At 39.0% G+C, this 72,089-nt stretch overlaps 2 protein-coding genes across 3 annotated transcripts; one reads left to right on the forward strand and one right to left on the reverse strand.

The window, feature by feature from the left end:
- Positions 1–14,446: 14,446 nt before the first annotated feature.
- Positions 14,447–18,231, forward strand: FITM2 (fat storage inducing transmembrane protein 2). The gene is made up of 2 exons (XM_074288534.1): positions 14,447–14,706; positions 16,708–18,231. The coding sequence occupies exons 1-2, from the start codon at positions 14,534–14,536 to the stop codon at positions 17,321–17,323; spliced, it is 789 nt and encodes a 262-aa protein (XP_074144635.1). The 5' UTR covers positions 14,447–14,533; the 3' UTR covers positions 17,324–18,231.
- An 11,094-nt stretch (positions 18,232–29,325) lies between these two features.
- GDAP1L1 (ganglioside induced differentiation associated protein 1 like 1) lies at positions 29,326–48,529 on the reverse strand. 2 transcript variants are annotated; one of them, XM_074288533.1, is made up of 7 exons: positions 48,275–48,492; position 48,023; positions 42,804–43,071; positions 41,750–41,923; positions 38,216–38,313; positions 36,300–36,414; positions 29,326–29,681 (listed from the first exon to the last, which is right to left on the reverse strand). In XM_074288533.1, exons 1-7 carry the CDS (start codon positions 48,385–48,387, stop codon positions 29,338–29,340), a joined length of 1,113 nt encoding a protein of 370 aa, XP_074144634.1. In that variant the 5' UTR covers positions 48,388–48,492; the 3' UTR covers positions 29,326–29,337. The 2 variants fall into 2 exon arrangements, with proteins under 2 accessions (XP_074144634.1, XP_074144633.1); XM_074288532.1 differs by lacking the exon at position 48,023 and having other exon boundaries at positions 42,804–42,996; positions 48,275–48,529.
- Positions 48,530–72,089: the final 23,560 nt, after the last annotated feature.

Below are 72,089 nucleotides of genomic sequence, written 5' to 3' on the forward strand. Positions count from 1 at the left end.
CTTATAAAAAATTACTCTGTACCCCAAACTTTTGCTAATTTCTATCAGGAACTGGCCCACTGAGTGAAAATAAAACTTTTTTTTTTTTTTTTTTTTTTTTTTTTTTTTTGGCAAAAACTTCACCTGGAGATCAGGATTGCAAATTCTTTTGTAAAAATCTATGAGACCAGCCTGGGGACCCCATCCCTGTTAGGGCATCTCTCAACCCTCATTTCTCACCCCTCAACATAGTGATGTTTTTTAAAAGGGGAGAGCATTGAAGCATTTTAACAATGTACTGAAGGGGAAAAGGAAGAAATGACAAGACAGTTTTGAAAATAACATGGAATATATGGTATACTTTAAAGCTTTCTTAATTTTTAATTTTTGACATTTTCTTTTAAAATTTGAGTTCCAAATTATCTCCTCCCTCATCTACTGAGAAGATAAGCAATATGATATCAATTATACATGTGAAATAATGTAAAACAAATTTCCATATTAGCTATATTGCCAAAAATGGCAAAAATAGAGTGGAAAAACTATATTTCAATTTGCATGCAGAGTTCATTAGTTTTCTTTCTGGAGATGGATAGCATTTTTTTTCATCATGAATTTTTTGAATTGTCTTAGATCATTGTATTGCTCAGAGTAGACAAGACTTTCCAGTTGATCATCATTACAATGTTGCTGTTAATATGCATAATTGATGAGAGTAAAACTCTGACCTGAGACAGTCCTGTGAATTTATGTAAAATCACCAACAAAAAGTTATACAAACTCAAACAGTCTTACATCCTCTGGAGACAGGAAGATGAGTCTTCAGAAAATGTCTCTTTGCAAATCACTTTTCTCTTGAGAATGATATTGCCCACCAAGGAAGTCTTTCTCTTGGTGTCTCTTTAACAATAAAAAGCTTTTTACCACAGTCTTTGAGTTTAGTGAATTTGCTTCACTACGAACTGGCCCCTAGGAGAACAAGGAAACCCTCACCCATTCCTTCCACTTCTCTCCTTTGGTACCCTGCCCTCATCATAATGACATCCCAATTGTTCTCATTTTACTTTATATAAGTTCATGCAGAATCTTGCTATGTTTTTCTGAAACCATCCCTACTGTCATTTCTTATGGGATTATAATACAATCATATGCCACAACTTGTTCAACCATTCTCCAATTGATGAACATTCAATTGATGAAATCAAAGGATTTTTAATTCTTTGCCACCACAAAAAGTGCCACTATAAATTTTTTTACATATTATATATATACATATACATACATGTATATACATACATACATATATGTGCAGACACATTTTCCTTTGTCTTTGGTTTCCTTGGGAAACTTGTGGTTTTGCTGGGTGAAAGGGAATACATAAATATCCTTTTGGGCATATTTCCAAAATGTTTTCCAGAGGGGGCAGCTATGTGGCCCAGTGGATAGAGTACCATCCTTGAATTCAGGAGGACCAGAGTTCAAATCTGATCTCAGACACTTAACACTTCCTAGCTGTGTGACCCTGGGCAAGTCACTTAACCCCAGCCTCAGGGGGGGAAAAAAAAATGTTTTCCAGAACGGAAATTCCACCAGTAATTCTTTAGTACACGTATTTTTCCTCATCCCCTCCAGCATTAATTATTTCTGATAGGTGTGAGGCAGTAACTCAGAGTTGTTATTTTAATTTGTCTTTTTGTAATGAATAGTGATTTAGAATATTTTTTCATATTATTATACATAACTTTGATTTTTTTCTTCTGAAAATTGCCTAGATATTTTTTGGCCACTTATCATTGAGGAATGACTTTTTTTTTTTTTTTAATAAATATGACTCAATTCTCTATTTGAGAAAAAGTCTTTTATCAGAGAAACTTGCAGTAAATGCTTTTGATATTATTTCATTGTCTATGGTAACTTAGGAAAATGATTAAATTTTTAAATTAGGCCCATTTTTTTGCTTTTATTTTATTTGAGATCATGATTTCTACCTCTGCTTTTTAAATTTCAGTTGAAGCATATTACTAGATTCTGATCCATCCCCTTTATTTTACATCTGTGTGTTTATTATAAACATATTGTTGGATTCTGGTTGCTAATCCCACATTCAGTTGTAACTACTGTGTATTTCCCTCCATCCTATTTGGTATTTCTTTTTCTTCAGTCTCTTTTTATCCTTTCCTCAATAGTCTATTTTATTTCTAACCAGTGCCTCATTTAATCTGCCCTCCCTTTTAGTATTCCTCTCTCTTCTCTTATCTCATTCTCATCCTAATTCCCCGTTGGGTGAGATAGATTTCCACATACAATTGAATATGTGTACCTGTGTGTGTGTGTGTGTGTGTGTGTGTGTGTGTGTGTGTGTGTGTGTGTATGTATGATGAGGTTCAAGCATGTCCCACCCTCCTTATTCCGCCCCCCTATTGTAAAAACTTTTCCTTATGTACTTCTTTTATATGAGAAAATGTTTCCCATTTTACTTCCCTCTTCCCCCTTCTTCCAGTGTATCTTTTTTTTCATCACTTATTTTTTTTGGAGGGGAGATCATACAATATAATTCACTCACTCCCTCAGCCTTTGTCTTCATAAACTTGAATGAGATGGATTGGGTGAAGTATTTCTCAGTATTGAGTCACATGATCCCTGTTCCCAGAGCTGGGACCCTAGAGAGGTCATTTGATCTCTGGAGGGATGAACTTTGAACCTGAGATACAGGAAGTTGCAGGAAGTGATGTGACCTGTGGGAGCCAACACTGGTGACTATTGATCAAGGATGGCTACTTCTTGTTAGTCTATCCAATAAGAAGGCTCATTTTTTTTTGCTTTTAAACCCTGGACAATCTGGAAGGAGGCCAGGTTCCAGGAGCACATGTCGGAGCTGGGATGGCTCCCTGATGTGTCTGGGTCTCTCCCTTCAGGAATTAAATAAATGCTTTCTCTCTGTACCTGATGATGTCTCTGATTAGTTAATTTGGAAAGGGGGTCTTGAAAACTTAAAGTCCTTAGGAGTTACATGTATTCTCTTCCCACATAGGAATGTGAATAGTTTAACCTTATTGAGTCACGACTTCTCTTTCGTCTTTACTTTTTAATGCTTCTTTTGAGTTATATGTTTGAATATCAAATTTTCTATTCAGCTCTGATCTTTTCATTAGGAATGCTTAAAACTTCTCTATTTAATTAAATAGTCATTTTCCCCCTGAATAATTATACTCAGTTTTGCTCCTTTGCCATGCAGAAGATCATATTCTCCTTTAACATATAGTCCTTTAACACCAAAGCTGCTAAATCTCGTGTGATAGTGTCTGTGATTCCATATTTTAATGATTTCTTTCTGGTTACTTATAATATTTTCTCCTTGACCTGGAATTTCTGGATTTGGCTATAATATTCTTAGAGTATTACTTTTTTGGATCTTTCAGGAACTGTGCATTCTCTTTCTATTTTATCTTCTGGATCTAAGATATCAAGGCAGTTTTTTTTTTATAATTTCTTGAAATATAATATATAGAATATTTTTTGACAATGATTTTCAGATAGTCTAATTATTCTTAAATTATCTTTTCTTTTCTTTTGCTTAAGCAATTGGGGTTAAATGACTTGCCCAAGGTCACACAGCTAGGAAGTGTTAAGTATCTGAGATCATTTTTGAACTCAGGTCCTCCTGACTTCAGGGCTGGTACTCTATCCACTGTGCCACCTAGCTGCCCCTAAATTATCTTTTTTTCATCTATTTCCCTGGTTAGTTGTTTTTCTAAATGTGTTTTTTCTTTTTTTACTTTTTAAAATTTGCTTTATTGTTTCTTGATGTCTCATAGAATCATTATTACCACTTGCACAATTCAGGTCTAATTTTTAAGGAATTATTTTCCTCAGTAAGATTTTGTACCTCTTTTTGGCCAATTATGTTATTGTGTTTATTTTAAAGAATCCGTTTCTTCAGGAAATTTTTGGGTTTCTTTAGTGTTGTTTTTCTTTTAAGGAGTTCTTTTCTTTTTAAATTTGTTTTTTATTGAAGTGTTTTATTTTCAGAACATATGCAAGGATAATTAATCAACATTGACCCTTGAAAAACCTTGTGTTCCAATTTTTTCCCCATCTCCCCATCTCCTCCTCTAGATGACAAGTAATCCAGTATATGTTAAACATAGTAAAGATATATGCTAAATCCAATATAGGAATATAATTTATATCATCTTGCTGTGCAAGAAAAATCAGATCAAAAAGTAAAAAAATTTGAGAAAGAAAATAAAATTCAAGCAAATCATAACAAAAAGAGTGAAAATGCTATGTTGTGATCCACCCTCAGTTCCCACTGTCTTCCCTCTGAGTATAGATGGCTCTCATCATCACAGGATCATTGGAACTGGCCTGAATCATCTCATTGTTGGAAAGAGCCATGTCTATCAGAATTGATCATCACATAATCTTCTTGTTGCCATGTACAATGATCCCTTGGTTCTGCTCATTTCACTTAGTGTCACTTCATGTAAGTCTCCCCAGGCCTCTCTGAAATGATCCTGCTGATTGTTTTCAATAGAATAATAGTCCATAACATTCAATTTATTCAGCCATTCTCCAACTGATGGGCATCCACTCAGTTTTCAGTTTCTTGACACTACAAAAAGGACTGCCACAAACATTTTTGTCCATATGGGTTCCTTTCCCTCTTTTAAGATCCCTTTGGGATAAAAACACAGCAGAAATACTGCTAGATCAAAGAGTATGTATGGTTTGATAACCCTTTGGGCATAGTAAGGAATTATTTTCTTCACTGAATTTTTGGATCGTTTTTACCATTATGCCACTTTCATTTTTAAAGTTATTATTGTCTTTAATTTTGTGTCTCTTTTACCAAGCAGTTAATTTACTTTTTTTTAAATTAAAGCTTTTTATTTACAAAACATATGCATGGATAATTTTTTTCAACAATTGTAAAACCTTCTGTACCCAATTTTCCCCTTCTCCCCACTCTCTCCCCTAGATGGCAGGTAGTCTGATACATGCTAAGTATGTTAAAATATCTGTTAAATCCAATATTATGTATACAGATTTACAGTTATCTTGCTGCACAAGAAAAATCAGATCTAGAAAGAAAAAAAACCTGAGAAGGAAAACAAAAATGCAAGCAAATAATAACAGAAAGAGTGAAAATGCTCTATTGTGGTCCACACTCAATTCCCATAGTCCTCTCTCTGGGTGAAGATGACTCTCTTCATTACTGAATGAACAATTGGAACTGGTTTGAATCATCCCATTATTGAAGAGGGCCACGTCCATCAGAATTGATCATCGTATAGTCTTGTTGTTGCCGTGTATAACAATCTCCTAGTTCTGCTTATTTCACTCAGCATCACTTCATATAAATCTCTTTATAAACTCATCTTTCTGAAATAATTCTTGGTCATTTCTTACAGAACACTAGTATTCCATAGCATTCATATACCATAATTTATTCAGCCATTCTCCAATTGATGGGCATCCACTCAGTTTCTAGTTTCAACTACAAAGAGGACTGCCACAAACAGTCTTGCACATACAGGTCCCTTTCCCTTCTTTAAGATCTCTTGGGATATAAGCCCAGTAGTAACACTGCTGGATCAAAGGGTATGCATAGTTTGATAACTTTTTGAGCATAGTCCAAATTGCTCTCCAGAATGGAGATCACAGTTCCACCAATAATGTATAAGTGTCCCAGTTTTCCCACATCTTCTCCAACATCCGTCATTATCTTTTCCTTTCATCTTAGCCAATCTGACAGGTGTGTAGTAGTATCTCAGAGTTGTCTTAATTTGCATTTCTTTGATCAATAGTGATTTGAAGGACCTTTTCATATGACTAGAAATAGTTTCAATGTCTTCATCTGAGAATTGTCTTTTTATATCCTTTGACCATGTATTAATTGGAGAATGGCTTGATTTCTTATAAATTTGAGTCAGTTTTTTTATATATTTTGGAAATGAGGTCTTTATCAGAACCTTTAACTGTAAAAATATTTTCCCAGTTTATTGCTTCCCTTCTAATCTTGTCTGCATTTGTTTTGTTTGTAAAAAAGTTTAACTTTATATAATCAAAATTTTCTATTTTGTGATCAAAAATGATCCCTAGTTCTTCTTTGGTCACAAATTCCTTCCTCCTCCATAGGTCTGAGAGGTAAATTATCCTATGTTCTTCTAATTTATTTTTAATCTCATTCTTTATACCTAGATCATGAACCCATTTTGATCTTATCTTGGTATATGGTATTAAGTATGGTTCAATGCCTAGTTTCTGCCACACTCATTTCCAATTTTCCCAGCAGTTTTTGTCAAATAGTGAATTCTTATCCCAAAAGCTGAGGTCTTTGGGTTTGTCGAACACTTGATTGCTATAGTTATTGACTAATTTGTCCTATAAACCTAATCTATTCCACTGATTAACTATTTCTTAGCCAATACCAAATGGTTTTGATGATCATTGCTTTATAATATAGTTTTCTTCTTTTTTTAATTTTTTTATTATGGCTTTTTATTTACCAGATATATGCACGGGTAATTTTACAGCATTGACAACTGCTAAACCTTTTTGTTCTAATGTTTCCCTCCTTTCCCCCCCACCCCCTCCCTCAGATGGCAGGTTGACCAATACATGTTAAATATGTTAAAGTATAAATTAAATACAATATATGTACACACGTCCAAACAGTTATTTTGCTGTACAAAAAAATTTGGACTTTGAAATAGTATACAATTAGTTTGTGAAGGAAATAAAAAATTCAGGCGGACAAAAATAGAGGGATTGGGAATTCTATGTAGTGGTTCATAGTTGTCTCAGAGTTCTTTTGCTGGATGTAGCTGGTTCAATTCATTACTGCTCTATTGGAACTCATATAATATAATATATTATAATATAGTTTTATAATATATCTCATATAATATAGTTTTAAATCAGATACACCTAGGCTATCTTCATTTGATTTTTTTTTTCATTAGTTCCCTTGAAATTCTTCACCTTTTGTTCTTCCAGATGAATTCTGTTATTTTTTCTAGGTCAGTAAAATAGTTTCTTGGGAGTTTGGTATAACACTAAATAAATAGATTAGTTTAGGTAATATTGTCATCTTTATTATATTCACTTGATCTAGCACTTAATATTTTTCCAATTGTTTAGATCTGACTTTGTGTGGAAAGTGTTTTGTAGTTTTACTCATATAATTCCTGACTTCCCCTTGGCAGATAGATTCACAAATATTTTATACTATTGACAGTTATTTTTAATGGAATTTCTCTTTGTATCTCTTGCTGTTGGATTTTGTTAGTGATGTATAAAAATGCTGATAATTTATGTAGATTTAATGTCCTTCAACTTTGCTAAAGTTGTGAATTATTTCTAATAGCTTTATAGTAGATTCTCTGGGGTTCTCTAAGTATACCATCATATCATCTGTAAAGAGTGATAATTGGTTTCCTTATTATCTACTCTAATTCCTTTAATCTCTTTTTCATCTCTTATTGCCAAAGCTAGCATTTCTAATACAATATTGAATAATAATGGTGATAATGGGCAACCTTGTTTCACTCCTGATTTCATTGGGAATGGTTCAACTTTATCACCATTATATATGATGCTTACTGATGGTTTTAAATAGATGCGACTGACTATTTTAGGGAAAAGTCCATTTATTCCTATACTCTCTAGGGTTTTTAATAGAAATGGGTGTTTGATTTTATCAAATGCTTTTTCTGCATCTATTGAGATGATCATGTTTTTTGTTAATTTGGTTATTGATATAATCAATTATGCTAATAGTTTTCCTAATCCTGAATCATCCCTGCATTCCTGGTATAAATCCTACTTTGCTAATATTTTATTTAAGATTTTTGCATCAATGTTCATTAGGGAAATTGGTCTATAATTTTCTTTCTCTGTTTTTGTCCTACCTGTATCAGTATTAGGTATCAGTACCATGTCTGTGTCATAAAAGGAATCTGGTTGGACTCCTTCATTCCCTATTTTTTCAAATAGTTTATACAGCATTGGAGTTAAATATTCTTTAAATGTTTAGTAGAATTCACATGTAAATCCATCTGGTCTGGGGATTTTTTTTAGGGAGTTGATTAATAGCTTGTCCTATTTCTTTTTCTAAAATGGGACTATTTAACCAATTTTCTTCTTCCTCTGTTAATCTGGGTAACCTATATTTTTGAAGGTATTTGTCCATTTTATTTAAGTTATCAAATTTATTGGCATAAAGTTGAGCAAAGTAACTCCTAATTATTGCTCTGATTTCCTCTTCATTAGTGGAAAGTTCTCCCTTTTCATTTTTAAGACTAACAATTTGATTTTTCTCTTTCCTTTTTCTAATCAAATTTTGCAAGGGTTTATCTATTTTGTTGGTTTTTTCACAGAACCAACTCTTATTTTATTTATTAATCCAATAGTTTTTTTTTACTTTCAATTTTATTAATCTCTCCTTTTATTTTTACAATTTCAAGTTTAGTGTTTGATTGGGGGGTTTTAATTTGCTCTTTTTCAAGCTTTTTTAGTTGCAAGATTAATTCATTGATTTTCTCTTTCTCTATTTTATGCAAGTAAGCCTCTAGAGATAAAAAAATTTCCCCTTATTACCACTTTGACTGCATCCCACACATTTTGTTATGTCATTTCATTATTATCATTCTCTTAGGTGAAATTATTGTGTCTATGATTTGCTGTTTTACCCATCCATTCTTTAGGATGAGATTATTAGTTTCCAATTACTTTTTGGTCTATTTCCCCCTGGCTTTTTATTAAATGTAATTTTTATTGCATTGTGATCTGAAAAGGATGCATTTACTATTTCTGCCTTTCTGCATTTGAATTTGAGGTCTTTATGTCCTAATATATGGACAATTTTTGTATAGGTTCCATGAACTGCCAAGAAGAAAGTATACTCCTTTCTGTCTCTATTTAGTTTTCTCCAAAGATCTATCATACCTAACTTTTCTAATATTCTATTTACCTCTTTAACTTCTTATTTATTTTATGGTTTGATTTATCTAGTTCTGAGAGTGCAAGGTTGAGATCTCTCACTATTATAATTTTGCTGTATATTCTTGCAGCTCTTTTAACTTCTCCTTTAGGAATTTAGATGTTATACCACTTGGTGTATATATGTTTAGTATTGATATTGCTTCATTATCTAGGTTACCCTTTAGGAAGATATAGTGACCTTCCTTATCTCTTTTAATTAGATCAATTTTTGCATTTGCTTGATCTGAGATCTGGATGGCTACCCTTGCTTTTTTGACTTTACCTGAAGCATAGCAGATTTTGCTCCAGCCTTTTATCTTTACTCTGTATATGTCATCCTGCTTCAAGAGTGTTTCCTGTAAACAACATATTATAGGATTCTGGCTTTTAATCCAGTCTGCTATCCACTTCTGCTTTATGGGGGAGTTTACCCCATTCACATTTATGGTTAAAACTACTAATTCTGCATTTCCTGACATCTTGTTATCCCCAGATTATGCTTTTCTCTTTCCTTTTTTCCCTTATCTCCTCCCCAGTATTAAGCTTATGAGCACTACTTACTTCACACAGCCCTCCCTCTTTAGAATTTCTCCCTCCTCCTTAGAGTCCCTCCCCTTTTCTTACCTTACTATTTCTGTATTCCCTTCTATTTATCCTACTCCTTCCCTTTTCACTTTTCCCCTCCCACTTTTCAATGAGATGGGAGTTTCTTTGTAAACCAAATATGTCTAATATTTTCTCTTTTAGCCAATTCTGCTGAGAGTAAGATTCACACTATGTTCATCCCTCTCCCTTTTTTCCCTCAGATATGATAGGTTTCCTTTGCTCCTTCATGAAATGTAGTGCCTTGAGTTTTCCCTTTTTCTGGTACAATTTCCTTTCCACTTCTAGTTTCTTTTTTATATTATAGCAGTAAAACCAAATTATACATGTACTCTTTATATATACCCATAACAGAAATACATTTCTCAAGTTCTTTTTACCTTTTTATGCGTAAGTCCTGTATTTGGAGGTCTATTATTTTCCGTATTTAACATTTTTTCTATTTTCTCTCTTTTTTTTTTTTTTTGTTTTTGTTTTTGTTTGACTGATTCTTAGTGTCTCCTTGAGTCATCCATTTCCATTTGTTCAATTCTGATTTTTAATGAATTTTTTCTTCATTTACTTTTTGTATTTGTCCAATTGAGTTTTTAAATGAGTTGTTTTTTATTTAACATGTATGAGAATGCCTGCCATCTAGGGGAGGGGGTGGAGGGAAGGAGGGGAAAATTAGGAACAGAAGGGAGTGCAAGGGATAATGTTGTAAAAAATTACCCGTGCATATGCACTGTCAAAAAAATGTTATAATTATAAAATTAATTTTAAAAATGAGTTGTTTTGTTCTATCGAATTTTTTTTCCCATTTTGCCAATTTTATTTTTTAAGGAGTTATTTTTTCTAATTCACAAATTCTGTTTTCAGGGAGTTGTTTTCTTTTTCCATTCTATCTTTTAATGAATTATATGCCTTATCTATACCCTCTTGCTAAGCATCCTTTTCCTTTCCCCATTTTTCTTCTAGCTCTCTTTTAAGATCCTTTTTAATTTCTTCTATGAGAGCCTTATGTGGTGGGGACAGATCATATCCACCTTTGGGTTTTCATCTAGAGACAAACTGTTTTTAGTGTCTTTGAGGTTTCAAATCTGCTCTCTTTCAGTATAGAAGCATATGTAAGCACATGTTAGAGCCCGCTTTGCCTTTTTACTCATTTAAAAAAAAATGTTGCAGTTTGCTTATGGGGCAATGAGGTATTTCCAAGCTGCCTCTACAGACAACAGGAAGTGGCAGCAAAGTGGCAGTGGAAGGCAGAGGCTACACTGGGATTAGCAGTTGTGCAGAGATTGTGCTGAGTCCCTCCTGGTGCTGGGTGGGTGTGGTCAGGTCCCAAGAGACTCTAGTGTTTCAGGGTCACAGTCTTTAGCTCCGTGTTTATAGCTTTTCTGCTGATCTACTGACTTGCTGCCAGGGCAGAGTAGCTGTTCTCCATGCTCTCACTGCTTATCTGCCTGAGTCTGTGCTTGGTCTAGCCCCATTCTTTTCCCATTTGAGCAAAAACAGACCTTTTCTGACGAATTTTGAGATTATCTTCTGTTGGTAATGTGTTACACTTCTAATATTTGTGGGTTCTGACAGTCAAGCACAAATTCAAAGGCTGAGTTTTGTGAAAAATAGTTTGAGGGTAGAGGAGAACTCAAAGATGCATGTGTCTTCTCTGCCATCTTGGCTCTGCCCCAGCAGGAATTAATTTCTTTTTCTATTTCATAAATTTTGTGTTACTGGGAGTTATTTACCTTTTCCATTTCACAAATTCTGTTTTCTTTTTCCATTTTGTCGGATCTCTTTTAATGAGTTATAAGTCTTTTTTAAACCCTCTTGCAAAGTTTTCCTTTACTTTCCCCATTTTTCTTCTAGCTCTCTTCTGAGATCATTTTTAATTTCTTCTAGGAGAGCCTTATGTGATAGAGACCAGATTATACCATTTTTTGGGGTTTCATCTGGAAACAATCTGCTTTTAGTCTCCTCAGGGTTTGAAATCTGTTTTTCTCTTTCATCATAGAAACTATCTATGGCTAGAGTATCCTTTGCCTTTTTACTCATTAAAAAAAAAAAAAAAAAAGTGGGGTCTGCTTTTAGGGCAAGGGAGGTTTCCAAGTTTCCTCTATAAGTGGCAGCAAAATGGCCCCAGCTGTGCTGGGATCATGCTGACTCACTCCAGCTGCTGGATGGGCGTGGCCAGGTCCTATGAGACTCTGATATTTGGGGGTTCATTATTTTCCTTTTATGTTTGTGTTGAATGTGTTGGTTTGCAACCAGGGCAGAATAGCCAACACTGGTATAGATTCCTCCCAGTAGATTCTCCTTTTCCCAGAATCTTCACCACCCTGTAGAGATTGGAACCCGGTCTGGGTCTGCAGCCTGAGCTGGTATCCTGTTCCTGGCTACCTCCCTTCATGTTTGAATGAAGCAGATCTTTTCTGGTTGAAATTATCTTTTGGTGGTAATTTACTGCATTCCCCATATTCATGAGGTGCCAGTCTAGAACTAATTCAGAGGCTGAATTTGCAAATTAGTTGAGGGCCCTGGGAGAAAATCAGAAAGAAGTGTGTGTCCTTTCCACCATCTTGGCTCCACCCCACATTTAATTTACTTTTTATAATTTCTTACATTACTCCCCTTTTCCTGGATTGCTTTTATCTTTTTTTTTTTTTTTTTTTAAACTCTTCCAGGAATTCTTATTTGGCTTATGTCAAAAGTAGCATTTTTCTTTGAGACTTTGATTGTAGATATATTATTTTACATTTTTCTCTTCTTCTGAGGTTATGTCTTAATCTTCCCTGCCACCATAATAACTTTTATTGTCAAGCTTTTTTTGTTGTTTACTCATTTTTCCAGCCTACTTCTTGGTTTTCTGTTTGTTTTTGAATTTTATGTTAAAGTTCTATTCACTTGGGTCTGAGTTCCAAACTTCATGCTTTTTTGAACTGTTTTCAAAACTAGTTACTGCTGCAAGTGTTTGGTGCTTCCAAAAGTGTGATCTGGGAAGAGGTGTGGTGCCTGCTTTCCAGGTCTGGGCTCTGATCTTTAAGAAAATTGCCTATTCTCCTGCAGCTACAAGCATTGGGACTCTTCTTGGCCTTGGAACTGAGGTCAGGGCCCCTGCTCCGTTGTGAATGACCGAGTGCTCCTCTCTGCCCTGTAACTACGTCCCAGAACTACATATGGCGTTATAGTTGTCACTGTCCAGTGTTAGCAAAGTATCCTATCATCTCTTTCTCACCACCTATCTTGCCATCTTTGGGCCAAGAGTTGCTGAAACTGCTTCTGCTGAGCCACACATGTGGGCTCCAAATAGGCTCCATCCGGGTGTCTCTGACTCTCCTATGGATCTCCCAAGTTTTCTTAGGTCAGAAAAACCGTGATCTTTGTTAGCTCTGCTGTTTCACAACTTGATTTGGGGAGTTATTTTAGAATTGTTTCAAGGGGAAAGTTGGACTGCTGCCTCTAATTTGCCATCATCTTTTTTTTTAAGCAAACAACATATGCTAGAGACTCAGTTTCCCAAAGAGTTTCTGTATTCTGTTGTGTGTATGAAATATTCCTTTTTGGCATTAAAGCACAGAATAAAATAGTTAAATTTAAAAATAAATAAATGAGAGCAGCAGTGTTAGGAAGGTCAGAGTCAAGTTGTCTCTAGCACGTGACTCTGAGCAAGTCATGATCTCAGTGTTCCAGGGGATTACACTCAGAGATGAGTGACTAACCTGCTTCAGTGGAGGGAGTTTCCACACTCAGAGTTCCCCACTCAGGAGTAAACCTTATTCCATGCACACACACTCCCACACAAAACAAAGCAAACAAGGGGCTGGCAGATCCCTCGACAGCCTTAAACTCCCTTCCCCTTTGATTAGTCACTGATTTGGACGTGTGAATTGCCTGGAATGTTTCTAGAATGCATGTTAATGGGAGAGGAGTAGTCTCTTTTCCGGCTTCCTCAGGAACCGGGAGGTGAGATTTATTCTCCTGAATTCCTATTCGCGGGGGAGCCTGCGGTAGTTCCTTTCAGAGACAGACCAAGAGACAAAGAGAGAAACAAAGACCCAGAGAAACAGAGAGACACAGGGAGAAAGAGACAAAGACAGAGACTAGACACAGAATGAGAGACAGAGACAGACAGAGACACAGAGAGAAACTGAGACAGAGAGAGGCAGAGAGACAAACAGAGACAGAGAGAGACAGAGACAGACAGACAGAGAGAGACATAGACAGACTGACGGACACATACGCAGACTGGGAGTGGCTGTGGCAGACTCCCTGGATCACCCTGGCTTGCCTCCGAAGCCCAGAGTAGGCCTGGCTCTGGCTGTGCTTGGAGCCTACCTGCCGGTTGGAGGTTCGGTTACTGGCGGGGGAGGGGCGGCGGGGGGAGGGATTGGGGATGGAGAGGTTGCATTCCACCGTGCCTCGGTGTCCCCTGGGTACAGGGGCCCTAGGACGGCGGCCTCCCTTCCACCTCAGTATTCCCGCCAACTCAGCCTATGGGGAAGCCGAGCAGACAGTGATGCTTGGGGCGGGCTAGCAGGAAGGAGACGGCTCAGAATTTTGCACTCTCCCAAAGCTTTCATCACTCGGGCTGTGTATACCCTTGCCAAGGCTTCAAGGCTCAAGTTGAGTGGGGCTGAGCGACTAGAACTCAGCGCTTAGGACCGACTCAGAATTCCAACTCCTTTAGCTCTTCTGGAGGGGCGGGAGTGGGGAAGATACAACGTTCTAGAGTTGGGCAGCCTTCGCGGCTGCGCAGTGGGCGCTCATGCAGGCCAGCGGGCGGGGCCAAGGCGCGGCTCAGAGTTGGGGGGCGGGAAGGGGCGGGCAGAAGGAGTGGAGGGAAACTGAGAGGGTGGGGCTGATACACGCTTGCGCTACGAGAGGGTACGACCCTGGTGCGAGCGGGGGGCGGGGCTTCCAGGACGGTGGCCCGGAGGTGCCGAGTGGCTAGCGAGCTCCGGTCGGGACTGGGGTGGCAGCGGGCATGGAGTATTTGGAGCGTTGCGCTTGGTTCCTCCGAACTACGCTAGTGCCGGCGGTCGTACGGCGCTGCCTTCCCTGGGCGTTCCTCGCCCTCATGCTGGGAGGCTCCCTGGTCAAGGAGTTCTTCCCGCTGCCCCCGAGCTACTTCAGCAACAAGCGCAATGTCTTCAACATGTGAGTGTGCTCTTCGCTTTTGGGTCGTGACCAAGGGGTCGTTCGCGACAGATGGAAGCGGGGAGGGCCCCGGAGTCAGGTGCAGTCCCGGAGCGCCCTTCTGAGGGGGTGGTCGGGAGTGTCTGTCGAGGTCGGAAGACACCGATTACGAGGTGGGAGTGTGCGGGTCAGCCTCGGTCGCGCCGTGGCGAGGAGGGGGCCGGGATTTGTAGGTGAGAACGGCCCGCTCTGGGTCATTGACCTAGAACTTGAGACTTGGAGACCGTCCCCTCCGGGTCCCGTTTTCAGATGAGAAAACACAGGCTCTGGGAGGAAGGGTCATCCAAGCAGAACACGATTAGAACTCAGGTCCCCAGGCCCGTAATCCCTTCCTCGGTACGGGAACGGAGGTTTCTGGTCACACACCCCTCCCCTCACCAGCTGTCATTATTTTTTCATTACCTTTGGGGCTTGTGGGACATCTTTCTGCTCCATCCAGGGAAGGATTTACTTAAATTAATCTGAGATCCGTGCACCTGACTTTCTGTGACTACTGGTGATAACCGCCTGACGAGTTGGATTGGAGGGGGGAGGGCTTCTGCCGTGAGGAGCTGGCGGGAGGAGCCCTCGGGGTCTGGCAGCACCACCTGGCCCGGCCGCACTCTTGAACTTTGCCCTAGATTCTCCTGAACCCTTAGTCACCCGCTGGAACGTTCGTTCGTTCTCCTCCGTGTGTGACCCTGGCCTTGGGGAAAGACCGGCAGAACAAACTCTTCAGGCAGCCCCTGACCTGCGGCGACCTCTTTGGTTTTCAGGGCTCTCTCGGCTCTCCCCCGCTGGCTGGCGGAGAGCCACATTCTTGCCCCCGCCGGTATCGCTCCCATTAATCGGCCCGATCTTTGGCCGTGGTTGGCTGGGGCTGTGTGGAACCTTGGAGGCTAATCGGGCTCTGGCCCTAGTAGCGCCCTGGAGTATTGCGCACCCCGGAGAAGCTGCTCTAAGAATAGCTTGGGAAAGGATTTGGGGAGGAATGGAGCCGCAGCAGCGCCTGGCCTCCCCCCCTCCCCCAGCTGCTGTCCTGCTGGGGAAAGGAGACCGCACGGGTGGTTTTCTGGGTTCGCGACGAGACAGTGCACGGCTTTGTTGCAGACCTTGGCTGGGACTGGTGAAATGAATGGGATTCCCGCGGGACGCCGCTCTCAGCGGGCCTTTTCTGCGCCTTAGCGTGCGCTGCCGATGGAATCGTGCAGAGAATTCAACCAATCCCCTTTCTGCTTTTTACTTAGAGAATAGAAAACCCTAGCAGGGCATGCTTCTGAAAGCACTCTGCAACTGACACAGAGTTTTTTGTATTTATAATGACAGCTCACTGTTATGTAAGGCGCGTTATCCCGTGAGGAGAGCGCCCCTGAGAGAGGGGAGGTGATTGGCTCACACACGGGACGAATTCCTGATTCAGCATTTGCAAGGCCTGGGTTCGAGTCCCGCTCCCAGCCCCTCCTAGCTGTGCGGTCCGGGCCGGTCACCGCATTCAGTGGGAGAGCTGGCCTGTGAGCTCCCTTACAATTCTGAATCCTGCTGTCATAGTCAGAACTGAAATTAATGTCTCCTGGCCCACTCCACGTCCAATGGGGGTTTAATTTTTTCCCCTACTACAGTATACCATAATGCTTCTTATTTCATTCCCACGTGAGAGGTAATGGGAATATTGTTATCCCTCATTTATCAAATGGAAACTCACATTCCTGACATGAATGGTCTGTGACCACTTGGCTGATGAGTGGCAGACTCAGAATTGTGTAATCTGTGTCACTCACTAGCTGCGTGAACTTGGACAAGTAATCACCTCCCTGAGACTCAGTTTCCCCATCTGTTAAAAAAAAACAAAACAAAAACAGAAGGAAGGTTTAGTTGGATTAAACAGTCATTAAAGTCCTTCCCCAACAATGTGACACTACTGTTCTGAGCTGAAAGACTCGAATTCATGGCTGTGTTTTGTTTCCCTTCTTATCCCTCTGTCAGGTATTTTGTCAAAGTGGCCTGGGGGTGGACCTTCGTTCTCCTCTTGCCTTTCGTTGCCCTCACCAACTATCGCCTGACAGGGAAGGCCACGGTGGTCCTCAGGCGGCTGTGCATCCTCCTTGTGGGGACGGCCATCTGGTATGTCAGCACTGCAGTCTTCCTGCATGTGGAGCACTACACAGGCAGCTGCTACAAGTCACCCTCCCTGGAGAGCATCCGAAGGGAGTATCACAGCAAGGAGGAGTGTGGGAAAGCTGGAGGCTTCTGGCACGGCTTTGACATCTCTGGCCACTCCTTCCTCCTCACCTATTGCGGGCTGGTCATCGTAGAAGAGATGGCTGTTCTGCAGGAGGTCAAGATGGACCGGAGCCACAACCTGTACTTTGCCCTGACGTCCCTGACTGTGGCCTTGGGCTGCTTGGTGTACATGTGGCTGTGGATGTTCCTTTGCACTGCTGTGTACTTCCACGACTTGTCCCAGAAAGTGTTCGGAACCTTGTTTGGCCTGGCGGGCTGGTATGGAACATACAGGGTTTGGTATTTGAAACCCATTTCTCCTGGACTTCCTCCCCATAGCTCCAGTCTGAATTTGAAGCAAGATAGTTACAAGAAATAAATGAAAGAAAAGGAGGGACAAGAAGGTTAAATTATTTTCATTTTGATTAGGTATCTTTGCTCAATTATCAATCCTATCTCACCTGACTTAGCAGGGACTGAGGCCGAAGGTACGTTCGTCCTCATCCTGTTCCTGGCACGTGTGAGACACTTTATGGTCTCACAGAAACGGAAAAGATGAAAAACATCTTGCAGCCTCCTGAAAGAAGCTGTCTGAAATCACTTAAGGAGGGCTAATAGCTCTGCACATGAATTATACTGTTTAACCAGAGTGACCTGGGACTTCTTTGATTTTTAGGTCTTTGGGGGACCAGGATTAATATACACTCTAAAGTTAAGTTATGATAAGATGCAAGGTTAAGGGCCCCAGAATTGTCTTTATCTCCCCCCTCACTCCTGACAATTGTCTTTTCATTTAAGTGATTCTTAATGTTATTTAAAAGTTTGCCTTGGATACTCATTGTATACGTCTTTCAGGCTAGGATCTTGCCTATGGGTGGGGAGAAAGCCTGGAAAAACAATCTCCTTGTAATATTTACATTTCTTCAGTTGACTGTAAATATTGCAGCCAGATTCTGATTGACTGCCTTTTAAACTAGAGTGCCTTAAAGACAAAAGTATTAGGTAATTTTTGTGCACTCACTGAAAGTGAGTAATTGTCTATTTGGGTTCTGTTGAAACTATGAAAATGCTTGTTTCTTTGAGTAAAGTTTGTATAGTTACTGACAGTAACTGGTTGGTTACTTAAGTTCTTAAGGTTTACAATCCCTAATTGTGTATTTTGTTTTAAATTTAAATGTTTTGTTTCTTGTCTTTTTTTTTCCTTTGTTGCCTTTGATCACTGTCTTTAAAAAAACACCAAAAATTGTGGTTTGTGATATTAAATAAGTTGCAGCTCAAAAAATAAAATAGAAGGCAACTTAATTTTAAGAGATATATTAGCTGATTCAAGATAATATTGCCAGAATTAGTCTTTTTACTAAAATTTCTTTTTTTTTTTTTGACTCTTAGTGATAGAATATCTTTTTCACATAAAAAACACACAAATTAGGCTACCATATCTTGAAGTTTTCTGTTTCTGGGGAAAAAAAATCATAATACATTCTTTTGTTGAAAGGCAATATTAGCTCTTATGAGTTGTGGTAAAAAGCTAGAAAAATATTGTAACTAGGAGATTTATGTTCTAATTCTGGCTCCTCCCCAAGCTAGTTTTGTGACTTTTGGCAAATCCTTTCCTTTTATGGGGTCTTGATTTCCTCATCTGTAAGACAAAAGAGTTGAAGTATATCTCTTTGAATCATCTTTCAGTTTTTAATTAAATTTTATTTTCAGATCTACTTTTTCTTCCTGTCACTTCTATATAGTCCCTGATAAAGCAAGAAAAACAAAAATATGTTACAAACATATAGTCAAGCAAAACAGTTTCTCACATTAGCCATGTCAAAAAAAATTCTGAAATCAGAATACCTCTTTTATCAGTGGACAGATGTACTTTACCTTTCAGAATTGTGGTTGGTCATTTTCTAAACCTTTTACACTGATTATCTTTACAATATTACTATTGCTATATAAATTATTCTGGTACTGCTCACTTCACTCTGCATCAGTTCATACAAGCCTTCCTGGATTTCTCTGAAACTGTCCCCTTCATCATTTCTCATAGCACAATAGTATTACATCTCATACATATGTCATAACTTATTCAGCCATTCCCCAATTAAGGGACATCCCCCCTCCAAGTTTCTAATTCATTACTATCAAAAAAAAAAAAAAAGAAGAAGAAAGAGCTGCTATAAATATTTTTGCATATATGGAGACATTTTTTTGGCGACATTAACAGTATTGCTGGGTTCAAAGAATATTCACAGTTTAATACAGTTTTACTTGCTTTCTAGAATGACTGGACTAGTTCCCAGCTCTACCAATAGTGCAATAATGTACCTGTTTTCTCATAACCTCTTTAGCAAATTTGTCATTTTCCTTTTTTGTCAACTTGGCCATCCTATGTGTGTGAGATGAAACCTCAGAATTGTTTTATCTTGCAGTTTTCCAATTAGTGACTTTGAGCATTTTTTCATGTGGTTATTGAAAACTTAGATTTCTTCCTCTGGAAACTGCCAGTTCATGTTCTTTGACTATTTATCAATATAAATTTGAATCAGTTCTCTCTATCTGACATCCTTTCTAGCTCTGACGTCCTGTGTGCTTAATAACAATAATGATGATGATTATAACAATGGTAACTTACATAGCATTTTAAGGTTTACAAAATACTTTCCTTATGATCCATGAAGGATCCCTCATTTTACAAATGAGGACACTTAATTTCAGAGCTGTGAAATGACTTCTCTGTTTTAAAATCTTTTGCTCTTTCCTATATCATGCTGCTTCCTTATTTTGTGTTCTGGAATTTTTTTTTCTCTCTGTAATAATTGATGCTCCAAGGTTTCTTACTGCTCTGACAATTTGTTTTATTAGTTTATGTTCTAAAGTTCCTTCTAACAAAACAGTTTTTCTAAGCTTTGCTCTCATCTGCCCATTTTATCTGTGCTACTAAAACTTATTTTCTCTAGATGAGATTCCAGCTTTGTCTTTTGGTATTGTCACCTCTTCCCAGCAAAGTGTGGTTGTATTTCCAGAAATTGTAATAACCTGATCATCTTTACCCATGAACTGCCTCATTAAACCTTTTAGTCACTTGAACAAAGCCAGTCTTAAGGTACTTTATCCTGAACTCTAACCTCAATAATAGTATTAAGTAATGAACACTACACTTTTACTGCTGTGGCTCAAACTTTTATGATGAGTTCTAGTGGCTACAGATTTCCTGTAAAGATGTATTTAAGTTATGTATTTCTACCCCCAAGTGTCACATTAATTGGTAATAAATGAAATATGTTATTATACCCAATGTGACTCTGGCTAATGGGATTTTCGAGGCAAATAGCATTGTGTGTTAGATGTGTTGGCAGCACTTATGGATCCTGAATGTAATCCAGCTTCCTTTGTGAAATTTGGATCAATCAGGTTTGTCAAAGGGATCTCCCACTTATCTTGCCATCTGAAACTGAGAAATATTTCTTAGGTTCTGACTTCAACATCTGTAGGTAACTATCAAATACACTATTACTCAGGAAGTTTGTCAGGTTTAAAATTTGAAATGTTTTTCTCCTATTCTTGGTTTGAGTTTAGTTTCTTACTATGAGTTGTGAGAATCAAATATGATAAATTTAAGATAGCTAGAAATATTTGTTTCTGTATAGGTGATAATAATACTCCCCTCCCTCCCCCCAGTATCCTCAGTCTTTTTTTATGAGGAAGATACAACACATTTATCCTCTTCTAGATTGAGACTTAGGACGTCTTGATTTAGCATTCAAAAAAATATTGTGTTCTTTAGTAGCTTTGTAGTAAGAAGCTCACATCTTAGTTAAGTTTTAATGATTCCCTTTTCCATATCTACTAGGCTGGTGATCCCTTATATTTCACTTCTACCAGGCAAGAACAAGACTGGCTCTCTGGAAGCCTTAGAAAAACAAAACCAGAGTCTGTCAGACTTTTAAGGCTATTTTTTCTGAATCCTTATGGTTTCCCAAGGATCCCTTCCCATCTGTAATTGTCAAAGAGGAAAACATGATGGAAGAAATCAGGACATTATTTTAGCAAAGGGCAAGAATTGCATCTCCTATATTCCATTTGGATTCCATTTTGGGTCTGTGTCTCTCTCGTGTTCCAAACTCAGCCTTGTTATGTGTGTTGAAAAATAAATGTTTTCATCAGGTGCTGAGAAAGAGCCTTCCAAGGATGTCTGGGGCTACAAAACCATGTCATTGTTTTGTCTTCCAGTACTGAGGTTCATTCATTTGGGAACCTTGTTCTCCAGGCACATCTGTTATAGTCTGAGTACCAGATTGTATTTAAGGAATGTCTCTTGACGTTGTTATATACACAGTGGTTTGTGTGTGTAAATAATAGAATTAAAGTAAGCTAAAAAAATGAAAATTCATGATTCTGGCCTTTGCTTCTTCAACTCCCTCACTTAAGGTACTTGTGAGCTGGTTGAACTACAGTTGATTTTGTGAGCATTAACCTGACCCTGTGTCATTCCTTTATTGAGAATGTAGTGATATTTGTAAAGCACTTAGCACAGCATCTGGCACATAGTAGGTAATAAATAATAGGTTTCCTTCCCCCATTGCTTTACATGGGATGAGGAATATGGTCTGATTTATTTTTAATCTTCAGATCGGGAAAACTAGAATGAAGTTCAGTGCTTGAGCAATCCTCCTGAGGGTGTTTCTAGCCAGCTTGGCTAATGAATTGTGGTGTCCTTACCCTTTTGCCACACTAATCCTAGCCCCAGAACTATACCCTATGCCTCTGGCCCTTAGATGCTGTCCAAAAGCTAAAACTGAGCCTGAACAGTTGGACAAGAGTCAGGATTCCAGCAGATCTCTTGCTGTTCCAAAAGGGTGGATGGGAGAGACCTCAGAGAAGACACAATGGACCATTGACCACTGGGGTTCCCTCCAATTCTGGGGTTTTCACATGGAAGCTTATTTGTTCTGTGTGACCCTAGAGGGTAGAAAAAGATAAAAGTGGGGGGGAGGAGGAGAGAGAGGTAAGAGGAGATAGGTTTCAGCTAAATAAAAAGGACATCTTAATCTGTTGTTGAAAACTGAAATGGGTTGCTTGTGAGCTAGCGTGTTCCATGTTAGGAAGTGTCTCGGCGGGGGTTTTCACATATAATTTTTCCAGCTCTGAATTTCTGGTTAAATGATGGCTAGATCAGCTTATTTGTCAGTCAGTATTTTGAGCTCTCTATGGGGCATTTTCAGACAGCTCCATTCAGGACACGTTTCTCATAAGCCTCGGAGGATCCCAAGTTAGATTCAGTTAGCCCTGAAGAAGGAAAGCACCAGTGACATTCCTTGATCAAAGTCAAATTTCTTGATCAAACCATGGTTTCTCAATGACTTCTAGGATATAATGATACTTTATAGATCCTTGGGTATCACTAATTGAGATCTAAGACAATGGAATTGTGAAATGATAAAAGCTTGGCAATACTAAGAGAATTCGAGATCATAGTCCAGCCTCCTCATTTTAGCAATGAAGAGTCAGGCTTAATCAACGTAAGTGACTTGCCTATGGTCAGACAGAATTGTTCATTAACTGGAACCAAGCAGTAGAATGAAGAGGTAATAGTGAGAAACAGGAGACCTTAGTCCTAATCCCAGCCCTGCAGCTGACCCTAACGGTGACAATGGGCAAGTTGCTTTTGCACTCTGAGGCTTAGCCTTTCTGAAAAATAACAGGGTTGAACCTGATCTTCAAGACCCCTTCCAGTTAAAAATTTTATCATGCTATGGGATTGGGGGCATGTGTGGAATATCTGAGTGCACGACTTCACTTTCCCTCCTATCTGTGTCTGTCACCTTTGGGCTGATAGCAGTCAGGTGTAGCCCAATCCTGGCTCTACAGAACATGAATTCCAAAGTTGGAAGGGACCTTAAAAAAATGATCTAATGTAATTCCTTCATTTTATAGTCAGGAAAACAAGTCTATAGCAAAGTGACTTGTCTCACAAAGAGGAGATAAGAGTTAGGACTATTTCCTCCTCCAACTCAAAACTCAATGTACTTTCCACTCTATTATACTGAGCTCATTCCTGCATTTAGCAGTGGGCCTGGCACATAGAACACACTTGGTTAATACTTGCTGATTGAGCAAGAGACTGAGAATAACCCGTGGAGGAATCTCAGAGGCTTTCCCTAAATACTTGCTATAAAAAATTAGTGTGTTGACAGTTCATGGAACCAAAGGCTACTTCTGTTTGAGGAAGCTTATGTGGCTTGGTGTCTCTGGAAACCTTCAGGATGGTCAGAGAGGCATGGGATGGAAAGTTCCTGATGTTGAGTGAAATGGCCACAATTCAGTTGTTGTTACCCTCAGGAAATGCCCCCTGGCAAGCTGAGGAGAGAAGAGATGCTTGCTTAACAGTGTCACAGCCCTGACCCTCAGTCCTGCTCAGAAGGCACTTGTCCCTTACCAAAGTTTTCCTCCTCATCTTGAAGGAATTGATCTTGGTTGGGTTGCCAAACTTGTGCAGGCAGTGTCACTGGTGATGATAAGACGAGTGGGCAGTGTCTCCTTCCTAAATCACCACTAATTCTGCCATCTCAGAACCTGCATTCTTAAGAGGGGCTCACAATACATGTCAACTGGGATTCAGACCCAGGTCTTCCAACTCAGAATCCTGTGTTTTTTAAAATTAGTCTTATTGCCTTTTGTTTTCCATTGTAATAATTTCTGGCTGTCTTCCTTTCCCCCATCCAGGTGAATCATTCTTTACGCTGAAGAAGAAAAACAAGCAAAACCAACCAGTGCAGTTACCATTGCTTGACCACATATGGAACTTTCCATCTCCATAGTCCCTTACCTCTTCCATGAAATTATATAGGTTCATTTCTTTATCTCTTGATTGTCATAATTGCTGATATTTACATTTTTCTTCAGTCTTCAGTCTTCTTTTAATGTTATTTTCACATACATACAGATGCATTTTGTCTATTGAGTTCCTGGTCCTGCTCACTTCAGTCAGTATCAGTTGTTACAAGTCTCCCTGTTTTTCTTTGAATTCTTCAGATTCAGTGTGTGTGTGTGTGTGTGTGTGTGTGTGTGTGTGTGTTTTGAGGCAATCAGGGTTAAGTAGCTTGCCCAGGATCACACAACTAGTAAGTGTCTGAGGCCCAGATTGAACTCAAGTCCTCCTGACTCCAGGGCATGTCCCCTATCTACTCCACTACCAGCTGCCCAATCTTGATTATTTTTTACAGTACATTTATATACCACAATTTGTTTTCTGCTCAGCACAAAAAAAAGGCTGCTGTGGATTTTGGTAAGTGAAGCCTTTCCTTCTCCATGTGGGATATGCCCACTAATAGATTCTTTCCATTACTTCTTGCATTACTTTAGAATGAGGAGGTTTTTGGTTTGTTTGTTTGTTAGTTTGTTTGTTTTTTCCAGTTTCTGAGGTAGGACTAAGTCACAGGCCACATTCAGAATTGCAAAAAATTTGATAGTCTCTCTTGGGCTATCCGTGAGGCAGATTCTTAATCTATAAAATGAAAAGACATAATTTGGTTTGTACCGGCAGCTGATTAAAGGGATGAGCCTGGCGGAAGCCCATTGCTTGACCTTAAGTTAGGAGTTTAGTTTTACTTAGGAATCCTTTAAAAAGAAGACTCTGTCCTCTTTGTTGTTCCTAGTTGTTCTCTTAGCGAGGTGTCTTCAGGCTCGTTTCCTCATCTGTATTATGAGGGGCTTAGATGCAGTAGTCTTCTGGCCCCTTCCAACTCTAAATCCTATGGGCTCTATCTGTGGAAAGGAGAGCCCATGACTGAAGGGCATTAACTGCTTGCTGAGCAAGCCAATTCAACTAAGTCATGGTTTTTACATCTCTAAAATGGGAATAATAATCTTTCCACCACTTATCTCAAAAAGAATGTGCTTAACAAGCTTTAAAGTTGCCATGGAAATGTGAGTTGTTCTAATATACTTTCTTATATTGTTACTGTAAAGCTCTGACAGAATAAGGTATGTGACCTACTTTGTAAGCTTGTGAAACACTATGTAAATGTCAGTGATTATTATTTTGCAAGCATGGGGCAGCTCCTCTGAATGTGGGGAAATACCTGCAGAAGGGTCTCTCTGCTGCCTCTCAGATGCAACTAAGCGTTAGTTGAATGGCTTTGGAGGTGGTAGTAATACACATCCAAAGTAGGCAAATTGGGAAGAAAGAAACTCTATTGTGTTTGTGGTGGCCTGCAACGCCAATTTAAAGTAGGTCCCTTGCTGTGGAAGCTGCTTAGCTCCTGAAAGGGAAGCTAAAGAGAAACAACTGTGCTACATGACCTCAGGGCCTCTTCTCTGAGCCAGGGCCCTATCCCTTTTCTTCATTAACTTAGCAGAGGATGCAGTTCTTAAGCAGCTTTAGATTCCCAGGAGGCAAATGAGAGGGGGTGAAAGAACCTCTTCTGATTGGCATCTTGGTATCTGGGCAGAAATTGGCTGGGACTTGCCTAGACAGGCAGACTTCTGCAGTCAGAGAGGAGTTCAATCTTCATTCAAGGAACACTTACTGAGCATTTGTATTGAGATGCAAAGAATGGGAGTCAAGGAAGGATAGTGGGGAAAAGCTCATGGCTGGGGTACAGGAGACTTGAGTCGGAGACCACAGTCCGGCACTTACTGGCTGTATAATCTTGGGAAACTCATAGATCCCTCAGTGACTTCACTTAGTGCCTTCATAAAATGAAAAGAACAGGAGTTGTTCATCTTTTTTTTTTTTTTTTTTTTTTTTTTTTTTTTTGGTGTGCCATAGACCCCTTAGCAGTCTGGTAAAGTTTATGATCCATTCTCAGAAAAATGTTTTAAAATACCTAAAATACATGGGATTGCAAAGGAAACAAAAGATTAGTGGAGATTTCAGGGGTAAAAAACTTGGATGAGAAATTTCCAAGTTTATATACCCCCAAAATCTCTCCATAGATTCAGTTTAAGAACCCCTGGTTTAAGTGATCTCTAAGGTCCTTTCTAATTCTAAATTTGGTGATCTTATGATACATCATAAGCCTATTTCTTCTTTTTTGAAATAGGGATGATAATATTTGCCCTCACTAGATGCTTATCACCTTGGCATTTTGGGGGGGTAACATATTGTTATGTCTCACTGTGTTTGATTTGTTGGATATGTTTCAAATTCCCTTATATGAGGTATATTTTCCTCTGTCACTCCTACAGCCAAGCTGTTCTCACACCTCTTTGGATGAACATACCCTTCCTTTGCCTATATTCCCAATATATCCCAGAACACCAGGGAAAAACACTCCTTTGTTGCTTTTCAGAATCTCCCTCCCTTCTCTGCTGGCCAGATTAGACTTTCCTTGGTTCTCTGCCATCCCTTTCTCTCCTCTTCGGTTTTGATTACTCCTCATGACCAATTGTCCTTCTGCTAAGGACACATGACCTCAGCTTGTGGAAAGAGCTTTCTGTGTTTTTCTGAAGCAGCTAGATTTCCCTGTGTCTCTCTACGTCTCTATTTCTCTGTCTCTCAAAGAAAGGAATCTATGCTCAGCTGCCTCACATCAGTCCTCCGTGGCCCCTGAATCCGAAAATAGATGATTCTCCTCCTGACATGGTTATTTCTATTTGTAGCACCACCATACTTGACTTTACATTCACAACCTTGGAGTTGTCCTCACCTTCCCCCAATTTCTCACCTCTCATGTCTAATCAGTTACCTAATATGAGAGAATCCCCCTCTGTAATAATCTTGCACATATACTTTCCTCTTCACCCCCATCCTTGTACAGACATCCATTATCACCCACCTACATTATTTCAGTATTCTCCTAAAGGCTACTCCTAACTCCAAACTCCCATCAGTACTCTGTATGGCTGCCAGAATAATATTTTTTATAAATAGAGACATTCAGATTTCTCCTCTAGAAGGATGTTCAAATACTTTTAGTGGTTCCCTATTGCCTTCTTTTAGTCTGGCTGTTAAGCCTCTATACAATGTGGGGCTACCTTAACTTTTCAGCTTTATTCTATATTATTCCCCTTCATTAACTCTTTGTTTCAACCAAACTGGTTTGTTCTCTGTCTCCCAAACATGTATTCACTAATTTCATATTTTGTATCTTTGCTATCATTGTTCCCTGTGCCTGGAATATTTTCTTCCTGTTTGCCCATTGAATTCTGCCAATTTTTCAAAACTTCAATTCAAATGCTGAATTCTTAATGAAGTTTTCACTTCTTTATCTTCCTGATTGATAATGATTCCCCCCCCCCCACAAACACACACACACTTCATGTAGCCCTTTGTTCTACCCATCTTTGATGTTCTTATGATTTGTTATGATGCATTATGTTTATCAACTTTTGTGTCTTGTATCCATATTAGGTCATAAACTCCCGACAGCAAGGACCAAACTTATTTAAATTCTGTAGGTTCTCCTCTAATACCTGTCTGCATTGTTGAATGAAGGAATGAATGTTGAATGAATTTAGAATTTAGAAATGAAAGGAGACCTTAGAGATGATCTAACCTAGCTCCATTTCACAGATGAGAAAACTGAAGCCATGAGAATGAAATAATTTTTGCCATAGGAGTCATAGAGAGATTAAATTCTGACTTTGAAAACAGTCCTCTTTTCCTACATCATAATGTCAAAATGAATGATTTTGTCTCCTCCTTCTCATTGTGAAAGCTTACAGTGTTTTTTTGTTTTGTTTTGTTTTTTTGTTTTTTGTTTGTTTTTTATTCATGTTTTATATTTGAGTCACTATTTGGTTCTTCCAAATAGGATCAAGCCACCTTTCCAACCCTTGGAACACTGACAGCCTGCCTCAGGGAGCCTTGGCATTTGGATAGCGTGACTGGTGCCAGAATGACCAGGGTTGGCTGAGGACTCACTGTTGCCACACAAAACTCATATTGGGGTTTTGAAATAAGGAGGTCTAGAAGCAATTTCCAGGTTGAACATTTATAGACCTGTTCCTGGGATCAGTCCCTTTCTCTTGTGTGAGCCAAGCTCAGCCCTGGAGAAATGAAAGCCAGTTTTACTGAGACATACTTAGAAAGGGAAAGTGCTTGCTCCTTCTGAATAGTTTATTTGGGGGCTTTTCAAAGATTTCTAAGTATGAGTAACAATAATATCTGGACTCCTTTTCAACATGCAAAAGGCACAAGGAAGTGAGACGTGATGGGGCGGAATGTGCAGTGCTATGTGAAACACATGTTGAAATCTCTCCAGAGAGGCATGATGTGAATGGTGTCTCCAGAAACGTGGTATGGAAATATCTGCAAAGACACATATGAAACATGTGATGTGGGTGCTGTATCTCCAGAATGACACCTACCCAGCAGAGGACATGAAATAAACTTTGTAGAAGAGAATGCCCCAGCAGGGTCAGAAGGTGGCTTTCAAGGTGAGAGAATAATAGATGTCCTTTGTCAGAGGCTAGGCTGACCATTTAGCCTCTAAACAAGGGGTGGAGGAAGAGAAACAAGGAGGAATTGGGCAATCAGCAATGTGGTACCTCATGATCTACCTACTTCCCGGCACTGAGGACAGAATCAACCTTCTCAGAAAAGAATAGTGTATAGAGAGCTAAAAAGGACCTTGGAGACCATTATAGCATTGAGTGAAAGACACACTTAAGATTATGGGGAAAACATACCCAAAGGAATGTAGAAAATGGATATCCTCATGAAGCATCCCCAAGAAAGAAATAGACTACAACAGCTTTGGGGGAAAAAAAAAAAAAAAGTTTCATGGTGGTGATCTCAAAAGCTGTGGAGGCCATGTGTAGCAACAGAGTTACCTTTAGAGGCCTCCCCTGTGGCCCATCTACATTGTTTTGCAGGATTATCAGATTCCAGGGAAATAAGTCCATCAATTCTGAGGAAATAAAAGGTTGTAGTCTCAGAGCATCTGGACCCACTTGGCATTCTAGCTGGGAACAGATCAATTCTCAATTGTATTTTCATTTGAAAATATCTCTTTAGGGGTGGGAGTAGGAGAAGGGGTTAAAAAAAAAAAAAAAAAAAAAAGGAAGGAAGGGACTCGGCTTACCTCCCTGCTACCAGTGTCCCCTTCTCCAACTCAAGATCCCAGTGGATAGGGTTACCCAGAACTTACACTCAGTGAGGTGAACCAGTTTCTGTAATTCAGGCTCGAAAATTCAAATCAAAATCAAAGGCATTCCTTGTTGCGTTGTTTGGGTTATTTTTTCTCTTTTCTCCAGGTTTAATAGCTTCCTTGAGTCGTTGGTTACTTCTACTTCTAGACAACGGAATGTTTTCACATTGACAATAAACTCAGATTGGGGTAAGGGTGGGGGTAGGGAGAACTGTTTCAAGTTTTTATGAGACAGTTGAAGAGAGCTCATCGTGAATCACACAGCACAGAGACATAACAACCAAACACCAAACACAGCCCAGCTCTAGATGTATTTTTTCTTGAGGTACCAGTAAGCAAAGTATCCCATCCCTCCCAGGGAGCCCATAAGAAAGGATGCTCCAAAGAAGGATGGTGGTTTCCGCTTAACCAGCCGGAATGCATTGGGGATGACAGCAGAAAGTAGTGTGGTATGTATGTCCCCGAGGACTTTCCGGAAGGCAAAGCGTCTCTGGACCCTCTCAAAGAATGACTGCAGATTGGGCCGGCTGCCATCTTCCCAGTATTTTTTTGACAGTCCCAAGAATTTGAGGCGGTGTAAAGTGGCCCCCAGGAGAACATCAGCTAGTGTGAAGACACAGCCACAAAGCCATAGCTCACATTTCTGCCCTGTGGAATACAGGAAGCAAAATGGAGTTTAAAAAAATTAAATTCATACTTCCCTAGACACTAGAACAGTCTCTTTTAATGGTGGTATGATTCTCCCAGAGTCTTAGCTTCAGAACTTGACTGCTTCCTTTGATTCCCAGAATATTCTTTTTTTTCCCTTCCTGAGGCAGTTGGGGTTAAGTGACTTGTCCAGGGTCACACAGCTAGGAAGTGTTAAGTGTCTGAGGTCACATTTGAATTCAGGTCTTCCTGGCTTCAGGGCTGGTGTTCTATCCACTGTGCCACCTAGCTTCCCCTCCTAGAACATTCTTTATGTATCACACTCTTTGTGTAAGAGTCCTTCCAATAGTTTCCCATTTTCAAGTCCAAACCCCTTAGTCTGGCATTCGAAATACCTGATGGCCTGCCCAGATACTGACATCTATTACTGTCCTGTAGACCTCCATCTTGTCAGCCAAGCTAGTCTTCTCTTTGCTCCTTAAAATATAATATGTGCTTTCCTTTCTCTGAGGATTTGCTTACCTATGGTCCCTTTTCACTTGTCTAATCCTCCTTAACTATATATTCAAGACTTAATTCATTTTATAATTCTTACAGAAAACTCCCCAACTGATCCATCCTCATATTATCATTTTTTCCTCTGAATCCCTAGGACTGAGCATAATGATTTGATGCAGAGAGCAGTGGGATCAGGACCTCTGGACTTGAATCTCAGCTCCTACACTGCCCACTTCCATGGCCTTGGAAAACCGTGTAACTTCTTTTGTGACCCCAATTTCTCATCTGTACAATAAGGCAGCTGGTCCTACTGCCATCTAGACTATTTGGCACTAATACTAAAAGACTGATAATAATAGTAATATAATAATAGCTAAAATGCATATAGCCACTACCATGGGCAACAGGTGGCATAGTAGATAGAGCACCGACCTAATGTCAGAAAGACTTAAATTCAAATCTGGCCTCAGAAATTTACTAGAAACTTAAGAGGCAAGTCACTAAACTTTTTTGCCTCAGTTTCCTCATCTGTAAAGTGGGGATGATGATAATAGCACCTCTATTGTGACTATTGTGAGGATTAGATGAAATAATATTTGTAAAGTGCTTAACATAGTGCCTGCACATAAGTAGGTGTTATGTAAATGATAGCTATTATTGTTGTTCTGATGGTGGTGGTGATGATGATGATGATGATAATGATGATAATGGAGGATAACAAAGTGCTGGGGGAAAGGTATAGGAACCAGACTTAAATAGGAATATTGGAGCCAAAATGGGCCAGGAACATCAGGTATTGAACAGAAGCCAAATTGAGCCATCCTAGGTTGCTTCTCTGGATTAAATGTCTTCCACTCTATCTCATTGTTGCTGCTTATGGAGAAACAAATAAGCTTGATGACCTATTTCTGCATCTTACCTTAGAACCTGTCATTTTCTTTTTGTCCCTGCAACTTTCTGAAAATTCAGTTAAGAGAACTTGACTTAATTAAGGGGTGTGTATGCTCAATTCTTTATTTGTTATTTATGCTGATGGGGCATGTGATCACAAACATTTTGGAGAGTACTGAGCTAAATGATCTCTAAAGACATTGTAACACCAACATTCTAATGAGTTTCCTTGGGCTAGCTGTTCATTCATGCATTTATTCAATAAATATTTATCAAGCTTATAATGTGTCAGAGTATTATATTGTGCACTGGGCAGAAAACAATTTAGACACAATTCTTTAGAATCTCATAGGGTATAACTGTAACATATAATACTATATAAGTGCATTACAAACTTTGTGGGATCTGGGGGAAGTCTTTATGAGAGTATGCATTTGATTGCAAAAGGAAGGTTGAGTAGGGATTTTGCACTTGAAAAAAATGAAGGAGAGTTTTGCAGGCCCAGTGAAAGTGTGAGCAAAAGCACAGAGGGCCTATAGTGTGTATTCGGGAGACAGAGTAGAATGAATGGAAGACAATTATGTGATAAGACTGGAAAATTTTGGTAGTTCTACATTGTTTAGAGACTTGAAGAATAAGCAGAGGTCTTTGAACTTAGGAGGCAATAGAGAACCACTGAAAATTATTGATCAAAAGACTGACATGATCAGATAAGAAAAAGATTATTATTGCAGTTGATTGGAGAGAAGAAACATTGGAAGTAGGAACATCTGTTTGGATACTACTACATCAGTAGTATTAAGGACAAGTGTAAAGGGCTAGAACTGAGCAAGGGGAGAGTTGAAGCATTGCAGGGAAACAAGAGTTCAACTGAAATTATGCAACATGAATTTGGAGTGGGGGAGGTCAGCTTAGTTTTATGATTTTCTCTATTAATACCCTGCTGTAGAGGGTCCCAGTCAGTGGGGAAACTGGTTAAGGTATAAGACCCTTCAGCCCAGAGGGAATTTGCTGACAATGTCTGGTTCAGCTCCCCATCTCCCTCAAGGGCTCTCGGCCTTCCTGAGAAGTCAGGGGGTGGTGACAACCTGTGTGTGATTAAAGCAGAGTGATACCAGGTGGCAAATTACATACAATAGCAAGCTGTTTATGTGGTCCTACGGGCTCAGAGTTGTTTTTTGTTGTATTATAAAAAAGGGGAAAGCCCTTGAAATAAACGGACTCTATTTTCCCACCATCCTGGGGAATCCCACTTCATTACTTCTACACTAGGAAGGTATAATTTAATCACCCCAGTGTGAGGGCTCTAGAAAGCAATGACAAAAACATATGTTTTGTCACCCCAACTTGGGAGCTCCAGACGCAGGACATTTGGTGCCCAAACGTGGGGCTCTAGGTGAGTCCTATACAAATCAGCTTGATTGATGAGATCCGCCGAGTAGAGTGGAGAAGTCCCCATGACCCCGGAGGGTAAGTATAGAAATAGGCCAGCCAGAAGGATCGGTAAGGGCTAATCTAGTCACTTTCGTTTTTTGATTGAAATGAGGCAAGTACTAAGAAATGAGCCTCCCTATCTAAGGAAGTAAGAAGCAGGCTTAGCTAGCTTAGCAGAGAAGAGAGGTTTATTGGTAACTCAGAAGCAGATCACCTGGTTCTCAGATGCTCTGGAAAGCACATCTCTGTGGCTTTGTAAGAAGGAAAGTTTGGAGCCAGAGATGTGGAAGTTAGTGGGGGAACAACTAACTGAATACAATGGAGTAAGGAATCCCACAAGTTTTAAAAAGAGGAAAGATTTTAACGTGGGCAGTCAGACAAGGAAATATCAGGAGAAAAGCAAGCAGAAAGATAGTGTCCGTAGCCCTGGAGGGTACAGCATCTGGGGCAGAGCTAAGGAAGTCTTTTTGTTTGTTTGTTTGTTTGTTTGTTTTTAAACATTTTACTGATTTATTTTGCTTGTTACTGCTCTAGGAGATGTGCTGGGCACTGCCATTTGGGTGAAAAGAGAGTTAAGTATCTTAAGTTCTATAGCGGGTTAGGCAGAAAAGGAATTAAGTACCTTAAGTACCTTGCTTTTCACCTTCGCTCATTTAGGATATTCCCCATCTCCTGGCCCTACTCCCTCAACTCTGACTTTGTGGGTGGAGGAGGAGTGGGCGGGGCAGTAACATCAGCTGCTGCATTTGGTGCTGCCCCTTTGGGGTGGAATTTGGAGATGAAACTGGGGATTTTGCTCCTTTTTTAGAGTTAAAAAGGATCCCCATCAATCTATGGGGAAGAGACAGCTTACAACAGTTAGGAAACAATTAAGTACTTTGCGTTTTTAGATAGGGATGCAGTAGAAGGCCTGCCAGTACTCACCTGTTCCTATTCAATGGAAAATTAATACACTGGTATGGGTGGAACAGTGCTCCTTAATCAGTGAAAAATTCAGGCCTACTGATGTACATTCCTGAAATGCCATTTGGTGATATTTATCCAGATTTTGACTCCCAACAACAGATTCTGGGATAAAGATGCTCCTCCAAAAATAAAAGAGAGGGGGAGCCACATATTATCCTAGAGACCTTCTAAACTTAGCAATATATATTAAAACCTTTTTGATTTTTTTGATGGAGAGTCACTGGCTCTGGCAGACAGGTTTCATAACCCGCCAGAAGGGCAGTGTCCAGTGTGATTAGCTCCACTATCTTTAGGTGATGTCCAGGTGATATGGAGAGATCAGGAGAGCGGTGAATGGAAGGGACTAGATAGGTTAACTGCTTGGGGGAGAAGGTTTCCTTGTATCTCCACAGATGGAGAAGGAACTCAATGGGTGCCAACGAGCCAAATCCGCCTTGTCCATCAGAGAGAGAAAAACAATAGATCTTTGAAACAAAGGAGAAGACCCAAGAAACATTAAGTGGCTCCATTGCTGATTGTGCCCACCACTGAAGAAGCCTGGCAGTTAACCTTCTGTGTACTCATAAACATCAAAAATAATTCTCAGTAAGACTGAGGCAGGACTTCAAAACCTATAGGAATCATTGGATTCTTTGAAACATGAAGTGATGGACAATAGATTGCTTTTGGACTATTTCTTGGCTACTGAAGTTGTCGTATGTGTGGTTGTGAATTGAGTTATTTTTTACACCTTCCTTCTGGGACTCATGGAAATCTTTATGGCATTTTGTTTATTCATATTGTTTGTTATGTTACTACTTGCTTGTATGATATTACACCTTGCCTGTGTGATTTCTCCCATGGATTGAACTACTGGTATATATCTGCTTCAATTAAAACAAAAGAAAGGGTGAGATATAGAGGATCACAGTCAGTGGGGAAATTCTTGGTGAGGTATAAGACCCCAGCCCAGAGGGAACCTGCTGCCAATGTCTGCTTCAGCTCCACATCTCCCCCTAGGGTTCTCAGCCTTCCTGAGAAATCACGGGCTAGTAACAACCTGTGTATGATTGAAGCAGAATGATACCAGGTGGCAAACTACAGACAATAGCAAGTTGTTTATGTGGTCCTACGTACTCAGAGTTGTTTTTGTTACATTATATAAAGGGGAAAATCCTTGAAATAAGTGGACTTCATTTTTCTACCATCCTCAGGAGTCCTGCCTCATCACTTTTCCCCTAAGCAGGATATTTTAATCATCTGGTGTGGGGCTCTAGAGAGCAAGAGTATATTCTCATCCCAACTTGGAGGCTCTAAAAAACAGGACACAATACCCTGCAGCATTGAAGCAGGGGTAGAGACATTGGATTGTAAGGGTTACCCAGGAGAAGGATTTATACTCAATGCCCTCCAGCTACTATTGAGTAATCTCTCCCTTGTTTTTTTAAAAACTCTGACCTCTTACATACCTGGTCCAGGATCTTACTACCCTGTTAATTGAGACAAGTTTTTCCTTAAATATAATGGAAAACTCTTCTCCTTATGTGGAGAACCCATATTCAGAATGTCAATGACCATGGATAAATTATTTTCCATCTTTCCTGTAAGAAGTCTTCATTCTACTGAACAATAAACCTTGGTTGGCAGTTAGCCTGGGGTAGGTGCCCATGCTTAATTGATCAGTGTCTGGAGAGAATGAAGGAAGAAAAAGATGATGGATCCAAGAGGACTCAACAACTGGACCTACCCAGTCTCCAAAAAAAAAGACAACTAGATCTAAGTCTTAGGTTATTGATCTACATGGTTATAGTCACATCTGTTACATGGCTGAGAAGAATCTGCATCATCCTTCCCCCTCCCCTCTTGGAGATGTGTGCTGTATTACTACTAGACTAGAAAATGCAAATCCTATATTATAGCCTCTGTTTATTGTGTCACCTTGGATTTCTTATCCATACCAAGCTCCATTTTTCTCCCCTCTTCATTACTCTTATCAAGCCCTAATTCTTCTCTCCTCTTAATCATCTTACATTCATTTTGCATGACTGAAATAGTACAGGCAATTAATGTGATAGGAGAAATCATTGAGGGGAGGTCTAAGGATCATAGGTTCACAGATCTAAAACTAAAAGGAACCTAATAGTATATCGAATCTAACCGTCTTATTTGATAGACAAAGAAACTGAGGCCCTGAAAGACCAATTAATAAACATTTATTAAGCACCTACTGTGTTCCAGGCACTGTGTTAAGTGCCAAGAATATAAAAAGAGGCAAAAGATAATCCCTATCTTAAAGGAACTCACAACCATTGGGGGAGACCACAAGAACATATACGTAAACAAAAATCCTGTATGCAAAATAAATAGAAAATATTTAAGAGCCAGAAGGTACTAGAATTAAGAGAGTTTGAAGAAGGCTTATAGATGATGGAATTTTAAAGGTACTTAAAGGAATCCAGGGAAGCCAGTAAGTGGAGATGAAGAGGAAAAGCATTCCAGGGTTAGGGTTGTAATCTTCTATGTTCTAAGATCTTTTTCAGCCGGGTAGAATTCAGACTTGTGGTAGGAAATGTGTGAGTCTTTACAGGGTGTTGATCAGGGCAATGGAATATGAAAATACTGTCTTAGAAAGATTTGGAAGACTATGCTAGATAGATGGAGAGAGAGTAGCAAGAGGACAAAGCTTTGAGAACCTTAGTGGAAAGAACTTAACATAGTATTTGAAAAATACACACATGTAGGCCTAAGCTGAAGGGAGCTCTAAGCCTGTTTTCTACGGGTTTAAGAAATCAGTGCTTTCTCTTTTCTATTTCCTCACCCCAACCCCATTTTCACATATCCTGCACTTACCTTCATATTCCAGCTTCCTTTTCTCCAGCTCAGCTTCAATTTGGTCCAGCACCATAGCCAGTTCCCCCAGGATTTTCTTCAGGTAATTGACATTGTCATGTTCCAGGATCTTGGCCTGAGGAGAATCAGAACTAAGATGAGAAAGGTGAACCAGGGAGGCTCCAAAGGACTGAGCTTCCCCATTCCCTGCATATTCCCAAAGCCCATTTCACGTGTCCTTATCTGGATTTGACCAAGTGACAGTAGGAGCTAAGAAAGTAGTATATGATAACAGAGACTTGGATTGAAAAAAAACAAAACAAAAAACCTGAGTTTCAGGTTTACTGTTTCTTACTAGTTATATAACCTTGGATAAATCTTGCTTACTTTGGCCTCAGTTTTCCATCTGAAAAATGAGAGAGTTGGATTAAATAATCTCTAAATTGGCGACTAAGTGGACAGAGCATTAGGATTAGAGTCAGGAAGACATGATGAGTTCATTCAAATACAATCTCAAACACTTTCTAGATGTGTGAGCCTGGACAAGTTCCTTAATCTTTGAATGCCTCATTTCCTTATCTGTAAAATGAGAATACTAGTAGTATCTACCTCCCAGGGACATTGAAGATTAAATGAAGTATTATAAAATATTTTGAAAACACTAGATAAATGCTAGCTATTGGGATTATGTGTTGCTCATAGGATCATAGACTTAGAACTAGAAGGAACTTTAGAAGTCATAATTTCCCCTCATTTGATACATAAATCATTGCTTACAGTCACACAACTAGCAAGTGTCTGAGGTGAGATTTCTTATTCTAAGTCCAGTGAGCTACTAACTTCACTATGCTAACTCACTTTCCCTTCAGTTCCTCAAAAATCCATGATTTTGCAATTGCTCCTTCCACAGACCCCAGCCATGCTATAGGAAACAATCTCATGAAATGCTGTGACCAAAAGCATTCACCTAGTGGCCAGCCTTCTGCTCATGAACCTCTCTGCATTATTTAGCTCTTGGATGACAGACACAAAGCCCATCAGTTGCCCATATGTAAAGCTTTTCCACATTGGGAGAACTTGTCTCTGCACATTTCTGCCATAAGCTTCAAGAACTCAAGATCACCTCCACAGTATGGTGAGCCATCTAAGAACAACTACAACACCTAGCTAACCCTTTAAGCCTTCAAAGCATTTTACAAATGTTATCTTTCTATGCTCACAAGCAACCTTGGAATGTAAGTGCTATTATCTCTATTTTACAGATGACTCAGGCAGAGGTAAAGTGACCTGCCTATGGTCACACAGGTAATCATCTGGAGCTGAATTTGAACTCAGGTCTCCTTGACTCTAGAACTAAAACTCTGTGCATTGTATCACCTGGCTGCCTTTAATAAATCCTGATGAAGATCTTAAGGAAGGCTTATCATCTGTACTTCCATGCTTTGATGATGAGAGATCAGATACCCCCACTCAGGTAGCTCATTACCTTCACAATCAAAAACTCCTAAAATGTTATAACTAAAAGTGATCTTAAAAACTAGAATAACAGAGCTAGAAGAGACTTTAGAACATAGAATATTAGAACTGGAAGCTCAGAAGTTACTTTGTAGAATCCCCCAACTTTACTAAAGAGAAAACATCTGGATAAAAGAAATCACTTGTCTAAGATCACACAACCTTTTACTGCCAGAAGTAATATGTATGCAAATTATCCTGACTCCCCCTTCCCAACAATATAGCCAGGAGCTTCATTTAGAGGGCCTCGGATTCATAGGAATCACTGATAATTTTTCAGAGGTTGAGGTCCCTCATTGCAGGATCTTCTTGGCCCAGATATTTCTTTCCCTCTAAAAACACAGCAGAATGATGTGTGAATGTGCATGTGACCATGCAAATTCGTGCACACTTGAGTGCTGGGGACACTTCAAGCAACTCACCATGAGTTTCTTCTGTTTGGAAAGATAGGGCTCTGAGAGTTGAGGCTCTTCTTCATGGTCCAGTTTCATTAGGTCAGTGCTGGCATTAGCCAAGTGTCCTAGGAAAAAAAGGCAAAGCAGATTCTGTCCCCTCACTCCCTCCTGCAACACCCTTGCAGATAATACGAATTACCCACATTTTAGGAGTCATTTTTAAGGCTTAAAAAGAGATTATGTTACATTATCTCTAAGAAGCAGGTAGCCCAGGTATGTTTGTTTCCATTTTACAGAAGAGGAAATGGAGGTACACAGAAAGAACATGATGTAAGTGAACAAATTGGGGACAATTAGCCTGATGAAGACCCAGAAGGAATATGACTGTTGTCTTCCAGTATTTGAAGGTCTGGTAGGGAAGACCTAAAGGGCAGACACAGAGGGAAGTTACAAAAAGGCAGGTTTGGGGCTTCTTCAGAGTTGTCTGGAATACTAATGGCTGCTTTAGGAAGCAGTGGGAGGGATTCTAGGTGACTTCCAATGACTTTTCTAGTTTGGAGATTCTGTGATGTCATGACTTGTCCAAGCTCACAAATATATTTAATCTAGATGATCTGGAAAGTGATTCCATGCCTGGGTCCCATATCTACTCTTTGGATGATTTCCTTAATTTTTTTTGCTACCCAGATAGTAACCCAGCCATGCTGTAGGAAACGGCTTCATGAGATGCTGTGGCCAAAAGCATTCACCTGGTGGCCAGTCTTGTGCTCGTGAGCATCTCTGCACTATGTAGCCCTTGGGTGACACTCACAATGTCTGTCTCTTGCCCTTATGTAAAGCTTTTCCATGTTGGGAGGACCAGCCTGTTTTTGCACATCACTGCCATGGCCTTCAACTCAAGATCCTCTCCACACCTCTCGGGAGATATAGTAATGCTAGCTAATACTTTTATAGCACTTACTATGTGCTAGGCATGGTGCTAAATGCTTTATAATTATTTTCTCTGACTTTCACAACAAATCCAGAAAGCAGGGGTTATTATTGTCTCCATTTCACATGTGAAATAGACAAATAGAATGAAGTGTCTTGGCCAGGGTCCCAAGCTGGTAAGTCTGAGGCCAGACTTGGTTCTCATGCCTCCAGCCTTGGTGCCCTCTCTGCTGTTCCTCCTAGCTGCCCACTATGTCTACACAGAAGGTGTCCTCCCTGGTCCTCATAGGTTGCTCAGTGTGACTGCCTGGGCAATAGGTATAGGGAGAACTATGCTGGATGACTTAGGGTCAGGAAAGCTAGCTTTACATCCTGGAACCCAGCTGTGCGACTCTGGCAAGTCCCTGGACCTCTGATCCAAAGTTTCCTTGATGTTCTCTATGATGTGAACACTTCCTTCACTGGTGGAGAATGCAGCCTGTGTAAAGTCCTATTATACATATGAGTTATAATAGATAACAGGAGTAATAATTATAATAGAAACAAAGAACAAAATCCCTTCACATCCCAGAACCCATTGGAGATTCCATAGTATTTCATAATAGAGCTTTTCTAATTAAGAGAAGAAATAACAGAAAGCAGACTTGGCTCTGATCATGTTCTCCACTCTTGCTCCCATATACAGATATGCGCTAACTTCTTTCTACTTCTCCTTCTAACCTTCAGAAGAACCCACTGAAACCCCATTATTCCAACTTCTCACTCACTAGACACAGATCATTAGAGGGGAAGGCAGGGTGGAAGATTCTAGAATCAAAGAGACCTAAGAGATCAATTAGTTCAACTCCCTTAATTTACTGATGAGGAAATGGAGACCTAATGTGAGCAAGTGACTTCCTTAAGATTATGCAGGCAGGAAGTGCCAGGCTTGCATTTGTCCTGAGGTCCTCTGACTCAACTTCATGGAACTCAAAATGTCTTCCTAAGTGCTGCTCTCTGATGAGATGCAGACATCAGGTGAAGTGATTAAGTCAAATGCTCTCTTAAGCATCATTTCTTTATACCTCATTCCCATCTAGCTTGCAGTGGTTTATTTTATTCTGCCTCTGCTGGTTTTGCCCCCCATTCTCTTCTCGTATTAGCCAGAAGAAATCTTTTTCTCTGCTTCTCTCTGTCTCTCCTCACTCCCCTCCTTTTCCCTTCTTCCTTCCTCACTCAACCTCCCCTTCTTCATCCGAAGGACAGAGGAGACAGAACAGAAAGATTGCTGAGACTGAGAAAGAAGAGTAGGAAGAAGTAGGAGTCAGCATCACGAAGGGAGAGCAATTCTGGGGTAGGGAGACTAATGGATATACATAGTTACGGAGCCTGAAGGTATTTAATCATCTAGTCTGTTCCTCTTGTTTCCCTTTTATATATAGGGAAATTGAGACCCAGCAGGCTTAGTGACTTGTTTAGGATTATGGCAGTGGGGAGTAGTTTGGCTGGTATTCAAGCCCAGGTCCTCCAGGTCTAGTTCTCTGAGTCTCAGGGTGTAACAATGTGTCCCAGTCCAGGGTAGAGTAGGAAGGAGTGGTGAATAGGTAAACACTTAGACTGAAGAATATAAATTTGAGGACTCTCAACGTGTATTTGCAGGCAGCACTAACTGGAATGGGAGATTTAGGGAGGAGGAGCTTTCTATGGTAACCCTTCAAATTAGAGCCTTAGACAACTAAGTTTAGGTATCTCAGGATGTCCCTTGGGGGAGGGGCTGGGGGCCCTGGGGCTCTGAGGAAGGTCAGGCTTCCCTTGTTTTCTTAGCTTGGACTCACCCTACCCAGTCAGCTGCAGGCTCTAGGGAATACCTCCCCAGCTCCTGCTGCCTGGCTATATTAAGCTTCGTCAATGTTTCATGAATGTTTGAAGGTCAAGAGCAACATCTTCTCTTCCCTCAATCACTTGAGGTAGACACTGGCCCCCACTCAGGGCTACTCAGCACAGGTCTGGCAGGAGAGGAAAAAGAAAGGAAAACCATGGGGGAGGAAGGCTCCCTTTAGGCCTGTCCAATAATTGATTGGTAGTACCAAACTCCATCAGGCACCTGGCACTGTGGGTCTCAAGGTGACTGATCAGCTTCCATGGCTAAGGTGACCTGTCCTCCTCCTCAGTACCTGCTGCAAGGGGTGGGTTAGGCTGGGCTGGGCTACGTCACATCTTCTCTTGACTTCATATGTTCCACCTGGCTCTCCACAATTGGCCTTGGTAAAAGCAGCAGCAGATTTGATGGAGAGAGGAAGTGAGGAGGGAAATGGGAATGCGGCACAACACAGAGGGTCTGGCATTGGTTTGAGGAAGACACAGAATCTGAAATTGGGGAAAATGGGACAGAGAGCAGAGAAGTTTTTTAAAAGTACAATATAGAAAGAGGGAGAAAGGATCAGAGAGAGAAAGAAGGAGAAGAAATTGAGGGGTTGAAAAATGAAAGAAGAATAAAGAGAAATGGAGCAAAACTTGTCAGCAGAGAAGAGGAGGGGAATCAGAAAAAGTGAGAGTGGTAGGAAGGAAAAAGAAACAACCAGATGGAAAGAATTTTTGCTCAAACCGCTGGCTCCTCCTGCTGGTCTAGGTTTGCCTGGGCTGGCCACTTACTGCGAATCTCGGCCGTGGCATATTTAGGGATCATGGAGTCAGTGGTGAGTTCAGGGTGAAGGATGCAACCGTGGGTGTAGGCATCCATGGGGAGGGAATCCAGCAGCTCACGGTACTGCAGTACTCGGGCGTGAAGCAGGCTGCCAGTCTCGGGTATCAACTGGGCCACATGTTCTGGGATGGGAAAAGAGAAAAGAGGTAGGACTGGGTATGGGTCACAAAGATGGAGATTTCAGAATCCTCCTCTGATTCTGGATCAGAGGAGTGAGTATTACAGACCAGTGTGCATGTTTCTCAGTCCTGAGTCTAGATTTTTCCCCCCCTTCTACAAAATCCACTCCCTCTGAAATACAATCACTTTGTCCTTAGGAGTCCCCGTGGTATCAGCATCCCTCAGCATCAGAGTGGGAAAGCATTTCTACCATTTTATAAGGGAGAAAAATGAGACCCAGAGCAGGGAACTGGATTGTTCATGGGCACAGCAAATCATAGCAGATCTGGGACTTCTAAATTCCGGGCTAGAGCATCTCCCATCACATAGACAACTTTGCTTGTTTGTGAGCCTCTTACCCAGGTTGCCTTTGAGGAGTCTTTGTGCCAGAGATGACCAAAGGAGCTTCCCTCTGACATGCTCTTAGGTTTCAAGGGAGTCATAGCATTTAGAGTTACAGAGGTCAGAAAGCTAGAAAGAAATCTTCTGGTTCAGGAGCTCTTGACCTTTTTTTTTATACCTTAAGCTTCATGGACAGTCTGGTGAAGCCTAAGTACTCCTCAAAATAATGTTTTTAAACACACAAAATAAAATATATAGGATTACAAAGGAATATTGAAATACAGTTATTAAAATATGTATATTTTAAAATAAAATTCACTGACCCCACGTTAAGAATTCTAATCCAACCCTTGCATTTTGTCCAGTGTAGAAACTGAGGCCCAAAGGGGAAAAATGACTTTTTTTTTTTATAGGTACATAGATAGTAAGTGGCAGAAACCCTGATGTTATCCATATTCCTATGCCTGCTCCCAGCCTCCCATAGTGAATAGGTAACCATACCTCCAGTGAAAGTGCGTTCCACGTAGTCAATGATTTGGTCATAATCACTGATGATGTTGTCTCGGTGAATAATGACGGGTACTTCTTCCCCCAGGTTCAGGCGCATGAACCATGGTTCCTTGGGCTCACTCAGAGGCAGGCTGACATCCCGCTCATCACAGGGTAGCCCCTTCTCTGCAATCACCAGCCGTACCTGGGTGGGGGTTGGGGTGGAGGGGCTCAGAGGGGACAGGGGCATGGGAAGAGCCCGGACACACACAGGGGGGAACTCTGTTCAGGGGAGATGGGGGCATGTGGGGAGGGAGATAACACACAATAGGGTATAATACTGGTTTGGGGGATGCCAGCTGGGAGTAACCTGGCAGAGACCTAGGTCCCTAAGCATTCTGCTCCTCCTCCTGAGAGTGGACCTAATCAGCTACAAGGAGGGGTTCTCCACCATGTTCTATCTCAGAACAATAGAGCATGAGAGCTGGAAAGGACTTTAGAAATCATCTCATTCAGCCCTCTTATTTTACAGAGGAGGAAACAAAGATTAAAGAGGCTAAGTCCAAGACTGAATACTCATTAATCAGAGCCTGAATTCCTCCTATTTCATGCCAGGTAGGAGGAGGCTTGTTCTGTCTATAAGCCTGAATGTAAATGTCTGCCAGTGGCAGCACTCTGGGGCAGAGTGTGAACTGTGCGTGGGTGGAGAGCTGCTTTTCTCTAGGCAGACTGTCTCTTTGTGCTTCCACATGCACTTAGTGCATGAGACATAGTGCATATGTATACACATTTTAAAGCACGACATAAACACAAGCTATATATGATGCACATCTATGACTTTGTGTTTGTGTCTCTGTATCTAGAAGCCCAAAGAGTATAAAATAGCCTTACTCATTCTTTTCATTATTTTGCGTGGGGTATGGTGGTGAGGGCTGAGAGTTGGAGAAAAGCTTTTCTGAGTTCTTTCCCAGAATATTATTCAATCCTTTCCAATTTGACCCAATCTGTGTCTTCTTTTCCTCCCTGGTAGTCCCAACACCATTGGGCAGGAAAGAGGAACTTGGTATCCCCTTTAGAGGGTTATAGCATTAGATTTATATTCCATAGAAAAAGGAAACCCAAGCAATACACACAAATAAGTACCATAATTGGAAGAGACGGAAATGTCCTAAACCAGGGGTTAGGAATCCTGGATTCCATTCCTTGATATAGCTCATTGAGTCACTATATGATTCTAGGTTATCTCCTCACTTTCCCCAGGGCTTAAGCTTCTCTATCTGTGAAATGGTGTGGTTGGACTGAAGCTCTAATATTCTGTGCTTCATAATTTTTGTAGTAAAAAGGCCCAATGTTTGAACAGTATGTTACATCAATCATTCTACATCAATGACTTACTCCCTCTCAGAGAAGTAATTTCTTCATCACAAAATGAGGGAGTTGGCTAGATAGTCTTTAGCTTCCCTTGTAACTCTAAAATTCTTTGCTTGTCTCATTAGATTTTTGGAAGTAAGGGAAGTTGGGGGGGTGGAAGGGAGAAGTAGCTACTGATGTTTTATTTCAAGAGAATGACTTAGGGTAAATGTTGTTATAGGTGTGAGATTTCAGCTATCAAGGAGAATTACTTTTTTGTGAGTCAAAGCAGGTGGGAAGTCTAACTGGGAGTGAGGAAAAGTCATAAGATTCATCTAATTAGCCTTAAATAGAAATTAGAGGAGCTTTTGTCAGGAATTTCTATCCCTAGATACTATCCTATTGAAGTGGAAAGAGCACTGGACTATGACTTAGAAGATCTAGGTTATAGGATCTGCTCTGCCATTACTACCTACATGACCTTGGACAAGCCTCTTCTTTGGGGGCTTCAGTTTCCCCAACGTAAAATGAGAGGATTGAACAAGATTATGGTTAAACTCTGTCAACTCTAAATTCCTCCATAACTTGGTTTCTTCCTATCTCTCCAATCTTCTTACTCCTTATATCCTCAACCCAATCCCACATACTCTGCTCTCCGGTGATAATGATCTCCTTGTGTTCTTTATACTAGATGCTTCAGACATTTTCTCTTGATTCCCATTTCTCAACTTCAGGAACTTTCTTTTACTGTCTTTATTGCCTTAAGCACCCTTTTTCTTCATCTTATTTCACTAACATCTTTGGCTTCTTTCAAGTCACAGTTAAAATCCCATCTTTTCCTCATCCTCTGTGGATTATCTCCAATATATCTTGTTTATAGCTTGTTTATTCATAATGCTAGTATATTATTAATTCTTTCCCCCCATTAGACCATTAGTTCCTTGAGCTCAAGATCTGTAAATTGCCTTGTTTTGTATTCTCAGCATCTCAAATGCTACCTGTGCATAATAGGAATTTAACTTATGCTTATTTATAGACTGCTCTGAGTTCTAAAAAACACATCTAGCTCTTATTCAACTCAACAAGCATTTATTAAGCACCTACTGTGTTTAAGGCCCTTGGGATACAAATAATTCCATCTCACATTCTGTGTTTTATATTCTGAGATCTTTTCCAGTTAAAGCATTGTATGATTTCATGACCAGCATTCTAGATAGTCTCCACTATTAGTGACTCATTCCTTTGGCTTAAGCATCATTCTCTCCAGGATCCTCTGGCAAGCTGTAAATTCTTCCTACCCTTACTCCAGGGAGAGAATATTCATTTGTTGACTATTTAGAGTAACTGTATGCTTCATATTCTTTTTTTTTGTTTAAGGAAAGTTCACCTGAAAGCATTGGGTATCCAAAATGACAATATATCACACATCTGTAGTAAGGATTAGTTTATACCTCAGTGCAGTGTTCTTATGGGCTTTGAAGACTGCCCAGCCCTTTGAAGAGGCCCCATTTAAAGTAAAAAAAAAAATTATTGGTGAATGGTTAGAAAGACTTCAAACCATTATTAACCTTATGCCCTGGTGACATTAGAAAAATTACATTTTAGAGCTTGAAAAGTCTTTAGAGAAGATTTAGTCAAACCTCCTTATGTTTACAAATTAGGAAATTGAGGCCCAGAGAGGCCCACTGATTTATTCAAGGTCAACAGCTACCAGAGGCATAGCCAGGATTTAAATTTCTGTACCTCATGCCATTCCTCAGCCGCCTCTTCACATTAATAATGCTTTTAAACAATGACAGTTGGTTCTGAAATGAGACAATCCAGGCATTGAAAAGGCAAGGGAACTCCAAGGTAGGATCCCTGATCACTGAATATTTTATAGCTGAGGGTTAGGGCTAGGGCCAACTTAAGGGCTGGTCATTCAGGAGGGAAAATATCTGTAGGGACACAAAGACTTAAAGAAATTGAGGGGCTCTTTAGGGGATTGGAGTCTATAGGAACTGACACTTGTTAGAGTTCACCATTTCCCACTTGCAAGGTCAGCGTTAAGGGGTCTTAGCTCCTCTCTGCCAAGCCTGGCCAGTGTCCCTGTCCATGGTGCTGAACATAAGGATTTTCCCCCCCCTTCTACTTTGCCTCCTACCACTCCCTGGGGCCTGACTCCCAGACAGCAACTGATTGTCTTGTTGTTCTGTCTTTTCAGTCAGGCCAGACCCTTGGTGACTCTGCTGGGGGCTTTCTTGGCAAAGATCAAGAGTAGGGAGGATTTCAAGTCCTGCCTTCATAGAATCATACTGAGTTACAGTCTCTCCCCAACCCAGTTCCAATTCTTAAGAGAAATAGTTACTTAAAAGAACATGGAGAAAGAATAAGATATAATGGAAAGAGCAGCATACTAGAGTCAAGAGATCTGGGTTCTGGTTCTGGCCCTACCATTAACCTGCTCTATATATAGGAGAAAGAAAGGGAGGGAGGTAGAGGTGGGAGTTGGATTTCTAAGATCCTTAATAGTTGTGCAATTTTATACTCTCCTTCTCTCATTGTTTTCACCTCCAGGGCTGAAAGGTGGCTCTTGTGGTAGTAATTCAATTTCTTTTTCCTCTGTCTCTCTAACCATTCCCAGGACCTGTGAACCCCAAAGTTCTGGCCCCTGGATTTCACCCAGGAAGTTGTTGTCACTGAAGCTCATTTGCTTAGAAGACCCAAAGGGTTAATGAATCATTTAAGGGTGTCCTGTGTCTTTAAATGTGCCTGCCTAGCTCTGAAAGGGCCCAGCAGGCTCCAAGGAGCTGTGACAATCTGAGAAGGGTGGGGAAAATGTAGAGAGGGGTTAACTCTTTCCTTCCCAGTATGAAAACAGGCTGGGTGGGAAGAAGAGTAGTGTGGGACTGGGTAGAGATACTGGCTGCAACTCCATGTTCTAGGTGCTTTAGGGCACAAAATAGTTGTATCCCAGAGCAACCCCTCTTCTAAAGCCAAGGTTCATCAGAGGACCTAAGTACTGAAAGGAATCTCAGAATCCAGCTTCTTTACTTTTCTGAGGCTCAGAGATGGGAAGTGACTTGCCTAAGGTCACAGAGATAGTAAATAGCAGAGCTGAGATTCTAATCTGTACTTTCAAACCCAAAATCTCATTCTTAAAAACATCACAAAAACCAAAAACTATTTCATGCTACTTTCAGAACCCAGATGACTTGGAATCCAGTGGTTTGAGAACTGAGTAGGTACAGGGAAGGCTGAGCTGAGTGAGTGGGGAGGACAAGCCTTCTGAACTGAAGAAAGATGACAGAGTGAAGTGCTTAACTCCTCCTCACCCAACACTGGAATTAAGGAGACTTTGGTTCCAATTCTAGCTGTGACACCAATTCATTACATGACCCTGGAGAAGTCATTTTGCTAAGTCTTAGGTTCTTCATTTGTAAAGTGAGGGGGTTGAACTAAATGGTTTCTGAGAAATCCTGTGACTCAAAAATCTGTGAAATCAGGGTGCTTTAAAGTCACAGCTACTCACTCCATCCCCCCCTCCACCACCCCCACCCCCCCATCTCCAGCTTTGTGGAAAAAGGTTGGAACTAGCTCAGTTGGGCTGGGTTGGGTTGGGCTGCAGTGTCTGGGACAAAGGATTTATAGGGTTGATATATCAGGTCTGGGAAAATGGTAGTTTCTCTCAGAAGCCCTTCCTTCCTCTCTTCCTTCTAACAGCAGCTTTCTTTGCTATTTTCTTTGTCTACACTTGTATGTTCAACCCTCTCCCTCCCCTCCCCCCTCCCTCCATTCTTAGCTTCTCCTTGGGAACCAGAAGAGATGAGCAGGTCTCTCCCAACGGGGAGTTGGGTGGGTAGGTGAGTGGGTAGGGGACAGCTACCACCTCCACCCGGAACCCTCACCTGCAACTGTCACCTGCCAAGAAAGCCAGGCTAGCTGCAGGCTAGGGCTGGAGTACCCCAGGGAAACCCATGGTGCTGAGTGCTCCTTGGGGATGAGGAGAAGGAAGCCTCGCCTACTCCGACACTCCTCCCCCCACCAAGCTCGGGTCCCATACCATCCCAGAGCCCCTGATCCAGAAGGCTAGAATCCCGGGGTTCTGGGTTCCCCACTCCCCCTGCCCTCCAGAGCCTGCTTCCTGCATGTACCTTCTGGGAGCTGAAGGACTGAGTCCAGTGGTAGAGAACCAGGCTCTCCTTGGCCCACTGGGAAGGGTCAGCTGCCTCCTGGCCCTCCGAGGCCTCCGGAGCCTTCCCTGCATCACTCTCCAGTGCTGAAATGGGCCACCAGCTACACTTGGTGGGAGTCAGGTTGTTCGGCGTCGCCATGACAGGCTGAGCTCGGAAGGAAAGGGGAAGGAGGCTTCCTAGTGGTGGCAGTAGCAGCAGCAGCAGCAGCAGCACTCACGGAGCATCACATGGCCTCTCCAAAGCCTCTGTTGTCACTGGGGCTCCAGGCTGGAATCTCATTACTCATCGGGGGGCTCCGGAGGAACAGGCAGGGAGCTTTCCCCTGCCCCACCCTGGAGGGGAATGACTATGGCTATTGGGTCACTGCAGAATTCCACTCTGCTCTAGCCCAAGCCCGGAGCTGGCCCTGGCAGTTTAGCAAGACATCTGAGAATCCCTGGGGTGACAAGGAATTTGACTTATGATGGAGAGATCATCCCGCCCACTGGGGAAGGGACTTTCACCTCTTCAGTCTAGGGCACGATGGAGAGATATCGCAGCCCTGGGCTTGAAGACCTGATTTAAGTTCTGGCTGTACGAATTACTTACTCTGTGACCTTGAGCAAGTTATCCGATTTTTCTGAGCCTTGGCTTTCTCATCTGTAAAATGGGACTTTTTCAGCATTAACCTTGTATATCCTAAGGATCCTTTACTTCTGATAGTCTGTTATCCAGTTCCTTTTAGTTTTTACACGCTATGATTCTGAGAGGGCCAGACTGATGTACAGGTGGCATAAGGGGTTACCTGATGATTGAATTTGAATATCAGCTAGAGAGTACTTCTCATCCCCCAAATCTCCTCCAACTTAGCGAGGCAGCAAGGTTTAGCAAGAACATTGGCAATGGCATAAAAAGCCTGGATTTGAATCCTAGCAGTGCCACTGTTTATGTGACTTATGGCAAATCATCTATTCTCCTCAATAAAATATGAAATAGTCACACACCTGCTACTTAGGTTTATATTTTTCTTTATAAGAATCGAGGCAGGAGCTATGCTTTTGTTGGTATAGGCATTCCCAAATGAGGAATCTCACTCTATCTTGTAGGTCTATACTTTTTTTTTTTTTTTAAGGTGATGAATATATTTTTTATGAACATTTTGGTGGTTCCAATAAGTTCAAAATAAGCTCAAAAGAGAGGAAAGTTTGGAGGGAAATTTAATACATTTTTGGGAGGATATGTTGAATTTAAGGTGCCCACAAGACATAAAGTTAGAAGTTGCAAAGAAACAGTTGGTAACATAGAACTGACACTCAGGAGAGGTTAAGGCCATATGGGAGAGAGTTATCTGAGTAGAGATAACAGTTGAGCCCATGGTAGCTGAAAAAATCACCAAGTGAGAGAGTATTGAGAGAAAAGAGCAGAACTAGATGGGGTGTTAGGTACACCCATAGCAAAGACCACAGAATGGATGAAGTTACAGCAAAGAAAACTGAGGAGCCATCAACAAAGTTAGGAAAGCAGGCCCCTGTAGTCTGATAAACTTCGAAGGCCAACTCTTGGTCTTATATGCTAGTGTTAATTCTCTATGTATACTATATGCCAGATATTCATCATAGAGATTGTATTTAAATAATCTTCCTAATTGACATTTAGCTAATTTCATTGCTTTTGTTTGTACAATTTTTTTTCAATTTCATATAATTGGAATGATCAATTTTATCTTTTATGATTGTCTCTGATCCTTTTCTTGTTTTTTTTTATGTTTCTTATTTTATTTATACAATATAATATAACAACATAAAATGATATAGCATAACATAGATAATCAATATCACTTAAGAAAAAAGTTTAGATTAATTATATCAATAAATCATACCTATTATATGAAAATATCTCTCCATAGCTTCAGAACCTAACTGTACTCTTTTTTTAAAATTAATTTTATAATTATAACATTTTTTTGACAGTACATCTGTATAGGTGATTTTTTTTTTTTTACAACATTATCTCTTGTACTCCCTTCTGTTCCAAATTTTCCCTCTCCTTCCCTCCACCCCCTCCCCTAGATAGCAGGCATTCCCATATATATTAAATATCTTATAGTATATCCTAGGTACAATATATATGTGAAGAACCGAATTTTGTTGTTGTTGTATTGCAAAGGAAGAATTGGATTTGGAAGGTAAAAATAATCTGGGGAGAAAAACAAAAAATGCTCACAGTTTACACTCATTTCCCAGTGTTCCTTTTCTGGATGTAGCTGATTCTGTCCATCATTGATTAATTGGAATTGGATTAGCTCTTCTCTGTGTTGAAGATATCCACTTCCATCAGAATATATCCTCATACAGTATTGTTGTTGAAGTGTATAATGATCTCCTGGTTCTGCTCATTTCACTCAGCATCAGTTGATGTAAGTCTCTCCAAGCTTCTCTGTATTCCTCCTGTTGGTCGTTTCTTACAGAACAATAATATTCCATAACATTCATATACCATAATTTACCCAACCATTCTCCAATTGATGGACATCCATTCATCTTCCAGGTTCTAGCCACGACAAAAAGGGCTGCCACAAACATTTTGGGACATACAGGTTCCTTTCCCTTCTTTATATTTCTTTGGGATATAAGCCCAATAGCAGCATTGCTGAATCAAAGGGTATGCACATTTGGATAACTTTTTGGGCATAGTTCCAAATTGCTCTCCAGAATGGCCGGATTCTTTCACAACTCCACCAACAATGCATCAGTGTCCCAGTTTTCCCACAGCCCCTCCAACATTCATCATTATTTGTTCCTGTCATCTTAGCCAATCTGACAGGTGTGTAATGATATCTCAGAGTTGTCTTAATTTGCATTTCTCTGATCAATAGCGATTTGGAACACTCTTTCATATGAGTGGATATAATTTCAATTTCATCAGCTGAGAATTTTCTGTTCATATCCTTTGACCATTTATCAATAGGAGAATGGCTTGAACTCTTATAAATTAAAGTCAATTCTCTGTATATTTTGGAGATGAGGCTTTTATTAGAACCTTTAACTCTAAAAATGTTTTCTCAATTTGTTACTTCCCTCTATACCTTCTTTGAATCTTTGATAACACAGAGAAAGAAGTTGTGATTTGTCCATTATGACACAGCCAGAATGTGCCAGTTAGGTTTAAATCCAAGTCGCCCTAGCTTCAAGACTATCTCTTCATCCACTATGCCATGCTGCCTCTCATATTTTTTTCATGATTTAAAATATTTTATTGATGCCCTTCTTTTTTATATCACCACCACTTTCCAAAATTGCCCCCGCCAACACCATCCTTTGTACCACATAGATGCAGTAAAGCAAAACAAATCATCACATTGGCTGTATCTGAAAATGAATGCCTCTTTCAGTACCCAGAATCAATCCATCATCTCTTTGCTGGAGATCTGCCTCACCATCAGCTATTTGAAGTCAGAATTAGATATGCATTGAGTAGAATTCTAAAGTTATAAAGCACTTTAGAAGGGCAACATATTCTTATTGCCAGTTCATCCTATTGTTTGACATTCCAGCACTTGAAAGTTATACATTAATTTTATAAAAACCTTTCCTTTTAAAGGCAAGTCCTTCTGGGAGTGGTAATGTCATTCATTGGTTAATTTATCAACAGAGAATTTGAGGTCCCTTACAATCTGGCTACAATCTACCTTTCCAGCCTTATTTCTCATTATTTTCCTTGTGCCCTACATTCTAACCAACTGTTCTGTTGGCTATTTTAAAAATCTCATCCTGCCATCCTCCACCTCTCTGAGTTTATAGAGGCTATCATCCCTTAAACCTAAAGTGCCTTGCTCCATAACTGCTCTTACAACCTAGTGTTCATACTCAATTCCTCACTATTTCTCAAATTGCCTCCTCCATCCAATCTGTTTCCAAGGACTGCTGATTTTATGTTTGCAACATCTCTTAAAGATGGCCCCTTCTCTCTTTTAATGTCACCACCACTCAAATGCAGGTTCTTACAAATTCATGACCATAATAGCTTTCTGATGGCTCTTCCAGACTTAAGTCTCTCTGCACTTCAATCCATCCTTCACAAGAATTATTTTCCTAAAGCACAGATTGGTCATATTACATACCACTTCCTTCTCCTTTTCAACTCAGTAAACTCCAACTGCCTCCTTCTATTGCCTCCAGGATTGAATATTAAGTCCTCTGCTTGGTATTCAGAGTATTCATACTTAGCTCCTCTCTCACTTTTCTAGTCTTCTTTTTTATTTTTAACATTCACTTAAAATTTTTTGAGTTCAAATTCCCTCCCTCCAGCCCTTCTCCCACCCATTTATGAAGGCAAGCAATAGGATATCAATTAAACCATATTTCCATATTAGCCAAACTGAAAAAAGGAAGAAAAATAAAGTGAATAGAATATGCTTCAATTTATACTCAGAATTCATCATTTCTCTCTCTGGAAAGGGATAGCATTCATCATGAAATTGTCTTGGATGATTTTCTTCATCAGAGTAGGTCATTCATTACAATATTGCTGTTGTTATTATGTACAATGTTCTGTTGGTTCTTCTCATTTTACATTGCATAAGTCAATATAAATCTTCCCAGTTTTTTTCTGCAACCACCTTCCTCATTATTTCTTATAGCACAATAGTATTCCATCACAATCATATACCACACCTTGTTCAGCTATTCCCTAATTGATGGACATCCTCTCCATATCAAATTCTTTATCACTAGAAAAAGAAAGAAAAAGAAAAAAGGGAAAAAGTAAATATTTTTATACATATATATCCACTCTTTGGGATACAGACTAGCAGTATTATATACAGATCTGTATAGGATATACATATATATATATATATATATATATATATATATATATATATGTACATATATACATTGATAGATAAAGGGCTATTCACAATTTTATGGCTCTTTGAGCATAGTTCCAAATTGCTGGACCAATTCACAACTCCAATAATGGTGCATTAGTATACCTATTTCCCCACCTTCTCCAGCACTTGTCATTTTCTTTTCTATCATGTCAGCTAATCTGATAAATATGAGGTGGTATATCAAAGGTTGTTTTTATCTAAACAACAATGATTTAGAGTATTTTTCCATGTGACTATTAATAGTTTAGATTTCTTCATTTGAAAACTTTTTGTTTATATCCTTTCACCATTTGTTCATTTAGTGATAGTTCACATTTTTATAAATTTGGCTCATTTTTCTATATATTTGAGAAATGAGGCCTTTATTAAAGAAACTTGCTATAAAAATTTGTTCTCTGTTTCTTGTCTTTCTTCTAATTTTGGTTTTATTGGTCTTATTTGTGCAAAAATTTTAATTTCAGGCAATCAAAATTACCCATTTTATTTCCTTGATCCTCTTTATATCTTGTTTGGTCATAAACTTCCTTTTTTCCATTGATCTGACAAGAATCTCTATACTCCCTTAATCTATTTATGATATCACCCTTTTATGTCCAAATCATTTAACCATTTTGATCTTATTTTGGTATACAGTGTAAGGTATGGTCTATTGCCAAATGGCCTCCAGTTTTCCCAATTTTTTTTTGTCAAATGGTGAGTTCTTGCTTCCAAAGCTTGAACCACTGGGTTTATCAAACACTAGATTACTATGGTCATTTATTACTATGTATTGTGTCTTATCTGTTTCACCTATTCATCATAGCCAGAATCAGATTGTTTTGATGATTACCACTTTGTAATATATAGTTTGAAATCTGGTATGTTAAGCTGCTTTCCTTTACATTTTTAAAAAAATCTCTTCCCTTCATATTCTTGACCTTTTGTTGTTCCAAGCAGATTTTGTTATTTTTGTGAGTTCTATGAAATAATTGCTTATTCATTTGGTTGGTATGCCCTGAATTAGTGATTTGGATATAATTATTATTTTTAATATATTGGCGCAACCTAACCCACAAACAATTGAGATTTCTCCAACTAATTAAATCTATGTAGGGAGTATTTTGCAATTGTGTTAATATGATCTCTGAGTGTATCTTGACAGGTAAAACTCCCAAGCATTTTATATTGTCTACAATAATTATAAATGGCATTTCACTTTTTCTTTTTTCCTACTAGATTTTGTAAGTAATATATAGAAATGTAGATGATTTATGTGGATTTATTTTATATCCTACAACTTTTTTTTAAAGTTGTTAATTATTTCAATTAGTTTTTTTAGTTGATTGTCTAAGGTTCTCTAGGTATAACATATCATCTACAAAGAGATGTTTCTTCCTTGCCTGTTCTAATTTTCTTTTTCTTGTCTATTGTTATAGCTACATTTCTTAGTACAATACTGAAGAAGAGAAGCAATAATGCTCATCATTGCTTCACTCCTGATCTTCTAGTTTATTACCCTTACAGATAAATGTTTGCTCTTGGCTGTAGCTACAGCATATAATTTTTGAAAAGGTTCCACTTATTCCTATCCTTTCTAGTGTTTGTTTGTTTGTTTTGTTTTTTTTTAATAAGAAAAAGTGTTGTATTTTGTCAAAATCTTTTTCTGCATCTATTGAATTAATCATATGATTTTTGTTGTTTTTGCTGTTGATATGGTTAATTATGCTTATAGATTTCCTAATATGTGTCAACCTTGTATGATTCCACCTGATCATGTTGTGTGATCTTTGTGATATATTGCTGTAATTCCCTTTACTAGAAATTTTATTTTAAAATTTGCATCACATTTATTAAGGAAATTGGCCTATAGTTTTCTTTCTCTGTTTTTGCTTTCCCTGAATTTATGTATCAAAATTACATTTGTGTAATCAAAGGAATTTGGTAGGATTTTTTCTTTAAAAAAATAATTTTATATATTATTGGGATTAATTGTTCCCTAAATATTTGATAGAATTTATTTATAAATCCATTTAGTCCTGCAAATTTTTTTCTTAGGGAGCTCATTTATGGCAAGTTCAGTTTCTTTTTCTAAGATCAGGTTATTTATTATTTTTTCCTTTTCTATTAACCTGACAATTTATATTTTGGGGGCTAACTTAGTCCATTTAACTTAGATTGTAAGTTTTATTGACATGTAGTTGGGCAAAATAATTCCTAAAGTTGCTTAATTTGATTTTTATTGGTAGCACTTCTACCTTTTTCAGTTTTGCTACTGGTAATTTGGTTTTCTTTCTTTAAAAAAATCAAGTTAACTAATGATTTATCTTTTTTGTTGATTTTTCATAAAATCAGATCCTAGTTTTATTCAATTAAAAAAACTCAGTATTATTAATCTCTCCTTTGATTTTCAGTATTTTCATTTTGGTGTGTAATTGGCAATTTTTAATTTGTTCTTTTTCTAGTGTTTTTTTTTTTTTTTTTGTTTGTTTGTTTTGTTTTTTTAGTTTCATGCCCAAACCACTGATTTGTTCTGTCTTTATTGATGTATTATGTATTTATAGATTTAAATATTCCTCTAAGTACTTTTTGGGCTGCATCCCAATTTTAGTATATTTTTTCATCATTGTCATTATTTTTAATGAAATTTTTTTATTTTTCTAGGATTGGATCCTTGACCCATTCATTCTTTAGGAATAGATCATTTTAATTTTTTATTCTATGTTTCTGTAGCTCTTTATTAAATGTAATTTTTATTGTATTATAGTCCAAAAAAGACTCATTTAATGTTCAGCTTTTCTGCATTTTGTTGTGAGGTTTTCATGCCCTAATATATGGTGAGTTTTTTGTGAAAGTGCTATGTATAGCTGAGAAAAAAGCTATATTCCCATTCAGTTTTTTCCAGAGGTTTCACATATCTTTTCTAAAATTCTATTTATTTATTTAACTTCTTTATTTTATGATTAGATTTATCAAATTTTCTATTCAGCTCTGGTCTTTTCATCAAAAAAACTTGAAAGTTCTATACGTCATTAAATTGATGTGGGTTATAGTCCCTTTAAGATTCCTTTCTGATTCCCAGCCCCCATGGCTGACCTTTGATTCACAAATTCTGGTCCTGCTATCCCTAAAAATAAAGTGTGATAAAAAGAGGACTTTTTGCCTGAAATGCAAGTAGTCTCCATGGGAGAATTTTGCTTGCAGCCCAGACCCAGTCTGGGTGCCCACTATGTTTTAGAGATAGGATGACACAAAAGGAGGAAAGCAAATGTTCTTCCCAGAAGAACACTGCACTAACAGCTGAAAACCCAGATTGGTACTGAGAGCCCTGAAAAGGTTAGGGTTCTGTTTGGTAGCCAAATTATGTCTAGTTTTCGAGGATTCCCAGGCAGGGAACCAACTAATGAGAACTAGATAAGGCGTATCTAAATGAAATTAGGTTTAATTGAGATCTAGTGGCAGGTTCGGGGTACAGGGAGTCAAACATAGCTTCCCTGCAACACCTTTGGATTCGGTGCAAAGATACAGAGTTAAATGAGGTCTATTAGCAGTCTTCTGTAAAGGAATTTACAAACCCAAAAACCTAGATTGATAAAAGAGGTTTATTGTGGGGTTTGGAAGTAAGGTTTAGTTAGTAAAGTTGAGGGTAGAGATAAAAGGGCACTGGAACTACAGGTCCGGTGGGCAGAAACCCTTGACATGACCAGTGTAAGGATGCCATGTTTGGGATCTCTGCAAAGAGTGGACTCCAGTTTTAACCCTTTTATAATAGGGGGCTATTGTTAATTTGAAGGGGGCTCTGGGTGGAGTCCCCTATTGGCCTCTGGCTTGAGCTTCAGCCAGGGCTAGAATTTGAATAGAATTCAATGGGTTTTTAGATAAGGAGGAAACTGTTTGTGCTTTGGGTGGGGGCTGGGAAACCTGAGAAGATCACCAGAATGGGGCTGGGACAGCCCAAGTAGGCTCAAATCTGATGGGGGCTGGGAGAGTCCGAATATCTCCTATTGGAATTCAAAAGGGTGCTTTGACAAGGATTTGTGAATCAAAGGTCAGCCATGGGGATTGGGAATCAGAAAGGAATCTTAAAGGGACTATAACCCACATCAAAATGTCATCTCAAAAGAAGATTTACTGGGTAGGTTTGTATTGGTTGTGATCCTAGCTTCTTTGTCTTCCGGAATATCATATTTTAGCCCTCCATTTCTTTAACATGGTAGCTGTGCAATCCTGTAAATCCATGATACTTGAAAAATTTCTGTGTGCTTGAAATGTTTTCTTTTTGATCTGGAACTTCTGGAATTTGTTTATAATATTTCTGAGAGTTTTCATTTTGAGATATCTTTCAGGAAATGATTGGTGTATTCTTTCAATCTCTAGTTCATCTTTTGGTCTTAGAATATCAGGGTAGTTTTCCTTTATAATTTCTTGATATATAATGTCTAGATTCTTTTTTTTTTTAATCATGACTTTCAGTGTCTAGTAATTCTTAAGTTTTTTCTTTTTCTATTTCCCATTTCAGTTGTTTTTCTGATGAAACATTTCATATTTTCCCCTGTGCTTTTGTCTGTTTTATTGGGGTTTTTTATGTCTAGAGTTCTTAACTTTCACTTGCTCAACTCTAATTTTTAAGAAATCATTTTCATCAGTGAGCTTTTGTACCTCCTTTTCCATTTGGTCAATTTTACTTTTTAAGGACTTTTCTCCAGTATTTTTTGTGCCTCTTTTACCAAGCTGTTAATTGGCTTTTCATATTGCATCACTCTCATTTCTTTCCCCAAATTTTTCTGTACTATTATTAGTTTTAAAATATTTTTTAATTTAAAAAATTAAATTAAACTTTTTTTAATATTTTAAAATTTTTATTATATTCATTTATTTAGAATATATAAATAGTTTAAATATATTTTTTAGTTCTTCCAGGAATTCTTTTGGGGCTTGTGTCCTATTCATATTTCTTTGAGATTTGGCTTGTAACTGTTTTGATATTTTCTTTTTGATGTGGGTTGTGATCCCTTTAAGAAACTAATCCTTTCAGATTGATTTATTCCTTTCTGATTCCCAGCCCATCCTAGCTGATGGATTACCAATTCAAGAAGCTAGGACCTTTGATTTACAAATCCTGGTCAAAAGCATCCCTTTGAATTCCAATAGGAGATCCACCCTTTTGAATTCCAATAGGAGATCTGGGCTCTCACAACCCCCATAGGATCTGAGTCAACTTGGACTGTCCCAGCCCCCATTTTGATGATCTGCTTGGGTTTCCCAACTCCCACCAAGCAAATTCCCACCCTCACTGAAACCCAGAGAGGAGCCAATTTGGGACTCCACCCACAGGCCCCTTTATCTAAATCTCTCATTATAAAAGAGCAAAGCTGGAGTCCTTTCTTTGCAGAGGGTCGAAACATGCCAGCACCATGCCTGGCACCAAGGACTCTCTGCCTACTGGAATAATGTTTCCAGTGCCCTCTTATCTCTATCTTCACCTTTTACTAACTAGACTTTAACCTTACTTCCAAACTCCAAAATAAACCTCTTTTATCAATCTAGGTTTACAGGTCTGTAAATTCCTTTACAAGGGACAGCCACTAGACCTCAATTAACTCTGTGTCCTTGTGCCAAATAGAAAGAGATTGCAGGGGAGCTCTATTTGACTCCCTGTGCCCTGAACCTGCCACTAGACCACAATTAACCCTAATTTAATTTGGGTATCCCAATTCTAGACCTCATCATTTTGAATTTGTTTTATCTTCCCTAGATCACAGTAGCTTTTATGATCATGTTTTTTGTTGTTTGCTCATTTTTCTAGTCTATTTCTTGACTTTGAATTAAAGTTGGGTTCTATTCCCAGTGTAAGGGTAAGGTGAGACTATCCCAAGATTCAGGTTACTTTGAGAGCTAGTTCTGGGAAGGTTGGAAGTTTTAGATGCTTCCAAAGTGATATGATTTAAGGAGAGGTGTGATTACTATTCTCCTAATCTGTTCTCTGGTCCTTACTCAGAAAGAGTGCTGATCCCTTGTAGCCACAAACTATAGGATCTCTGTTCCTTAAGGCTTTAGCTACTTTATGACCAAAAGCATGACTGCTTCTCAAGACTCCTGATTCCTAGTGACCCAAAGTGCTCCTTTCTGCCCCATACCCAAAAGTTAGTATAGCATAAAGTTGTCAAATAGCACCCAGTTTTTCACTTAGTCCCTTGTAATCTCTGACCAGTTACTTAATCCCCTTACTATCTTTCGCTTGAGAACTCTTGAAGCTGTGCTATTGTTACCACAGCTTATCTTGCCCCCATATGTACTCTGGACCAGCTCCCACCTCAGTGTCATAGGCCTCTCCTGATTTCCTAAATTGTTTTGGGCTGGAAAAATGTTTCATCCCATTCAGGCCAATTCCAATGGTCTTATGATAAAGCCATCTGCACCTAGAGAGAGAACAATGGGGACCAAGTGTAGAGCACAACATAGTTTGTTCTTTTTTATTATTAAAGCTTATTATTTTTTCAAAACATATGCATAGATAATTCTGCAACATTAGCCCTTGCAAAACCTTGTGTTCCAGTTCCCTGCCCCTTTCTCCTACCCCACCTCCTCTAGAGGGCAAGTAGTCCAATATATATTAAACATGGTAGAAATATGTTAAATCCAACATATGCATTCATATTTCTACAATTATCTTACTGCACAACAAAAATCAAATCAAACCAGAAAAGAAAATGAAAATAAAATGCAAACAACAGAAAGGTGAAAATGCTATGTTGTGAACCACACTAAGTTCCCACAGTCCTCTCTCTGGGTATAGTTGGCTCTTTTGATCACAAGACCATTGAAACTGGTCTGAAACATCTCATTGTTGAAGAGAGCCATGTATAACAGAATTGATCATCGTATAATATTGCTAACATAGTATTTTCACTTTTTTTGTTTGCTTGAATTTTTTCTCATTTTTTTCCTTTTTAATCTGATGTTTCATGTGCACCATGATAATTGTGAAAATATGTATAGAAGAATTGCATGTTTAACATATATTGGATTACTTGCTGTCTAGGAGAAGGGAAGGAAAAAACAAGGTTTTACAAGGGTGAATGTGGAAAATTATTTTGCTGTTTTGAAAATAAAAAACTTTAATAAAAAAAAAAGTTTCACCCTAGTCTTTTGTTGATTCTGCTGCTCCAGAATTTGATTTGAAATATTTCAGTTTGGAAGGTAATCTTAGGAGAATTAAGTTGTAATACTTTCTTTGCTATCTTGGCTAAAGTTGAGCATTTTTCTTTGTACACTTTACTCCCTGGCATATTTTCTTTGATCCAGTAGTATTGGCCTTCTGATCATTCTTTAAACAAGACAGTCAACTGTTCAGTTCTGAGGATATCCATATATCTATATATCTACATCTTCTATATTTTAGTCACATCAACTCATGCATCTATTTATAGGATATACATATGGATTGCAATCCAATTCAGTAGAGGGAGTCCATTGAGAAGACCAGTTTAATCAAAGTATTGGAAGTAATAGCTCACACTCATATGGCACTTTGAAGCTGACAGAGTATTTTCCTCCCAATAACCCTGGAAGATCAGTAGTGCAAATATTATATCCATTTTACAAATGAGAAAGCCAAGGCTTGAAAGAAGTTCATCAGAATCATAGATTTAATCAGAAGGAATGTCAGAGATCATGGAGTCTACCCATTCATTTTATTAAAAAAAAAAAAAAAAGTCCCGTAAGATTAAGCATTTTGCCTAAGATCACACAGGCAGTAAGGTATGTCTGATGGCATTTTAATTCAGGTCTTCAGAACAGAGTTAGTGCTCTTTCCTCTGAACTGTGCTTTGTAAGATACCCAAGAATAGTAAATATTAAGTACCTATTAATCAATAAATATTAAGCATCTATCAGATTAGTAAATATGTATTAAACACCTGTTAAATTTCAGGCACTGTGCTAAGTGCTAGGGATACAAGGGACTTGCAAAAGGGTTTACTTTAGAAGATAGGATTAATTGGAATTTAGAAGAAACCAGGGAGCCAGTAGGTGGAGATGAGGAAGGAGAACATTCCAGGAGGTAGGCCCTGTATTATTATAGAGTTCCATAATCATTCTCAATCTATGTGAGGAGAAGACTACATGGAAGTAATAGTATTTTTTATACAACAATTTAAGGCTACTAAGTACTTTACATATTTCAATAATTTTTTTTATTGATTGGTTATACATAGTCGTGTATATGTTGCCTTTCTCCATGAGATTGTGAATTCATTGAGGACAGAGTCTATCTTAGATCTTTCATTGTTGTCCAAAGTGCTTAGTACAGTGCCTGGCACACAGAAGGTGCTCAATAAATGCTTATTGACTGATAACCTAGAACCATACTGTCTTTCCAGCTTTATTGTATATTTCTATCCTCTACATAATTTAAGGTTCAGTCAAACTAACTTTTTCTACAGATGGCCCTCTGCTTTCTATATCTTTTTTTCTTGGCTGTTCTCCATGCCTAGAATGCTCTCCCTCCTTCCCTCTCTCTGGAATCTCTAGTTTTATTCAATTGCTCAATTGAGAATCACCACTTTTCTTTACAAGGAGAAAATAACCTTGTTTAGGATATATTATAATATAGAGAATGAAAGGGAAGAATGAAAGCTTAAAGAGACGAAGAGGAAAAAAAATCAATAAACATTTAATGCTTACTGTCTGCCAAGCACTGGGATACCAAAAGAGGCAAAAGACAGCCTCTATTTCTCTAAGAGTTTACAATCTAATGGAGGAGACATGTAAATAAATGCAAAGCAGGTATCTCTTGCTGTTAGTACCTTTCCCTCTCTCCTGGTTGCTTTACATCTTTGTATGTATTTGATGAATGTGTGTATAAACATATACACACACCTAATAATACAGAATACATATATGTTGTCTTCCCCTTTAGAATGTAAACTGCTGAAGGGCAGAGTTGTTTTGTCTTTGTATTCCCAGCTTCTAGCACAATGCGTGACGCGTGATAGGCACTTAATAAATGCTTATTGTTGATTGATGGAAGCATGACTATATTTATTTATAAGGAAATAGATTCAGGGAGAGGAAATTATTTACTATTGTTTGTATAATGGTATCCACATCTGAGTTGTAACAATAAGACCAGTTCCCTTTCCAATCAATACATCAAAGTACTGGCTAAAGGCAGATGATAAGGTTAAAATTTTTGTGTTCCTAGGAAGTAAATTGCTTTGACTCCTGATTCTCCCATCTTTGTTACAACCTCTTGCTTTTTCCATCTTTTTATACCTTACATCTCACTATATACTTTTCAATCCAGTGACACTAGTCTTTCTGGCTGTTCTATGAACAAGACACTCCAATTCTTGGTTAAGGGCATTTTTTTTTCTCCATGACTTCTCTTATACTAATAACTTCCCTGGCTTCCTTTAAGTCCAAATTAAATTCTTACCTTCTATGAGAAAACTTTGCCAATCCCTCTTAATCCCAGTGCCTTCCCTCTTTTAATTATTTCCTATTTATCCTATATATAACTTGCTTTGTATCTGTTTACATGTCTCCCTCATTAGATTGTGAGCTCCTGCAGGATAGAAACTGTTTTGCCTTTTTCAGTATTCCAATGCCTAGGACAGCGCCTGGCATATAGTAGGCATTTAATGTTTATTGATTTTTTTTTCTTCCTCATCCCTTTAAACTTAAAGGGGAAGAATCTTCCTTTTTATTCTCTGTATTATAATCTGTCTTAAACAGGGTTATTTTCTCCCTGTAAAGCATTTTTTGCTTATAGCATATTCCTTTGAACCCCTTTTCCCCAACCAGAACAAGTTGTCTGTCAGATGTAGGGTTCAGCTTTTATAGTATTTACGAATAATATTAGCCTAGAGAGGGGACCCTTGGTCACTTAGCTAGAAGAACATGATCTGAGAACTCAGGTCTGTTGGCATTAAACCCAATGCTCCAGGAATAGTCATTGATTATGATGAAGTTATGAAGATCATTTGTGAATGACTAACTTATTCTTAGTGCAATAATAAGACAATTCTGAAGGATTAATGATGAAATTGTTATCTCCTTTCTGAGAAGAACTAATGGAGCCTGAATACAAATTAAAGCATATTTTTAAAACTTTCTCTTTCTTGTTTTTTTGGGGAGGTCTATATTCTTTCACAATATGACTAATATGGAAATGTCTTTCATGACTTCATATATATAACCTATTTCAAAGTACTTGTTTTCTCAGTGAGGGAGGAGGAAGAGAAAGGGAGGAGAGGATTTGGAACTCAATTTTTAAAAAATGAATGTTAAAAATGGTTTTTACATGTAACTGGAAAAATATATCTTAAAATTCTGAGTAATTGGTAATTGGGACTCATGAACAACAGATCAGGGGGATAGGCACCCAGAGTTACTCCTAGAACTCTGGCAGGAGTACTGCAGTAATATCCCCTTGGACCCAAACTTGCAGAAAAAATGAGCCCACAAGGGGACTCACCCATGGAAATTCCTTGATAAAATCTGTCTTATTGGGCTGGGTCTGATTCTTTTCTCTCTATCCCGAGCGCCAAGCACAGTATACAACATATAATGAGAGCTTAGTCTATATTAAATTGAATTGTACCTCAATAAGCATAGGTCCCGTGTGCTAGGTTATTATTCTAATCCTTTTCTAAGGTTTCCAAGTCTTATACATTCTTTTCTGGCTAAACACTTGATACTGGTCTTTGATGGCATAGTCTTGTTCAAAACAGAAAAGGTAGGAGTCAAAGGTGGGAGTTTCTGAATGACTTACCTTGTAGTAGCTGATAATGGGCTTTCATTAAACTCCAATATGTTTTGACATAACCTGAGAATAAGCATACTTTCATTTTCTACCATTATTCACATATTTTGTCTTTCCCATTAAAAGATAAGCTCCTTGGTGGCTGAGGTCGTCTTGGTGGCTTATATTTGTATTCCAGGATTTAGCACAGTGCCTGGCACATAGTAAAACTCTTAATACTCTCCCATTCATTCATTTACAAAGCTGGCACTGGTCACTGTTTAACAATGACAGGACCTAGAAATCTGACAGGGATTTGGCCTACTTCTATCATCCAATGAAACAGCAAGATTCTCCCGAAATGGTTTGATCTTGAGATTTTACAAAGATCTAGCAGCAAGCCCCTGTCAGTTTTTCTGAGATCAATGGAGTCAAAGGTAGGCTAAGCCAGGCTCATCTTGAGGAATGTGATTTGTTTGAAACTTTTGGAGAGCAGAACTGGACCTCTGACATTACTGGATCCTCATTATTTTACTTGAAAATCTCATCTTGGGGGCAATTAGGTGGGGCAGTGGATAGGGCACCAGCCCTGGAGTCAGGAGGACCCGAGTTCAAATCTGGTGTCAAACACTTAACACTTCCTAGCTGTGTGACCCTGGGCACTTAACCCCAACTGCCTCAGCCAAAAAAAAAAAAAAAAAAAAAAAAAATCTAATCTTGACGGAAAAATAGGCATTTACATAACTAAATCTTAAGAATAGAATGCAGTACTTTACACAGCCCTGATCATCTTTATGCCATCAGAATGTATTTTTCAGAGTTATAACAGAAAAAATGATGACGATAATGATGATGATGATAGTATTAGATGGTATTAGAGGATGATGGTATTGTCCTTGGGGACAAGAATGGTCTCATTTTTCTATCCTTAGTGCCTCACATAGTGGCTGACCTAGTAAGTGCTTAATAAATGTTCATTTATGGACAGAAAGCCCTGAGAAACATACTGGTTGTTTAACAATAGGCCAGTAACCAGAACTCTCAGTACCTCATATGTTACTGATCTTCCCAGATGAAGAGTTTCCTACCTTCAGGAAACCGTAGCTGTGAAAAGATTTTTAAAATATAGTGAAAATACAGTAATACAGTGAAAAGAACAATGGAGCTAGAGCACTACTAATGGGAGTCAAAAGTCTAATTTGAATTGAGATCTGTTCTGATTCTAGTTTGGTCAAATCACTTCCCTTCTGCTGGGTCTCAGTTTCCTTTTCTGCAATATGAGAGGGTTAGGTTGGATGATTTTTGAAGTCTCTTCCACTTTAAATCCTATAATCTTATGAATGGGTGAGGAACCAGAAGAATCTGGTAGACGAGCTCAGCAGACTTATAAGTACCCACAGGACCCTAGTAACCCAATACAGAGTTTCTTCCCACCTGGGCTCCTCCTCTGATATATTCTTGACTGCAGTACTACTGGAGAGTTATTTTTCCTCTCAGTATCCAGGTCAATTCTCTAAGACCATGCGTCACAATATCTTCATTAGTGGAGACAGTTTCCAAAACAGGTAAAAAGGTGGGAAAAGGAATTAAGACCTTTTTCTGACCTCAAATGTTCCACCTGTTGCTTAACCTTGAGGGAAGGTAAGAAGGAGGACAGCATCATCCCCCAGAAGGGGAGGCTTCACCTCCTGCTGCAATCAGTGTGATCTCCAGCCTCAGAAAGAAAATGAGGAAGATTTTCTCCTGACCAATCCCTTTCCAGCCCCATACTGTTCCTGTACCTTGATGGAAGAAGAGGAAGTCAGCAGGGAACAGGACTTTCATCTTCTGCATCATCTCCTACCTAATTTCCAGTCCTCCCATTCCTCATCTCTCAATTCTTCATCCTCATCCCCCTCAATCCTCTTACCTCCAAATCACAGGCACGTATCACCCACTCCTTTGACTGTGGCCATTGGAATTCCTGTTCAGTACACTGCCCTTTATCCTCTCCCTCTCCTGTTACCTTGTAGCATTCATTTAAGCCTGAGTTCCACAAAAACCCAGATTCCCTGGTCATTCTCTCCAGTACTAGCTGTTATCCTCTGCTTGCTGGTCCAGGTAGGGAGTTGTAATAATCCATGCTTCATTAACACTTTCAAATTCTCTTTCTTCCTTCATCACTCAGTAACCTCATGTTATTTCATATCTATCTCCCAACCAAAATTCTGGTAGTAAAGATGGTTGTAACTTTGATCCTTTCATCACTCATGATTGTATCATCTCCATGATCAAGAATTCTGAAAACTACTCATCTAACCATAATCTATTGGTTTTTAACCTCTTCTTCTGCCTTCTCACACCAAACACTACTTTTTTATTTACACCAGGTTTCTGCATTATCCTAGTCAGTCTTTACTCTCTCTTTACTCTTTTCCCCTCCATGACACATGGTGAACATTGTCTTCTTCCTTGGAGTTCCTGGCCTCCTTATTATTTCCCCAATTGTGTTATACCAAGCCTCAGTGTTGGATGACTTCCACCATTGCATCTATACACATGCTACTGAATATAGAGAAAATCACACAACTTTCCTGACAGGGTCTACTATAAATTTATGTTACTCAATTTAACTGGGCCCTCACTAAACAATTCTTCTATGCTTTCCTTATCAATTTGTTATCCTACTCTCCACAGCAACTTTTCTCAACTTTTTTATCTTTCCTCAAACTTTTTAATGCTTCCCCTCCTCTGCTCTCAAATGAGAATTTTGCCTTTTATTTTACCGAAAAAATTGGGAACATTCACCATGAGCTGCCTTTTCTACCCTCTTATTATATACATATCACTCAGATGTCCTCTTCCACTATTTCCTTATCTCCACTGCCTGACACAAAGAGGTAGCTCTACTCTTTACCAAAATCCACTTCTCCATTCGCACAAAAATCCCAATCCAATCTTTTGTTTCCTTCAATAGATTGTCTCCTCAATCTCTCTTTGTCTACTGGTTCCTTTCCTACTTTCCAGTTATGTTTAGGTCTCCCTCATGCTCTCAAAAAAACAAAAAAAAAAAAAAAAAAAAAAAAAAAACAAGCAAAAACACAAACTTAATCCTTCTCTATATATTCTGCCCTTTGTAGCACTACCCTATGATAGGTGCCTTCATTTTCTCTTTTCTCACTCACTTTTTCTTTTTTCTTTTTTCTTTTTTTTTTTTTTTTTTCTGAGGCAATTGGGGCTAAGTGATTTGCTCAGGATCACACAGCTAGATCTCATTGGCTTCTTAATCCCTTACAGTCTGGCTTCTGACTTCCTTTTTCCATCCACACTGTTCTCCCCAAAGTTGCCAAGGATCCCAACTGCCAAATCTCATGGCCTTTTCTCAATTCTCATTTTTTTCAGCTCTCTCCAGTTCTCCACACTGTTGGTGTCCACCCTCTTCTCCATGAAACTCTCTCTCTCTCTTTTTTTTACATTCATTTTTTTACATTTACATTTTACCACTCTCTTCTGATTCTCCTACTTGACTAATTTCTCCTTTCAGTCTCCTTTGTCAGATTCTCACCTAAATCAGACCCTCTCACCAGTCCCACAGGATTCTGCCCTTTGCTCCTCTCCCTCTATATTCACTTAGTGATAATCATTAATTTAATTATCTCCTCTATGATAATTAAGATGATTCTCACATCTACCTATCTTATTCTAACCTCTCCACTCTTTGCAGATGACACGATGGCATACTTAGAGAACCCCAAAGACTCTGCTAAAAAACTATTAGAAATAATTCAGAACTTTAACAAAGTTGCAGGATACAAAATAAATCCACATAAATTACCAACACAATCCAACAGCAAGAGATACAAAGAGAAATTCCATTCAAAATAACTGTCGATAGTATAAAATATTTGGGAATATATCTACCAAAGGAAAGTCAGGAATTATATGAGCAAAATTACAAAACACTTGCCACAAAAATAAAGTCAGATTTAAGTAATTGGAAAGACATTAAGTGCTCTTGGATAGGCCAAGCAAATATAATCAAGATGACAAGACTCCCTAAACTAATCTATTTATTTAGTGCTATACCAATCAGACTCCCAAGAAACTATTTTAATGACCTAGAAAAAATAACAACAGAATTCATATGGAACAACAAAAGGTAGAGAATTTCAAGGGAAGTAATGAAAAAAAAAATCAAATGAAGGTGGCCTAGCTGTACCTGATCTAGAATTATATTATAAAGCATCAGTCACCAAAACCATTTGGTATTGGCTAAGAAATAGACTAGTTGATCAGTGGAATAGGTTAGGTTCACAGGACAAGATAGTGAATAAAAATAGCAATCTAGGGGCAGCTAGGGGGCACAGTGGCTAGAGCACCAGCCTCGAATTCAGGAGGACGCAAGATCAAATCTGAACTCAGACACTTAACATGTCCTGGCTGTGTGACCCTGGGCAAGTCACTTAACCCCAGCCTCAAAAAAAAAAAAAATCAATCTAGTGTTTGACAAACCCAAAGATCCCAACTTTTGGGATAAGAATTCATTATTTAACAAAAACTGCTGGGAAAATTAGAAATTAGTATGGCAGAAACTAGGCATGGACCCACATTTAACACCACATACTAAGATAATATCAAAATGGGTCCATGATTTAGGCATAAAGAACGAGATCATAAATAAATTAGAGGAATATATGATAGTCTACCTCTCAGACTTGTGGAGGAGGAAGGAATTTGTGACCAAAGGAGAACTAGAGATCATTATTGATCAGAAAATAGAAAATTTTGATTACATCAAATTAAAAAACTTTTGTACAAACGAAACTCATGCAAACAAGATTAGAAGGGAAGTAACAAATTGGGAAAACATTTTTAGAGTTAAAGGTTCTGATAAAGGCCTCATCTCCAAAATATACAGAGAATTGACTCTAATTTAAAGAAATCAAGCCATTCTCCAATTGATAAATGGTCAAAGGATATGAACAGACAATTTTCAGATGATGAAATTGAAACTATTTCCACTCATATGAAAGTGTTCCAAATCACTACTGATCAGAGAAATGCAAATTAAGACAACTCTGAGATACCACTACACACCTGTCAGATTGGCTAAGATGACAGGAAAAGATGGTGACAAATGTTGGAGAGGATGTGGGAAAACTGGGACACTGATGCATTGTTGGTGGAGCTGTGAAAGAATCCAATCATTCTGGAGAGCAACTTGGAATTATGTCCCAAAAGTTATCAAACTGCATACCCTTTGATCCAGCAGTGCTACTACTGGGTTTATATCCCAAAGAAATATAAAGAAGGGAAAGGGACCTGTATGTCCCAAAATGTTTGTGGCAGCCCTTTTTGTAGTGGCTAGAAACTGAAAAATGAATGGATGCCCATCAATTGGAGAATGGTTGGGTAAATTATGATATATGAAGATTATGGAATATTATTGTTCTGTAAGAAATGACCAGCAGGATAAATACAGAGAAGCTTGGAGAGACTTACATCAACTGATGCTGAGTGAAATGAGCAGAACTAGTGGATCATTATACACTTCAACAATGATACTGTATGAGGATGTATTCTGATGGAAGTGGATATCTTCAACAAAGAGAAGAGCTAATCCAATTCCAATTGATCAATGATGGACAGAATCAGCTACACCCAGAGAAGGAACACTGGGAAATGAGTGTAAACTGTTAGCATTTTGTTTGTTTGTTTGTTTGTTTTTTTCTCCCCAGGTTATTTTTACCTTCCAAATCCAATTCTTCCTTTGCAACAACAACAACAACAACAATAAAATTCGGTTCTGCACATATATATTGTACCTAGAATATACTATAACATATTTAATATGTATTGGAATGCCTGTCATCTAGTGGAGGGGGTGGAGGGAAGGAGGGGAAAAATTCGGAACAGAAGGGAGTACAAGGGATAATGTTGTAAAAAAATTACCTATGTATATGTATTGTCAAAAAATGTTATAATTATAAAATTAATTAAAAAAACTTATTCTAATCTCTCTACTGACTCCCATCTCCAAGTGCCTTTTAGACATCTTAAACTCAACATGTCCCAAACTGAACTCATTAGCTTTCCTCCTAAATCACGCCCCTTCCCAACCAACTTTTCTATCACTGTCAAGAACATTGCCTTCTCAATCCTTAAATTCCACAACCTAGATGCCATACTCAATTCCTCCCTCTCTCATTCCATACATCCAATTAGTTGTCAAGTTCTGTCATCTGTATCTTTGCAACATCTCTCCTCTACATTACCTTGGAGCATCCCTCATCACTATATCCCTGGACTATATTAATAACCTACTGCTTTGATTACATCAAACTAAAAAGTTTCTGTACAAACAATACTAATGCAAACAAGATTAGAAGGGAAGTAACAAATTGGGAAAATATTTTTAAAAGTAAAGGTTCTGACAAAGGTCTCATTTCCAAAATATATAGAGAACTGACCCTAATTTATAGGAAACCAAACCATTCTCCAATTGATAAATGGTCAAGGGATATGAACAGACAATTCTCAGATGATGAAATTGAAACTATTTCCACTCACATGAAAGAGTGTTCCAAATCACTACTGATCAGAGAAATGCAAATTAAGACAACTCTGAGATACCACTACACACCTGTCAGATTGACTAAGATGACAGGAACAAATAATGATGAATGTTGGAGGGGATGTGGGAAAACTGGGACACTGATACATTGTTGGTAGAGTTGTGAAAGAATCCAGCCATTCTGGAGAGCAATTTGGAACTATGCCCAAAAAGTTATCAAACTGTGCATACCCTTTGACCCAGCATTGCTGTTATTGGGATTATATCCCAAAGAAATACTAAAGAGGGGAAAGGGACCTGTATGTGCCAAAATGTTTGTGGCAGCTCTTTTCGTAGTGGCTAGAAACTGGAAGATGAATTGATGTCCATCAATTGGAGAATGGTTGGGTAAATTGTGGTATATGAATGTTATGGAATATTATTGCTCTGTAAGAAATGACCAGCAGGAGGAATACAGAGAGGCTTGGAGAGACTTACATCAACTGATGCTGAGTGAAATGAGCAGAACCAGAAGATCGCTGTACACTTCAATGCTGTATGAAGAGGTATTCTGATGGAAGTAGATATCTTCAACATAAAGAAGATCCAACTCACTTCCAGTTGATCAATGATGGACAGAAATAACTACACCCAGAGAAGGAACACTGGGAAGTGAATGTAAATTGTTAGCACTACTGTCTATCTACCCAGGTTACTTATACCTTCGGAAGCTAATACTTAATGTGCAACAAGAAAATGGTATTTACACACATATATTGTATCTAGGTTATATTGTAACACATGTAAAATGTATGGGATTACCTGTCATCGGGGGGAGGGAGTGGAGGGAGGGAGGGGATAATTTGGAAAAATGAATTGAAAAAAATAAAATTAAATAAAATTTTAAAAAAATAGCCTACTGCTGGGTTTACATGTCTCTGGTCTCACTCTAATCCATTCTTCACTAAAATGATCTTCCTAGTGCAGGTCTAACCACTTCAACCCTTCCCCCAGCCCCTTTCCATAAATTCCATTGGCATCCTTTTGACACAAGAACTAAAATGCTGATTCCTCCATTTGGCATTCCATTTCTTTCATATAACTTGGCCCCTTCTTACTCTTCTAGTCTTCTTACACTTTACTTGACAAATACTCTTTGATCCAATGGCAGTGGCCTCCTGGATGATCAAAAGCAAAACATTCCATCTTTCAGCTCCAGACATTTTCACTGACTACCCTTTGTCTAGAATACTCTCTTTCTTCATTGCTTTCTGGCTTCGTTTAAGTTCTATTAAAATCCCTTTTATAGGAAGTCTTTTTCAGTTTCTCTCTCTTTAGGCTGGGGTTAAGTGACTTGCCCAGGGTCACACAGCTAGGAAGTGTTAAGTATCTGAGACCAGATTTGAATTTGGGTCCTCCTGAATTCAAGGCTGGTGCTCTATCTACTACGCCACCTAGTTGCCCTTTCAGTTTCTCTTAATCCTAGTGCCTTCATTTTGTTGATTATAGGTATGATATCCTATATATCATAGGATGTGTGTATGTATCTATGTATCTACTTAGTTTATATTTCTTTGCATGTTGTCTCTTCCATTAGATTCAAAGCTCCTTAAGGGCAGTTTTCTTTTTTTTTTTTAATTTTTAAAAA

This window comes from Sminthopsis crassicaudata, chromosome 2 (genome assembly GCF_048593235.1).
Source record: "Sminthopsis crassicaudata isolate SCR6 chromosome 2, ASM4859323v1, whole genome shotgun sequence".
NCBI classification, from domain to species: Eukaryota; Metazoa; Chordata; class Mammalia; order Dasyuromorphia; family Dasyuridae; genus Sminthopsis; species Sminthopsis crassicaudata.

Coding starts and splice junctions, on each gene's coding strand:
- GDAP1L1 (XM_074288533.1), bottom strand. CDS start 48,387: ATGCAGGGAAGGCTCCGGAGGCCTCGGAGGGCCAGGAGGCAGCTGACC. Junction 38,314..41,749: donor TGCCACGGCCGAGATTCGCA/GTAAGTGGCCAG, acceptor TTTTTTTCCTAG/GACACTTGGCTAATGCCAGC. Junction 29,682..36,299: donor AAGGAAGCTGGAATATGAAG/GTAAGTGCAGGA, acceptor TGTATTCCACAG/GGCAGAAATGTGAGCTATGG.
- FITM2 (XM_074288534.1), top strand. CDS start 14,534: ATGGAGTATTTGGAGCGTTGCGCTTGGTTCCTCCGAACTACGCTAGTG. Junction 14,707..16,707: donor AAGCGCAATGTCTTCAACAT/GTGAGTGTGCTC, acceptor TCCCTCTGTCAG/GTATTTTGTCAAAGTGGCCT.